The sequence below is a fragment of the Homarus americanus genome, unplaced genomic scaffold (genome assembly GCF_018991925.1).
Source record: "Homarus americanus isolate GMGI-L3 unplaced genomic scaffold, GMGI_Hamer_2.0 scaffold33468, whole genome shotgun sequence".
Taxonomy (NCBI): domain Eukaryota; kingdom Metazoa; phylum Arthropoda; class Malacostraca; order Decapoda; family Nephropidae; genus Homarus; species Homarus americanus.
In genome coordinates this window covers 9,061,592-9,133,680 of record NW_024714177.1, presented here as the reverse complement: position 1 = coordinate 9,133,680, position 72,089 = coordinate 9,061,592, and the positions used below count along the sequence as shown (strand labels likewise).

The 72,089-nt window shown below is 39.4% G+C and overlaps 1 protein-coding gene across 3 annotated transcripts; it reads left to right on the top strand.

The window, feature by feature from the left end:
• The first annotated feature begins 38,975 nt into the window (after positions 1-38,975).
• LOC121878043 (signal transducer and activator of transcription 5B-like) lies at positions 38,976-69,748 on the top strand. 3 transcript variants are annotated; one of them, XM_042384015.1, is made up of 8 exons: positions 38,976-39,062; positions 50,837-50,976; positions 53,226-53,385; positions 58,734-58,826; positions 59,358-59,532; positions 65,866-65,972; positions 66,211-66,392; positions 69,565-69,748. In XM_042384015.1, the coding sequence occupies exons 2-8, from the start codon at positions 50,843-50,845 to the stop codon at positions 69,725-69,727; spliced, it is 1,014 nt and encodes a 337-aa protein (XP_042239949.1). In that variant the 5' UTR covers positions 38,976-39,062; positions 50,837-50,842; the 3' UTR covers positions 69,728-69,748. The 3 variants fall into 3 exon arrangements, with proteins under 3 accessions (XP_042239949.1, XP_042239942.1, XP_042239958.1); XM_042384008.1 differs by lacking the exon at positions 38,976-39,062 and adding an exon at positions 40,182-40,314; XM_042384024.1 differs by lacking the exon at positions 38,976-39,062 and adding an exon at positions 40,399-40,518.
• Positions 69,749-72,089: the final 2,341 nt, after the last annotated feature.

Sequence of the window (72,089 nt, the reverse complement as noted above, 5' to 3'; positions counted from 1 at the left end):
TAGGTTCAAGGTCATTCAATAATTTTTTCGGCGTTGTCTCCCGCCCTGAATATGTTATTTTGAGGTCATCTTAAAACAAAAGACCTCGAAAAATATTTAATACGTAATCCGAAATTATTATTATAATTAATTATTATTATTATTGCTGTTGTTGTTGTATTATTCCAGTCATTAATCTACTTCTTTCTATTAATTTACTTCTTAGAATTCTAGTTGTCATTCTACTCAATTCTCAAAATTTTCTTATTTTTCATTATCGGTCAAAATAATTTTCCATCACCAAAATAAACAGTGTTTGATGCCTAACCTAAAAAAACATACAAAATACTGTAGATGCGTCGAGGAGAGTCAACAGACACAATACCTAAATAAACAAAAATAAACATTAATTGCGCCAAGGAAATCTAAAAGACAACGTACTAAAAAAAAAAAATCACGAAACATAAGATCAAATGAATCGAGAAAAGTCAAAAGATAACCTGCCTAAAAAAATTTATTATGAATTAGTCGAGGAAAAGTCAACGGACAACTTGCCTAAATAAATCACAAAAGTTAATAAGTCGAGGAAGAGTCAACTAACAAAGCGCCTAAAACAAAAACAAAACAAACTAATAGTCACTTATGGATGGTTAATGAGGGAGGGGCCAGGGGGGTTAATGGTGTTCTCGCCCCAGAGAACAGCTTCTACCATATCATGACCAACAACTTAATCGGGATCTATTTACCTGACTAACAGATTTAATGAGGATCTATTGACCTGACCAACAACTTAATGAAGAACTATTTACCCGACTAACAGATTTAATGAGGATCTATTGACCTGACCAACAACTTAATGAAGAACTATTTACCTGACTAACAGATTTAATGAGGATCTATTGGCCTGACCAACAACTTAATGAAGAACTATTTACCTGACTAACAGATTTAATGAGGATCTATTGACCTGACCAACAAGTTAATGAAGAACTAATGACCTGACCAACAACTTTATTGGGGAACTATTGACCTGACCAACAACTTTATTGGGGATTTATTGACCTGACCAACAACTTTATTGGGGAACTATTGACCTGACCAACAACTTTAATGAGGAATTATTGACCTGACCAACAACTTCAATGAGGAACTATTGACCTTACCAACAACTTTAATGAGGAACTATTGACCTGACCAATGCTTTAATGAGGAACTATTGACCTTACTAACAACTTAATGAGAACTATTGACCTGCAATCAACAACTTTAATGAGGAACTATTGACCTGACCAACAACTTCAATGAGGAACTATTGACCTTACCAACAACTTTAATGAGGAACTATTGACCTGACCAACAGCTTTAATGAGGAACTATTGACCTTACTAACAACTTTAATGAGGAACTATTGACCTGACCAACAACTTTAATGAGGAACTATTGACCTGACCAACAACTTTAATGAGGAACTATTGACCCGACCAACAACTTCAATGAGGAACTATTGACCTTACCAACAACTTTAATGAGGAACTATTGACCTGACCAACAGCTTTAATGAGGAACTATTGACCTTACTAACAACTTTAATGAGGAACTATTGACCTGACCAACAACTTTAATGAGGAACTATTGACTTGACCAACAACCTCAATGAGGAACTATTGACCTTACCAACAACTTTAATGAGGAACTATTGACCTGACCAACAGCTTTAATGAGGAACTATTGACCTTACTAACAACTTTAATGAGGAACTATTGACCTGACCAACAACTTTAATGAGGAACTATTGACCTGACCAACAGCTTTAATGAGGAACTATTGACCTTACTAACAACTTTAATGAGGAACTATTGACTTGACCAACAACTTTAATGAGGAACTATTGACCTTACTAACAACTTTAATGAGGAACTATTGACTTGACCAACAACTTTAATGAGGAACTATTGACATGACCAACAACTTTAATGAGGAACTATTGACCTGACCAACAACTTTAATGAGGAACTATTGACCTGACCAACAACTTTAATGAGGAACTATTGACCTGACCAACAGCTTTAATGAGGAACTATTGACCTGACCAATAGCTTTAATGAGGAACTATTGACCTGACCAATAGCTTTAATGAGGAACTATTGACCTGACCAACAACTTTAATGAGGAACTATTGACCTGACCAACAACTTTAATGAGGAACTATTAACCTGACTGTTCCTTATATTCCAGTTTGTTCATCTCGTGTTCCGTTATCGCACCAGCCTCCTCTCCCCACCTGTCAATTCGATCCTATCAGTGTGGATGGAAGGAAATATTCGTGAAACTTAAATAAAATTTAACCACACTGTATTACGGTCACGAGTAATGTAACGTAGATGACTTCCCTGGGACGACAAGAGTAGCAGTAACACGTATTAGAGTAGTTTGTGAGTGAGGTATCAGTGTGCTTCAAGTTTGTGCTGTATTCCCGTAGGGACTAGTGATGCTATGGACCTAAGCTCCCTCTCCTCTGCTTCAGCATCCGCAATCAGCTTTGTATATATTAACGTCGTGTGATTCTGTTTACACCTATCAACCATCTTTGTACAGTACTGTGGAAAATTCAGCCTCCTTAAGCTTCACAAGTTAATTCAAATCCACTCATGTTAAAACTGGTCAACTTCGCCTAGATAATTTTCACACTAATCAATTTTCCACTTACTTATTTTCCGCTTACCAGCTAGGAGGTGGCCAGCAGGCAAGAGGGTCGGATTGAGAAGTTCCACCCAAAGCTGCTGGTTGGAATGACCCGAGTGGAGCTTGTATGTTACTTATATACGGTAGTGAGCCGTGTGTTGGACACTACCTTCAACTGGGGAGGGTGGCGTTCAAGATAGTGTTTCTATCGATCTATCTATCTATCTATATATATATATATATATATATATATATATATATATATATATATATATATATATATATATATATATATATATATATATATATATATATATATATATATATATATATATATATGCTGATAACCACTTTATTGGAATTAGTTAATTTTACCGCCACACTCATTTAGTTTAAAACTCGGGTTGAAACACGACGACCCTCTTCATGGGAAGATGCTGTTTAATAATACGGGCGTGGGTCACGCAATTCGTTAACTCGGGGTATGGTTGGTGTGTTGGCGACAGCTTCCACACCTTAAACAAATTCACGCCTAGGTGACCCTTGGGCCGGCCATCCTTGTTACATGAGGGGCAACCATCATTATTATTTATATTTCTAAAGTGTAAAATCAAGCCTCCGTTTACCGTTGTGTACCCAGCCTGGGGTTTCCTGTTGGTTTGCAACATTGGGAAGCAAGACGCTTTAGCCTGAAATATTTATGAGTCAACTTATGGCGTTACTTAAGTGGGTCTGGCGTCACATCCCTCACACAGGATATTACAACACAGAGACATACATCTACACAATTCTTACACGAGGTAAAACACTGCTCAGGATTCAACTTTGCTGTTGAAAGCTAATTTAGTTCAAAATTTTTACCCCATAGATACACTAATCACGTTTCCTATACACACGAAGGTAACAAAATAGCTCCACACCAACTTTAAACACCTGAATTGTTCCCTAATTCACCTGTATGTGTGGAACAAATGCTTTATAGGAGGATGTCAAAGTTCTTATATCATCACATCTTCCTTCTCTCTGCTACACTCTCTACCTGTCCTCTTTGGGATAAACAACATTTCAGTATCGTGATAAGTGTGGCTAGTATATAATGTCATACTAGACTTTAAGCTACCCATAGTACTTTATTATTATTATTATTATTATTATTATTATTATTATTATTATTATTATTATTATTATTATTTTTATTATTATAATTATTTGTGATGGTAGTAGTAGTAGTAGTCGTCATCATCATCATTATCATCTTCATCATCATTAAATTGTTCGTTTTTCGTCAAATCACTTCATCGTGGGTTAGTTATATCCACAAGGACCACCAGCTTGAGAGAAAACAAATATAACAGACATAAGAACATAAGAATGGAGGAAACTGCAGCCGGCCTATAGGCGTGAAATAGGTAAACACTGGTTTGGAAACAGAGTAGTGGATGAATGGAACAAGTTACCAAATATCATCTTTAACTCGAATACGCTGAATAGCTTCAAACATACATAGGTTGGATGCTTATATGAGCAATAGGGGTTGGGTGTAAACGGGACTGCCCAGTATGGGCCAATAGGCCCGCTGCAGTTTCCTCCATTCTTATGTTCTTATGTTCTTATGGTCTTTCCCAGATGTCCTCGTAGGCTGATGGAAGGCGGGTGGTGGTAGTGGCCTTATCGAGTGTACTGTACTGTAATGCTAGAGGGAGTAAGAGATGGAGGTAAATAAGTGAGGATCAAGTATTAATTACCTAGAAGTTAATGCTTCACGCTGCTTATGGCAAATCTGAGTAGAAAGGAGATGATATCATATCACAAGTTCACTGGGATCTAACGCCTGTTGTTCACCCCGACGTGGAGGTCGTGGTCGTGCTGGGGAATGATATAACGTACTACATTCAGAACATCGAGCACTTATTTTATCCAATAGATTTAGCAGGTCTTTTTACTGTAAGTGGTAATGAACGTAATAAACATTGGATGGAAAACACGCCATAATGACAGATCAACAATTAGTAGATAAGTGACAATTTGTTTTGTCACAATCTTGACTCGGCAACAATTGTGTTTATGCTCGACATGGCGACGACATGAATACAGATAAAATAGATTAAAATAGATATACCTGATTTCAAACGAGACATATATGATATCATCTACAAATCAGAGTTCGTAATTTCGCAGCCACTGTGACGTATTGTGCATGCTGTTTTACGAGCACACTGACAGCCCGTCAAGAAAGGGCCAATCACTGTCCATTACTTGAAACTCACTCTGATTAACCAACCAGCACACGATATTTCACCCTAGGACTTTAACCAATTACACACATTGGGAGAGTGAAATTGTTCAGTATTTCAATCTGACGTCACTGTCGGAAACAGCCAATCAGCTAACTTTATTTCAATTTGATAGTGGGCACGTAATTCTTTATTGTTGCTCCTGTAATCCTAACGCTGTAATCCTGTAGTCCTGATCCTGTAATCCTGATCGTGTAGTCCTTATCTTATAGTCTCGATCCTTTAGTCCTGATCCTGTAGTGTTGTAGTCCTGTTCTTGTAGTCCTGATCCTGTAGTCCTGATCCTGTAGTCCTGATCCTGTAGTCCTGATCCTGTAGTCTTGTAGTCCTGAGTGCCCTGTAACCTTCAGTAGCACCATTGTTCTTTTATCAATATCTCTCCCTATATTTTTTCTTTCTCTCTCTCCCATCCCTTCCCCCTCTCTCCTTCCCTTCATTCCATGTCTCTCTCTCATCTTCCCCCTATCATCTTAATCTGTCCGTCTCCCATTCTCTCACTAACCTCTCCCATCTCCTCTCTCTCGCTCTCTCACCAGGACTATTTCTCTCTCTTCACCATGTCTCTCTCTCTCTCTCATCCTCCTCTTCTCTTTTCATTCATCATCCCTTCTCTTACCCCACTCTCTTCTCATTCTTTCCCTCACCCTCCACTATCTCTCCTCCTCCTTCCATTTCTTACCCCTTCTCCTTGCTTTCCTTCCCTCACCACTATTTCCCTCTTCCTCCTCCTCCCTTCCCTCACTCTCCCCTTCTCTCTCCTTCTCCATCCATCGCTGTAGATTTTATGATAAAACTCTCAAGCCATTCCCGTTATCTCTTATCTGTTATCAGTTAATGTTGACAATACCAGGAAATTCTAGCTGGGTACCCTGAAGCGAGTCATTTTTTCGCGAGCGTATCTGGGCTATCAAGGGCCAGTGTGTCGCAACCCTGGCTGATAATATGGCTTTGTTCTAGCCAACGCCACGGATGACTAAGAAAGTTGTATGCATTAATTTGAGACAGATAGACAGACAGACAGACAGACAGACAGAGATAGATAGATAGATAGATAGATAGATAGATAGATAGATAGATAGATAGATAGATAGATATATGTGGATTTTTAGGCTTAGGCATTCTTTGAGAGCTGTTCCTCTGATGTTATTGCATTACACCATTCCCCAGCATGCGACCCAAAACAGCCATCTTATAACCAGGTTCCTACTCACTGCAAGGTGAACACAGGCAACGGGTGTAAAGAGAGAGAGAGAGAGAGAGAGAGAGAGAGAGAGAGAGAGAGAGAGAGAGAGACATAACGCAATCTTATCTCGAGCTAGAACGGACTAACTCCTTCACTCGTACTACGACAATATTTACGCGATAAACTCACACTAACTATGCCTGGTAAACTGTTTCTCAAGAGATATGATAGAGGTGTACAAATGGAAGTCAGGGCTAAACAAAGGGGACATAACAAAGGTACTCAAACGTCATTAGTGGAGTTCCCCAAGGCTCAATACTCGGACCATTATTATTTATTATATACATAAACGACATAGATATCGGCGTAAACAGCAACATACGTAAATTTGCTGATGACACTAAAATAAGCCGTGTAATTAAATCTGACGATGACTCCGCAAAACTACAGTAAGATCTAAAAAAAAATTTCGAATGGTCTGAAAAATGGCAGATGAGATTCAATGTGGACAAATAAATGTAAAGTACTCAGTATATGAGATGTAAACAGGGAAACGATACCAGATGAACAACGATGTTATTGAGAAATCCGACTGCGAGAAAGATTTAGGAGTAGTGATAAGTAGGAATCTTAAGCCAAGTAAACAATGTGTATTTGCTCGAAACAAGGCTAATAGAATACTTGGGTTCATACAAAGGAGTGTTAGTTACAAGACTAGCAAGGTCATCTTAAAACTGTATCTTGCGCTTGTGAGACCACACCTGGATTACGCAGTTCAGTTCTGGTCACCGTATAACAGAATGGATATAGAATCTCTGGAAAGAATTCAGAGGAGAATGACATTACTAATCCCGGGCATGAGGAACCTTGAGTACAGAGACAGGTTAAAGCTTCTTAATTTGCACTCTCTCGAGAGACGTAGAGTGAGGGGTGATATGATCTATGTGTATAAATGGAAGTCAGGGCTGAACAAAGGGGACATTACAAAGGTACTCAAACTATCCAACCAGGAGCGAACTCGTAAAAATGATTTTAAATTAGACAAATTTAGATTTAGGCGCGAAATAGGTAAACATTGGCTTAGAAATAGAGTCGTGGATGAATGGAACAAATTACCAAATATCATCATTAACTTGAATACGCTGGATAGCTTCAAACATAGGTTAAAACCATTGTTACGAGTTCGCTCCTGGTTGGATAGTTTGAGTACCTTTGTAATGTCCCCTTTGTTTAGCCCTGACTTCCACTTATACACCTCTATCAGGTCGCCCCTCGCTCTACATCTCTCGAGAGAGTGCAAATTAAGATGCTTTAACCTGTCTCTATACTCAAGGTTCCTAATGCCCGGGATTAGTCTTGTCATTCTCCTCTGAATTCTTTCCAAGGATTCTATATCCATTCTGTAATACGGTGACCAGAACTGAACTGCTTAATCCAGGTGTGGTCTCACAAGAGCAAGATACAGTTTTAGGATGACCTCGCTAGTCTTGTAACTAACACTCCTTTGTATGAACCCAAGTACTTTATTAGCCTTGTTACGAGCAAAAAACATTGTTTACTTGGCTAAGGTTCCTACTTATCATTACTCCTAAATCTCTCTGCAGTCGGATTTCTCTATGGCATCGTTGTTCATCTGGTATCTGGTTTCCCTGTTTACATTCCTATACTGAGTACTTTACATTTGTCCAATTGAATTTCATCTGCCATTTTTCAGACCATTCGAAAAATTTGTTTGTTTCCTGTAGTTTTGCTGAGTCCTCGTCAGATTTAATAACACGTCCTATTTTAGTGTCATCAGCAAATTTACTTATGTTGCTGTCTATGCCGATATCTATGTCGTTTATGTATATAATAAATAATAATGGTCCAAGTACTGAGCCTTGGGGAACTCCACTTGTGACGTTGCTCCAATGGGACTTAGTGCCGTTAATGCTCACTCCCTGTTTCCTGTCCTGTAACCACGCCCTAATCCATTTAAGGATGTTACCTTTGATGCCATGAGCTTCTACCTTTCTAATTAGTCTTTCGTGGGGGACTCTGTCGAAGGCTTTGCTAAAGTCGAGATATACCACATCATAATTGTGCCCCTCGTCCACCAATTCGAAAACTGATGAAAAGAATGTTAATAGATTAGTTAGACAAGAACGTCCGCTTGTGAAGCCATGCTGGGAATCATTGATCAATCTGTGCTTCTCCAGGTGATTTCGAATAGAGTTTGAAATGATTGCTTCCAGTAATTTACCTACTATTGATGTTAGACTGATTGGGCGGTAGTTAGAGGATAGTGATCTATCCCCCTTCTTGAAAATTGGTATTACATTCGCTATCCTCCAGGATTCTGGAACTACACCTGTTTTTAAGGACATGTTAAACAACTTTGCTAAGGGCATACTAAGCTCTTCCTTACATTCCTTTAATACTCTGGCAAATATCTCATCGGGACCAGGTGACTTATTAGGCTTTAGTTTGTCTATTTGCTTACTAACATCGTTACTAGTCACTACTATCTCGCTTAATTTGTTTTCTTCACTATCTCTGAATAGAGTCGGTGCCTCGGGTATCTTGTTTAAATTTTCGGTGGTGAAAACTGTTGAAAAATATTTATTCAAATTATTGCTCATTTCTCCGTCGTTATCAGTGAGCTCGCCGGTATCTGACCGTATTGGTCCAATCTTTTCTCGTGTTTTAGTTTGATACATTTGGTAGAATCCTTTGGGGTTTGTCTTTGCCTCCCTTGCTATCCTTACCTCATTATTCCTCTTGGCTTTCCTTATCTCGGTTTTAACCCTACTCGCTAATATCTTATAATAATCCTGGAGGTAAATTTCGCCACGCTTTATCCTTCTACCTATAGCCTTCCTTTTGCCAATGATGTTCTTTAAATAATTATTTATCCATTTAGGGTCATTGTTGTCTGATCTGAGTTTTTTGTATGGTATGTTCTGCCTTTGTGCATTAAGTAACTCACTATTTAAATTGTCGTGGAACTCGGCAATCTCAGATCTCGTTATCAGGTCAGTGTCATCTGTCAGGTTCACCGCCAAGCGCGACACCCCCTCTCTCAGCTGCCTCTTTAAACTGTCAAAGTTCGCCCTTCTGAAATCTGGTACTTTAGTGGAATTTTCCTTACGTCTGCCCTGAAAATCTAACTGGAATCTAATTTCTTTGTGATCTCTGTTTGCAAGTTCGTTCCCTACCTCGACACTGCTAATGAGGTTTTCTCTGTTTGACAGAACTAAATCGAGTATATTATTACCCTGTGTGGGTTCGGTTATATGTTGACTTAGAAAACAGTCCTGGATCGTCTCGAGAAAATCCTCTGATTCTGAGTTACCTGTAAGGTCAGTCCAATCTATTTGGCCAAGGTTAAAGTCGCCTACTATACAGACTTTGTTGTGTATGGAAGCCCTGCGCATTTCATCCCAGATAAGTCGCTCATTGACTCTATCAAGATTGGGAGGTCTATATATTACTCCTGTGATTAATTTTCCCTACCGTCGATTAATTCTATCCAAATTGTTTCTGTATTCCGCTCAGTTTTTATTTCCTTATTTATTTCACACTTCAGATTATCCCTAACATAGATTGCTACTCCGCCTCCTTTCCTGGTCTGCCTATCGGTATGGAACAGTTTGTAACCCGCAATTTGGTATTCGACTGGTAACTCACGTGTGTCTAGGTTGATCCATGTTTCAGTGAATGCTATTATATCGATTTTTTCGGTACATACCAAGGCCCTAATATCATCCATTTTGTTTCTCATACTTCTACTGTTCGCGTAGTATACATTCAAGTTAGTCGTGTTCTGAGTCCTCCCTTTAACGCGTTTAGTTTTAAACTCCCTGTCTAATTTAGGTTTGTCATCATTCCTCACACTATTTCCCTGTAATCTTTCACTTTGTTTACCCCCTCCCACTGCAGTCTCCTCCACCCCCGTGCTCATATGTTCTCCTAGCAGTTTAAAGACTTCGATATATTTTGAACTGCCCCCTCTAGAGCTCCAGCCAGGGTTGCTACTCCATCCCTAGACAGGTGCACCCCATCCCTAGCATAAAGGTCCCTTCTGCCATAGAAGTTGTCCCAGTTGTCAATGAATGGGACTGATATTGACTTGCAATATCTGCCAAGATGGTCGTTGACACCAACTGCCCTTGACAACCATTCACTGCCAGCTCTCCTTCTAGGCAGGACACCGCATATGATAGGGATCCTTCCCTTAGACCTAATACTATCTATAGCTGCCTTGAACTTATCAAGAAGCTCCTCGCTCCTACAACGGCCAATATCATTGCCTCCTGCACTGAGGCAGATAATGGGTTTGTTCCCATTACCAGACAAGATATTGTCCATCCTGTCAATTATATCCCCCACCCCAGCCCCTGGCAAACACACCCTCATCCTATTTTTCTTTTTACCACAAAAAGCCCTGTCTATGTACCTTACCTGTGAGTCACCAACAATTAAAGTTTTTATACCTTCCTTGTCATCCCTGTCCCTGACTGTACTAACGTCCAATTAGTCTATCAAGGGACTGAACGGGTTGGTACACTTAGCTGTTGTTGTCGTTGTTGTCGTATCCTTGGTGTACTTCTTCACCACCAGCTTCGTCTTCCCACTACTCACCACCTTCCACTCGCTTGAGTTTTCGTCAGACACTGGCTCCCCTTTTAATTTCGCCAGCTCTTCCTTTAATTTCAGGTTCTCCAACGTGGTCCTCTCAATTTCTTCCTTGGCCCTCGCCAATTCTTCCATGGACCACTCCAGTTTGGTCAACAAACTCACATACCCAAGACCGCACATAGCACTGGCCATATCTGATAATTACCCCTCTGGAGCTAACCCTGCCGTGACCTTTCCCCTAGTGAGGTCAGAACACATGACTCTTCTATTGAAATTCTATTCTTCATAAACTCTGTCCTTTGTAAACGTGGAAATACCGGTAATACTGAATATAGATTGTACACGACACATCACGGTAGAAAAGTAGGAGCATCGTGAGATAAGATAACGTCTTGGTTTCCTCCACCTTCCTGCAGCAGCGATAAGGGGAGGAGAGATGACGAATGTTTGTGATATTCTGTTAACATAAGAACATAAGAAAATAAGGAGTCTGCAATAGGCCGGTTGGCCTGTGCATGGCAGCTCCTGTCGAGAGTTACTACCACTCTCTATCATCCATGAATCTATCTAGCCTCCTTTTGAAATTTTCCAGAGTTCCCGCACTTACTACAAAGTTTCTAAGCTTGTTCCACTCGTCCACCACCCTATTTGTGAACCAGTTTCTTCCTATCTCCCTCCTAAACCTAAACTTATCCAACTTGAATCCGTTGCTCCGAGTCCTATCCTGCTCGGATATTATAAGAACGTTATCTATATCCCCTTTATTGATTCCTTTCACCCACTTAAATACTTCTATCATATCTCCCCGCACTCTTCGTCTTTCTAGGGAATGCAAGTTAAGTTTCTTTAACCTATCCTGATATGGAAGGTTTCTAAGTCCCGGAATCATTTTTGTCATTCTTCGCTGCACCGACTCTAGTGAATTTATATCCATTCTATAATAGGGGCACCGGAACTGAACCGCATAATCGAGGTGCGGCCTGACTAGCGCAAGATATAGTTGCAATAAGACCTCTGCACTCTTGTTACTTACACTTCTAGATATAAAACCCAATACTCTGTTTGCCTTATTTCGAACATTAACGCACTGTTTTCTAGGCCGTAGGTCCGGGCTTACAAGTACCCCTAGGTCTCTTTCACAAGTCGACTTCTCTAGGTTGATGTTGTTAAGGCTGTATACATTATAAGTATTTGTTCTTCCAATATCAAGTACGCTGCACTTGCTGGTGTTGAATTTCATTTGCCATTTTTCAGACCACCCCTGCAGTTTATTTAGATCCTCCTGTAATGCATTTGCATCCTGCCCTGAATTAATTTGCCGCCCTATTTTGGTGTCATCCGCAAACTTGCTTATGTCACTGCTGATCCCAGTATCTAGATCGTTTATGTAGATTATGAACAAGAGTGGGCCTAGTACTGACCCCTGGGGAACCCCACTGGTTACACGGCCCGACTCAGATTTAACACCATCTACGCTGACCCTCTGCATTCTATCGGTGAGCCATGATTTTATCCAATTTAAAACTTTCCCCTCGATACCATGAGCCTTAATTTTTCTCAGAAGCCTCTGATGCGGTACTCTGTCAAATGCTTTGCTAAAGTCTAAGTAAATAGGATCGTAATTTTCGTCATTATCTACTACCTTGAAGACTTTCCTAAAAAACGTTAGCAGATTTGTTAGACAAGATTTTCCCTTTGTAAACCCATGTTGAGAGTCGTAGATTAATTTGCTTTTCTCTAGATGCGATCGGATGCTATCTGCTATAATTGATTCAAGAAATTTCCCCACTACTGACGTCAAACTGATCGGCTGGTAATTTGACGCTGATGCTCTGTCTCCCTTTTTGAATATGGGTACTACATTTGCCTGTTTCCACAAGTCTGGCACAACTCCAGTGTCTAATGATTTTGTAAATAAGTTTACGAGGGGTCCGCTAATCTGTTCCCTACACTCTTTCAAGACTCGAGGGAAAATTTCATCCGGCCCTGGGGATTTTGTTTTCTTTAGTTTATTTATCTTCTTAAGAACATCCTCTTTTCTGATAGTGATATTCTTTAATTTCTCTTCTTCCTTTCCCTTAAATATCAGTTCCACCTCTGGAATTTCATCGCAAATTTCTTCTGTGAAAACTGATAAGAAGTAGCTGTTCAATGCTTTGCTTATTTCTTCACTGCCATTTATCACTTCTCCCCTCCCTGACTTTAAAGGCCCAACTTTGTCCTTGACCTTTGTCCTATATACCTGGAAAAATCCCTTGGGATTCGCCTTGGATTCTCTTGCTATTTTGATTTCATAGTCTCTCTTTGCTTTCCTTACATTTTTCTTAACATTCCTAGATAGTTCATTATACCTGTTTCTGAGCTGCTCCTCCCCTCCCTTTAATTTCTTATATATTCCTTTCTTTATTCCTATGTCATGTTTAAGTTTTCTGGTCATCCACCTTGGCTCATTCTTATTTGACCTAATTTTTCTGTATGGTATATTTTGTTCTTGTGCTTTATGTAGTATACTAGTGAATATATTATAGTCATGATCAATTGTTGTGTCATCTATGACCACACCACTTCCTACTGGGGACTGACATGACTGTTCCCAGGTGACCTCACCTAGGTACCTTCTTAACCCCTGATAATCTGCCAACCGAAAGTTTGGGACTCTGACCATATTGTCATTGTTTTTCGTTTCCCAATTTAGGGTGAACCTGATTTCTCTGTGATCACTGTTACCCAGTTCTTCCCCTACTGTGATATCTCTGAGAAATTTTTTTTTTATTTGTTAATACTAGGTCTAATATATTGTCACCTCTAGTAGGTTCTGTAATTAGTTGTTTCAAAAAATTGTCCTGTACTGCATCTAGGAAGTCTTCAGATTCATAGTCGCCTACAATGTTGTCCCAGTCAATATTTCTGAAGTTGAAATCCCCCATAATGCATAGGTTGTTATATTTTGCTGCCCTACTCATTTCCTGCCATATGGGCTGAGCTGCTTCTTTGCCAAGACTTGGGGGCCTGTAAATCACTCCCATAATTAGTTTTTCTCTTCCTTCCGTGATTTCTACCCACACAGACTCGGTTCCTATTTCACCCTTTATTGAATTATTAATACAACATCTTAATGTATCCTTGACGAAGAGTGCGACCCCTCCCCCCTTCCTACCTTCCCTGTCCTTGTGAAAAAGGTTGTACCCTTCTATGTGGTACTCTGATAAAAAAATTTTGCTCGCCAGATTCATACAAGTTTCGGTGATTGCTATGACGTCTACATTCTCGGTACATACAACCGCTTTCAGAAAGTCTATTTTATTTCTAACGCTCCTACTGTTTGTATAGCATACATTTAAACCTACCCTTCCCTGGTCCTGTTTTACCCCTTGTCCTGAGCAACTAATTTTACTTCCCAGGACCTGCTTGTTTCTTGACTCCCACTTTCCCCGACCTCTCTCTACTGGCGAAACCCCCCCTTCGGAGTGACAATTTTACGCTCCAGGGATGCAGACAACGTCTTTACCCCCTCACGAGACAAGTGTACTCCGTCGCGACAGTACAGGTAGTCGTTGCCATAGAATCGTTGCCAGTTATCAATGAATGCCCAACCATTGTTTGCACAATGTTTTTCCAGTCGGCAATTTATAGCAATTGCCCTGGACAGCCATTCACGACCAACCCCTCTTCTAGGCAAGACACCACATACTATCCGGATCCCTCCCCTATCTCTAATCTTCCCCAGCGCCTCCCTATATCTCTTGAAAAGTTCCTCACTCCTAACCTTACCTATGTCGTTTCCTCCCACACTAAGACACACTACTACTGGATTGGTACCCTCCCCTGACAAAACCCTGTCTAACCTCTCGTCTACATGCCCTATCCCAGCCCCAGGAAAACACACCCTAGTCCTACGTTTCCTATCTCTCGCACAAAAAGCCCTATCTACAAACCTCACCTGGCTGTCCCCAACTACCACGACCTTACCTGTGGGCAGGGTCTGTACAACTGCCCTTTCCTCTCCTTGATCCATACCGTCCTGCCTCTTCTCTTCCTCGCCAGCTTCCTGCAGCACCTTGTAAGGGTTACTACACTCCACACCCTGGTCAGCTTTTCTGAGCCTGACCCTAGTCCCCATGGAGACAACCACTCTCCACGCCTGCTCCTCCTTCGCATGTGTCCTGCTAGGCAGGACACCTACCTGAAGGAGTTCCGTCCTGAGGGCTTCATTTTCCCTCTTTAGAGTGTCAACCTCACTCCTCAACTGCCCCAGCTGCCTTAACAGCGTGGCAAGGAGGTCGTCTTTCCCCAAACTCCCCTCCTCTTCCCCCAAGACACAACGATCAAAGGCAGCCATTTTCCTTGGTCTCTAACGGGAGCACTTGCGGGCACGACCTTCTCCAAGCTGGGTCACACACACACACACACACACACACACACACACGCGCGCGCGCGCGCGCGTTACATACAGTTACATGTGTCCCAACCATCACCACACACACACAGTGCACGCACACCATCCTTGACCACCGAAGGATCAAGACCTCAGGCGCTGCTCCTGCTAAGCCATGTCGGCTCATTCCTTAAGTTCCTCTCCCCGACCCATCCTCACCACCGGGATATCAACATAATAAAAAATGACAATTTCGTTTCGGAAAGAAGTGGGATCAGTGTTGAACAGTGTTTAAGCCAGTGAATTCAGCACAAGACAGTACCAGTGAGAGCCGTGACCCACCACGGTGTTAATCCGTCCACCCTGGGAACAACAGCAGGCCGACTTTACACCTGACTATGAGATAACAAAACATCACCGAGCAGAGAGTGAGGTACTGTGACATCACACCACACGTTGTTCCTATGACCATGTGAGGTCCTTCATATTAACACCCAAGGACGAGTTACTGCACCACGTGAACACCACACCACCCAGTGTCCCCATGACCACGTGAGGTCCTTCATATCAACACCCGAAGACGAGTTACTGCACCGCGTGAACACCACACCACCCAATGTCCCCATGACCACGTGAGGTCCTTCATATCAACACCCGATACTACACCACGTGAACACCACACCACCTGGTGTCTCATTGACCAGCCCAGGCCCGGACCATCGACTGTAAACTATAATAATTTATGTGTTCAATTCATGTTCCTTCTTCTTTTAGTAAAGAAAGCTTTTGTTAAACGACCCACCTACCCCATGTCTTTGTACGTAATAAGTCATTTTGTCCAATGTATATTTTCAGCCTTCCGGCTGCAGAACTTTTTCAATAAACCGTTAAATATTATTATTATTATTATCATTATTATTATTATTATTATTATTATTATTATTATTATTATTATTATTATTACACGTCACATACAGTTAAATGTGTCACAATCATCACCACACACACACACACACACACACACACACACGTCAGATACAGTTACATGTATGCAGTTAATAATCACAAACACTTCTCGTTAAAAGAAAACAAAAAATAATAGAGGGAGTGCGGGGGTAAAGTTCCTGGCGATTTTGGGGCGAGTTTAGTGAATACAATTTCCGTCTTTCCTGACTTGTCTGATGATGCTTTTCGATATTGAGGAATGTGTTCCTTTTATTTATAGTCAATTTTATCTTCCTTTGAATATCTTGTTCAAGCCTTTTGCCCCTTGTGGTTATTACGTATTTGTATATTTTTTGTCTGTTAATTCATTTCATACTATTATTCCATACCTCTGAAATCCCTCTTCTCACACCCGGGCCCAGAGAGACTTACATAGGTCACTGCCTCAACCTTCCTTAACTGTAAAGGTAGACACCCATTTATAACTCGGAGGTTGAGGGTGCCCTTGAGTCGAAACAATGACCCCTGGGACGGGAAGTGAGTGTTGTATCCACTCGGCCTCCACACCACCACTAAATGCTGCCAAAGATAAAAAATCTATATATAATTTTCAAGAGTGAGTCAATACAAGTATCTGGCGAGGCAAGAAGCGCCGCACACCTGTTATGACTGATGCCTCTTTGTAAATACCGTATGTATACATGTATCTAATATGTATGCCAAATATATATATACAGTATATATATATATAATATATATATATATATATATATATATATATATATATATATATATATATATATATATATATATATATCTTGATAAAATCACACTGAAAAGGAAACAACGGAGCACCTTAGCTTTCGTCTTTATTCATATATATATATATATATATATATATATATATATATATATATATATATATATATATATATATATATATATATATACATGAGTATGTGAATCGATAAAAATAAGTTTTTCTCAAGTCTTTAACTAAAACCTTTTTTCATCTTCAGTTTAGAACTACCATTAACTGTCCGATTTGCCCTCTATGGGTGAGTTTCACCTCGAGTGTCTTTACCTTAGTTCAAAAACTATCAAAGTTAAGTATTCATATTCATCATCATACACTACTCTCTCACGCTGCATGATCGTGTAGCCTTGGTCTGGTATGAACAAGAGAGAATTATCAGATAAGAGAGCAATAATTCCTTCGCCAGTATAAGTGCGTGGCTCCCTTCCCCCCCACCTCAACCTTCCCAGAAGATCTGAATTTCCAGGAAAACTGTGAACGCAGCCAGGTTTCACTGCGCTACCTCTTCAATAAACGAGTTAATAGCGTAGCAACACAGTATTGACAGACTTAGGTGTTGCCTCTATTTTAACATGTGTATAAGTTGGAGGAGGAATGTAGTGGTGGATAGTGACAGCTGAAACAAGTTTTGTAAAAGCATTTTTTATAGCTTTTTATTCAACGTTGGGTGGATACTGTGCCCGTTGGTGAGGGCTACACACACACACACACACACACAGGACAGTCTCTTCCAAGAACTCAAAGTGAAAATCATGGCGGCCTCTTGATCATGACAGTGCACGGCCCACCCCACTCTGGCCAGTACACCCCGTTCTAGCCAGTACATCCCGTTCAGGCCAGTACACCCTCCTCAGGCCAGCACACCTTCCTCAGGCCAGTACACCCTATTCAGGTCAGTACACCCTCCTCTGGCCAGTACACCCTGGCAGTACACCCTCCGCTGCAGTACACCCTATTCTGGTCAGTACACCCTCCTCTGGTCAGTACACCCTCCTCTGGTCAGTACACCCTCCCCTGGTCAGTACCACCTCCCTGGTCAGTAAACCCTATTCTGGTCAGTACACCTTTCTGGTCAGTACAGTACACCTCTGGTCAGCACACCCTATTCTGGTCAGTACACCTTTCTCTGGTCAGTACACCCTCCTCTGGTCAGTACAGTACACCCTCCTCTGGTCAGTACACCCTCCCTGGTCAGTACACCCTCCTCTGGTCAGTACACCTCCTCTGGTCAGTACACCTCCTCTGGTCAGTACAGTACCCTCTGGTCAGTACAGTCACATCTCTGGTCAGTACACCCTCCTCTGGTCAGTACACCTCCCTCTGGTCAGTACACCCAGTACCTTTCTCTGGGTCTGGTCAGTACACCCTCTGGTCAGTACACCTCCTCTGGTCCTCTCTGGTCAGTACACCTCCTCTGTCAGTACACCCTCCTCTGGTACACCCTCCTCTGGTCAGTACACCCTCCTCTGGTCAGTCTGGTCAGTACACCCTCCTCTGGTCAGTACACCCTCCCTCTGGTCAGTACACCCTCCTCTGGTCAGTACACCCTCCTCTGGTCAGTACACACACCTCCTCTGGTCAGTACACCTCCTCTCTCTGGTCAGTACACCCTCCTCTGGTCAGTACACTCTGGTCCACCTCCTCTGGTCAGTACACCCTCCTCTGGTCAGTACACCTCCTCTGGTCAGTACACCCTCCCTCTGGTCAGCACAGTACACCTCCTCTGGTCAGTACACCCTCCTCTGGTCAGTACACCCTCCTCTGGTCAGTACACCTCCCTCACAGTACACCTCTCTGGTCAGTACAGTACACTGGGTCAGTACACCCTCCTCTGGTCAGTACACCCTCCTCTGGTCAGTACACCTCCTCTGGTCAGTACACCTCCTCTGGTCAGTACAGTTCCTCTGTCAGTACACCTGGTCAGTACACCCTCCCTCTGGTCAGTACACCCTCCTCTGGTCAGTACACCCTCTGGTCAGTACACCCTCCTCTGGTCAGTACACCTTCTCTGGTCAGTACACCTCCTCTGGTCAGTACACCCTCCCTGGTCAGTACACTGGTCTCCTCTGGTCAGTACACCTCTCCTCTGGTCAGTACACCCTCCTCTGGTCAGTACACCTCCTCTGGTCAGTACACCCTCCTCTGGTCAGTACACCTCCTCTGGTCAGTACACCTGGTCAGTACACCCTCCTCTGTCAGTACAGTACACCTCCTCTGGTCAGTACACCTCCTCTGGTCAGTACACCTCCTCTGGTCAGTACACCCTCCTCTGGTCAGTACACCTCTGGTCAGTACACCCTCCTCTGGTCAGTACACTGGTCAGTACACCTCCTCTGGTCAGTACACCCTCCCTCTGGTCAGTACACCCTCCTGGTCAGTACACCTACACCCTCCTCTGGTCAGGTCAGTACACCCTCCTCTGGTCAGTACACCTCCTCTGGTCAGTACACCCTCCTCTGGTCAGTACACCTCCTCTGGTCAGTACACCCTCCTCTGGTCAGTACACCCTTCTGGTCAGTACACCCTCCTCTGGTCAGTACACCTCTCCTCTGGTCAGTACACCCTCCTCTGGTCAGTACACCCTCCTCTGTCAGTACACCAGTACACCCTCCTCTGGTCAGTACACCCTCCCTCTGGTCAGTACACACCCTCCTCTGGTCAGTACACCTCTGGTCAGTACACCCTCTGGTCAGTACAGTCAGTCCTCCTCTGGTCAGTACACCTTCTCTGGTCAGTACACCCTCCTCTGGTCAGTACACCCTCCTCTGGTCAGTACACCCTCCTCTGGTCAGTACACCCTCCTCTGGTCAGTACACCTCCTCTGGTCAGTACACTCCTCTGGTCAGTACACCCTCCTCTGGTCAGTACACCTTTCTCTGGTCAGTACACCCTCCTCTGGTCAGTACACCCTCCTCTGGTCAGTACACCCTCCTCTGGTCAGTACACCCTCCTCTGGTCAGTACACCCTCCTCTGGTCAGTACACCCTCCTCTGGTCAGTACACCCTCCTCTGGTCAGTCACACTCTCCTGGTCAGATACCTCTTCTGGTCAGTACACCCTCCTCTGGTCAGTACACCTCCTCTGGTCAGTACACCCTCCTCTGTCAGTACACCCTCCTCTGTCAGTACACCTCTCTGTCAGTACACCCTCCTCTGGTCAGTACACCCTCCTCTGGTCAGTACACCCTCCTCTGGTCAGTACACCTTCCTCTGGTCAGTACACCTCCTCTCTGGTCAGTACACCCTCCTCTGGTCAGTACACCTTTCTCTGGTCAGTACACCCTCCTCTGGTCAGTACACCCTCCTCTGGTCAGTACACCCTCCTCTGGTCAGTACACCCTCCTCTGGTCAGTACACCCTCCTCTGGTCAGTACACCCCCTTTGACCACCATTTACACATATTAACAGTACACTTGAGTAACCTTATCTCAGAACTAATTATGTGTTCACCATGATTCATTCCCTGACCCTATGTTGAATTCTGACCTCGCTTGACCTGTGACGAGCTATCCAAGGTTTAGGTTTCGTTAGGTTAAATTGGGTTAAGTTTGTTTTGGTTGGGTTTAGTTACGTTGTGTGAAGTTGAGTCAGATTAGTGTTAGGATGAGTTTGGTTAGGTTAAGCGAGGTTAAGTGAGAATTGGTGAACTTTGGTTGTATTGAACTGGATTAAGTTAGATTGCGTTGAGTTAGGGATTAGATTGTGATAATTCAGGTTAGGTTAGGTTAATTTACGTTCGGTTAGGTTAGGTTAATTTGCCCTGACGGATCGTGATGAAGTTTGTTGACCAGGAGATAAAGTCCTAAGGGCTTCACCCATCCCTAGCACACCCAAAGAATCCTGCATCACGAAGGTCACATACAAGCTCCAATGCGCAGGTGTGGGCGCTAAACTTTGCCCCACCCTTACTGTGTCGCTGGTCCTCCCAATCTGTTCCCTCTTTCGGTGTATTTCTGTGGTTATTCGCCCTAACATTACTCTTGGGTCTAAATTCTCCAAAATTAGTCCCATAAAATAGTCCTCTTAACTTCTAACTGGATGACATAAGCCTTTTGAAGATTAACTCTCCCAGCTTAACTAACCCCCCCCCCCTTACATGTAACGTTTAGGTGTTTAATCATTAGGTAAAACAGACTGGTGGGGGGAGCTAATCTTCAGATGATCTTATAATTAATATCATTACAATTACACGTAAGACTCTACCTTAACTAGATACTGAACGCTCACCAGTTAGAGGATAATGTTAAGGTAACGAATCTGTTGTCAACCAGTTATTCCTTTGAGTACTATGTCTTAACCTCTTGAGTACGATAAGTTAACCCTTTGAGTACGATAGCATTATACTCAGTGGATTATGATATCGTACTCTAGAAGTTAACGCCTCGTACTCAAGGGGTTAAGTGTGTTCTTGCATCTTGAGTTATGGGGAATCGAACGAACCCTGATGTGGACTATTGGACACTGCGTATATACTGTCCTGTACCACTAAGACTAAGGTATACTGTAGGCGCCTGCTGCTGGTTCCTGGAGACCATACCCTTGGGCTGTAATGGTATAAAACCCTCACTTGCTCCCTCCTCTGACACACTCTTGTTTGTTATATGTAGTCCAGTTTTTCGTACTCTCTCTCTTTTTGTATGTATGTATGTAATAATAATAATACTAATAATAATAAACGGTTTATTAATAGAGTTGCAGCCGGTGGCTGAAAATATACAGACTTACATTAGATTTAGACATAATGATATAATATGCATTGAATACATTTACAGGGCTGTGCAGTACATAAATCAGGAGTTGTTTATTATTTTAACAATAGATGGGATGGTGCTGTTCTTATATCTATCGGTGCGGGCTCTTATGGGCTGAATTTTGTTATAGTGGCGGACTGCGCGAGTTGGGTGGGGGGCTGCAGGTGGCAGGAGGTGGCGATGGCGAGGGTGGTGCAGTAGTCCACGGCCAAACCTTTCCAATGCTTGGTGGTGGAGGTCACTGAGGGATGGCATTTCCAGGGTGGAGAGAGCGTTGGTGTAGTCAGAGTATTCTGCGCCGAGCATGATTCTGCAGGCCTTTTTCTGTACCTTCTCTAGCTGACGTTGTTGGGTGGAGTTGAGAGATGACGACCAGGCTGGTGACGCATACGTTAGTTTGGGGAGAATAAAGGCGTTGTAGATGGTCCTCAGCTCTGGCGTGAGTGTCCCAAGTGACCTAAGTCTTCGTAGCATGTAGAGACGGTACGAGGCTGCCTTGACTGTGTTATTTACATAAGAACATAAGAATGGAGGAAACTGCAGTGGGCCTATTGGCCCATACTGGGCAGTCCCGTTTACACCCAACCCCTATTGCTCATATAAGCATCCAACCTATGTTTGAAGCTATTCAGCGTATTCGAGTTAATGATGATATTTGGCAACTTGTTCCATTCATCCACAACTCTGTTTCCAAACCAGTGTTTACCTATTTCACGCCTAAATCTAAATTTGTCTAATTTAAAACCATTGTTACGAGTTCGCTCCTGGTTGGATAGTTTGAGTACCTTTGTAATGTCCCCTTTGTTTAGCCCTGACTTCCACTTATACACCTCTATCAGGTCGCCCCTCGCTCTACATCTCTCGAGGGAGTGCAAATTAAGGTGCTTTAACCTGTCTATACTCAAGGTTCCTAATGCCCGGGATTAGTCTTGTCATTCTCCTCTGAATTCTTCCCAATGATTCTATATCCATTCTGTAACACGGTGACCACAACTGAACTGCGTAATCCAGGTGTGGTCTCACAAGCGCAAGATACAGTTTTAGGATGACCTCGCTAGTCTTGTAACTAACACTCCTTTGTATGAACCCAAATACTTTATTAGCCTTGTTACGAGCAAAAACACATTGTTTACTTGGCTTAAGGTTCCTACTTATCATTACTCCTAAATCTCTCTCGCAGTCGGATTTCTCTATGGCATCGTTGTTCATCTGGTATCTGGTTTCCCTGTTTACATCTCCTATACTGAGTACTTTACATTTGTCCACGTTGAATTTCATCTGCCATTTTTCAGACCATTCGAAAAATTTGTTTAAATCTTCCTGTAATTTTGTGGAGTCCTCGTCAGATTTAATTACACATCCTATTTTAGTGTCATCAGCAAATTTACTTATGTTGCTGTCTAGGCAGATATCTATGTCGTTTATGTATATAATAAATAATAATGGTCCAAGTACTGAGCCTTGGGGAACTCCACTTGTGACGTTGCTCCAATGGGACTTAGTGCCGTTAATGCTCACTCTCTGTTTCCTGTCCTGTAATCACGCCCTAATCCATTTAAGGATGTTACCTTTGATGCCATGAGCTTCTACCTTTCTAATTAGTCTTTCGTGGGGGACTCTGTCGAAGGCTTTGCTAAAGTCGAGATATACCACATCATAATTGTGCCCCTCGTCCACCGATTCGAAAACTGATGAAAAGAATGTTAATAGATTAGTTAGACAAGAACGTCCGCTTGTGAAGCCATGCTGGGAATCATTGATCAATCTGTGCTTCTCCAGGTGATTTCGAATAGAGTTTGAAATGATTGCTTCCAGTAATTTGCCTACTATTGATGTTAGACTGATTGAGCGATAGTTAGAGGATATTGATCTATCCCCCTTCTTGAAAATCGGTATTACATTCGCTATCCTCCAGGATTCTGGTACTATACCTGTTTTTAAGGACATGTTAAACAACTTAGCTAAGGGCATACTAAGCTCTTCCTTACATTCCTTTAATACTCTGGCAAATATCTCATCGGGACCAGGTGACTTATTAGGCTTTAGTTTGTCTATTTGCTTACTAACATCGTTACTAGTCACTACTATCTCACTTAATTTGTTTTCTTCACTATCTCTGAATAGAATCGGTGCCTCGGGTATCATGTTTAAATTTTCGGTGGTGAAAACTGTTGAAAAATATTTATTCAAATTATTGCTCATTTCTCCGTCGTTATCAGTGAGCTCGCCGGTATCTGACCGTATTGGTCCAATCTTTTCTCGTGTTTTAGTTTGATACATTTGGTAGAATCCTTTGGGGTTTGTCTTCGCCTCCCTTGCTATCCTTACCTCATTATTCCTCTTGGCTTTCCTTATCTCGGTTTTAACCCTACTCGCCAATATCTTATAATAATCCTGGAGGTAAATTTCGCCACGCTTTATCCTTCTACCTATAGCCTTCCTTTGGCCAATGATATTCTTTAAATAATTATTTATCCATTTAGGGTCATTGTTGTCTGATCTGAGTTTTTTGTATGGTATGTTCTGCCTCTGTGCATTAAGTAACTCATTATTTAAATTGACGTTGAACTTGGCAGTCTCAGATGTCGTTATCAGGTCGGCGTCATCTGTCAGGTTCACGGCCAAGCGCGACACCCCCTCTCTCAGCTGCCTCTTTAAACTGTCAAAGTTTGCCCTTCTGAAATCTGGTACTTTAGTGGAATTTTCCTTACGTCTGCCCTGAAAATCTAACTGGAATCGAATTTCTTTGTGATCGCTGTTTGCAAGTTCGTTCCCTACCTCTACATTGCTAATGAGGTTTTCTCTGTTCGACAGAACTAAATCGAGTATATTATTACCCCGTGTGGGTTCGGTTATATGTTGACTTAGGAAACAGTCCTGGATCGTCTCGAGAAAATCCCCTGATTCTGAGTTACCCGTAAGGTCAGTCCAATCTATTTGGCCAAGGTTAAAGTCGCCTACTATACAGACTTTGTTGTGTATGGAAGCCCTGCGCATTTCATCCCAGATAAGTCGCTCATTGACTCTATCAAGATTGGGAGGTCTATATATTACTCCTGTGATTAATTTTTCCCTACCGTCGATTAATTCTATCCAAATTGTTTCTGTATTCCTCTCAGTTTTTATTTCCTTATTTATTTCACACTTCAGATTATCCCTAACATAGATTGCAACTCCGCCTCCTTTCCTGGTTTGCCTATCGGTATGGAACAATTTGTAACCCGCAATTTGGTATTCGACCGGCAACTCGCGTGAGTCTAGGTTGATCCATGTTTCAGTGAATGCTATTATATCGATTTTTTCGGTACATACCAAGGCCCTAATATCATCCATTTTGTTTCTCATACTTCTACTGTTCGCGTAGTAGACATTTAAGTTAGTCGTGTTCTGAGTCCTCCCTTTACCGCGTTTAGTTTTAAACTCCCTGTTTAATTTAGTTTTGTCATCATTCCTAACACTATTTCCCTGTAATCTTTAACTTTGTTTACCCGCTCCCACTGCAGTTTCCCCCACCCCCGTGCCCATATGTTCCCCTAGCAGTTTAAAGACTTCGATATCCTTTGAGCTGCCCCCTCTAGAGACCCAGCCAGGGTGTGCCACCCCATCCCGAGACAGGTGCACCCCATCCCGAGCATAAAGGTCCCTTCTGCCGTAGAATTTGTCCCAGTTGTCAATGAATGGGACCGATATTGACATGGGCCTTACAGTCAAGTTTGTTGTCTATAGTTACACCCAGGAGTTTGGCAGACTGCACCAGCTGGAGAGGATGGGCACCCACTGTGACTGCTGGGGCTTGCACTGGAGTGGTGGCGGTATTGATGTGCGTGACTACGGTTTTGGTGTGGTTGATGGTGACCTTGTTCTCCGTAGTCCATGCCTGTAGCCTGTCCAGGGTGCCTTGGAGCGGTGAGTAGTCTGGTGTGGTGTTGTCCACTGAAACCCCCACAGTGCAGTCATCCACGTACTTCCACCTGTGAGGAGTGTTCGATAGAGCGTCGTTGATCAGGATGAGGAAGCACAGTGGTCCCATCTTGGTTCCCTGGGCAACACCGCAGGTGAGGTGTTGGAATGTAGAGACCAAGCCCTGATACCTTACTGCTTGGCGACGTCCACTCAAGAAATCAGTGAGCCATGAGACCAGGTTGGTGGGCAGCCCTAGTGCAATAGCCTTGTTGATAACAGTGCAGTGATCAACAAGGTCAAAGGCCTTCCTGAAGTCCACAAGGGCAACGGCCAGTGATGTCTTACGTTTCTGCAAGTTTTTGTGCAGAAAATCCAGAAAGCTCACCAAGCAGTGTGATGTAGAGGAGGTCCTCATATTGCCAAATTGCTGTGGATCAATTGACTGATAGATACTGGCAAATGCCCACTCAAAAACAAAGTCCTCACAAAGTAGACTGGGTATGGGGGTAATGGCAACTGGCCTGAGGTCGTTAGGGGACTGTGGGGTGGTGACCTTGGGGATGGGGGTGACAAATGCGGTTTTCCATTCATTAGGGCATTTGCTTTGTCTGAGGGATGCATTAATAATAGAACAGAGGGGGGTGGCAAGTTCGACTGCAAACTCCTTGTATATTTTGATTGGGAGGTCAATTGGGGTCGTGGAGCGTTTGGATTTAAATTTCAGGAGTTTGTTGGCGATTTCATATGGTCGGACACTGGGAGGGGGGGAGGGGGAAGGTAAGTAAGCTGGGAGGAGAGTGAGGTCAAGGCTGGGTAAGGTATGACATATGGTAGCAAAGTGGTTATTAATTATCTCAGCTGCCTCCTCACTAGGTAAATGTGAGATGAAAGGAAGTGTGGGAGACTGACGGTTGAGACCACAGAGATCTTTTACCTTGGAGTACCACTGACCGATGCCGACTTCCTTGAGGCCGTGCACTTTCCTGGGATAATAAGTCTTCTTGGCAGACTTGATTTCCCTGATGACCTGGTTACGTAGACTTTTGTACAGGCGGTTGTTAGTGTAGTATGCCTTGTTGCGCTGCTCAATAAGTCTTTTTATGCTAGGTGTAATCCACGGGACATCATCGGGGTGGATCCTCAGTGTTTTGGCTGGAAAGAAGTGGTGGTAGGCTTTGGTGATAGTGTCCAGGTAATTATCCCACTTGTTCTGCACTTGTTCTACCGTTATCACTTCAGTCCAGGGATACCGGGTTATCCATTGTCCAAAACGCCGCATAGCAGAGTCCGGGGTGGGTCGGTAAGTCCTGGTGGCAACTGGCGGTGGTGAGAAGGTGGGGGTAGGTGACCACAGCAGGGACAGGTGGGGGCTGCGTCCCATGGGAGGCAGCGGCTGGGGGGGGGAGAGGTAGTGGTTACCGAGATCAGTCATAATGAGGTCAAGGGTGGCATTGCCATGTGTGGGAAAGTCTACTATTCGTGTAAGGTGGAGGTGTTGGGTGATGTCACTGATGTCTAACTCATTGAAGTCACCGCATATCAATAGTTTAGCACATGGGAATCTGGATCTCATGGAGTCAGCAGTGTCTATAATATGAGTAATCAGTACATTGGCGGTTGGTGCGCGGGGGGGATGATAGCATACACAGACAATGAGGGAGGCAAGCTGGCGAGGGTGGGAGTGACCTGAACCCACAAGGCTTCTACATCTTCAGGTACATTAACATCTAGGGGTGATGGTTTGAGGTCACTGCGACAGTACAGAACTACACCACCACCTCTCTTGTCCTTTCTAAGGTGGTGAAATAACTCATAGTTTTCTATAGCACAGATCTCAGGAACAATTTGCCATGCCTCGGTAATCGCCACAATACCTGCACCAACTGACTTCACTGTGACACTGACCTCCTCCACCTTGTTGCATAAAGATGTGACATTGGACAGCAGTAGGGATGGTAGGTAGGCTGTACCAGAGTCGCGGCACTTCATAGCGAGTACACTGTCTTTCAAGTACTGGCTTGACTTTCCTCTGCTTGCCCGGTGTGATGGTAGGGATTCGTCTGGGAATGCGGCGACCCCCGTCTGCAGCCGCGGTTGTGGAAGATACTCGGCGCCTTTAGTAGAGTGATGGTGTGGGGTGGAGGATAGCCAGCACCAGACTTCAGCCGAAACAGGTCGGTGCGACGATATCGTGCCACTGGAACACATATTCACAAGTCTGGCACTTGCAGTCACTGACACCTTGAAAATACGCACTGTCTACCCGTAAAAGTACTGTATCTATGTATGTATAAGAACATAAGAAAGTGGGATACTGCAGGAGGCCGACTGGCCCATACAGGGCAGATCCCTTTCACACCCATCCCAGCACTTCCATGTGCCTATCCAACTTCGTCTTGAAGCTCCCTAGCGTCCCCGATCCTACTATAGCACTCGGTAGCATATTCCACATATCCACAACTATTACCAAACCAGTGCTTGCCTATATCCTTTCTGAATCGGAATTTATCTAATTTAAAGCCATTTGTTCTAGTTATTTCGTTATTACTGAGCTTCAGAACATCTTCCATTTTACCCTTGTTAATCCCACTTACCCACTTGAACACCTCTATCATATCTCTCCTAACTCTACGCCTCTAATGAATGCAAGCCTAAGCTTTTCAGTCTTTCTTCATATGGAAGGTTTCTAATATTATGGATCATTTTTGTCATTCTTCTTTGTACTCTCTCCAAAGAATCTATGTCCATTCTATAATAAGGACACCAGAATTGAACCGCATAATCCATGTGTGGCCTCACTAATGCTAGGTAAAGTTTCAAGATAACGTCAGCAGTTCTGTTACTCACACTCCTAGATATGAACCCAAGAATCCTGTTTGCCTTGTTGCGAACGCTAATACATTGTTTTCTAGGTTTCAAGTCGTTGCTAACAAATACACCTAGATCTTTTTCACAATCTGAGTTTTCTATTTCCGTGTTACCTAGTTTATACTTAACGTTTGTATTCGTCTTCCCTATCTGTAGTACCTTGCATTTATCAGTATTAAAATTCATTTATCAGTATGTATGTACCTAAACTCACCATATGGGGAGTGTGTTTCATCACACGTCAACCCTTAGATCAGCAAGTGCCATGATCGATAATTACCAGGTGAAGTTAACCCACAAGTACTGTCTGTGGGAAGGTGACGCAGTGTGTTGATGGACAGACAGGTAGGAGAGGGTGTGGTGGTAACGTGTCTGATGGCAGCCCGCATATCTCTCTCTCTCTCTCGTGCGTGCGTGTGTGGATAGGAAAGAGGGGCTGTGTGGATGAGGTTGGGTAGATGGATGAGTATGTGTGTGTTTGTGTACGTGTGTGTGTGTGCTAAAAGAATGGATGCACATACATGGTTTTGTGTGTGTGTGTGTTTGTGTGTGAGTATGTGCTAAGAGAATGGATGCACAAACTAGTACATGGTTTTATGTATGTGGGTGTTTGTGTCTTCTCAAGAAAACCGTCAAAATTACTTTTCCTCTATTCATTCAAGAAGTACGATTCCGAGGTATGTTTGTATGCATGTACTATACGCGAAAAATGCAGCCCTTTAAACCCGATAATACAACAAGCCAATTTTGGCTCTCTTTTATAAAAAAAACTGGTGAAAGGCGTAATAAATATGCTTCTCGGTATTGAAGTCTTCATATTTTTTTTTCACAAAAAAACTGAGTGGCTGGGAATGACGTAATGTAATGTGGCCCCGCCCACCATCACCGATCTGCCAATCAAGTGGCCAGCACAACAAGCCCCGCCTACCGCTCCTCACCCCCTAGGCTACTCGTATGTCAACACCCAGATCCCGATTTTTTTTTTAAACGGAAGTAGCCCACCCGGGCACAGGTCATTGACCCACATCGGGGCCTGGGGAGCGAAAATGTAATAATAATAATAATAATTCATCGTAAATAAAATTTACAATAACAAATAAAAAATTGAAAATAAAACAATAAAATAAAGATAAAAATAATATATAACAACGCTGTAATAATAATAATAATATTAATATTAATAATAATAATAATAATATTATTATTATTATTATTATTAAAGAAATAACAATATATATATATATATATATATATATATATATATATATATATATATATATATATATATATATATATATATATATATATATGATATACAAGGAAGAAGAAAACACGAAGTTCCCAAGATGTGAATTACAAGCTTGGGAATATATATATACCTACAGTGATTTACTTGTATATATATATATATATATATATATATATATATATATATATATATATATATATATATATATATATATATATATATATATATATATAATTTTTTTTTTTGCAAAAGTGGGAAACAATATATGTATGTTGTGTTGTCAAAGTAATAGAAACAATTGAGACCCTGCAATAGTGTGTAAATGAGGCAGAAAGTCAGATCAGCAGCCTGGGACTTGGTCACAATTTTCGTGATGCCATATGGCAGCAGGGTCTACCATTAGACAACACGTTATGCTTCCAATATCTTCCCAGGCGGTAGTACCTCCCTGTTTGGTAGCTGCCTACTACCTGCAAAACCTTTGTATTTCCTCTTGTTCTGCTATTTATTGACTTGTCAACCAAGAGTCTTGGCTTTTCACAATCATGGGAATTAATGGTCTTTTAATCTTCGAAAAAGTCTATGCAAACATGTCTATCAGTCATATTTTTCCTTCCTGAAAGAAATTTCCTTCAAATTGTATTAGTTGTTTTCTAGTGTGTGAATTGAGTTAATGACTTAGTTGGTGAAGCCAAGGAATGCACAAAGCAACAACATTTCCTGTGTTTGTTCTTTCATTTTTTTATATTTACGAGATTATTGACCTATTAATATTTTTACTCCAGTTCTCCACGTATAATTTTTATCCTTTCACCTGTTCTTGTCCCCTTATTTATATTCCCTGACCCTCCACCTTTTCCTTGTCCATTCACACCTTTTCGTCATCTTCACCTCTTTTTCCCTTTTTCAATAACCATCCTAGTAAAAGAGAAATATATGAGATTATCCAATAACTTAATTTGTACACCTAAAAATGAGACACCCCCAGTTTATTTCACCTGAAGATTAACCACCGTAAAGCTAACCTAACCTAGTTTAACCTATCCTAATCTAACAGGCAAACTTAACCGAAGCTAACCTAACCTAACCTACCTATATATCAATTAAATCTATTTTAGGCTACAATCAGAACTTTTTTGTTTATATTATTCTAGGGATACCAAGCCCCTGAGAACAGTGCGTTAACCCAATGAGTAAATATCTGAACCCCTTGAGTACGATATCTGAACCCCTAGAGTACGATATCTTAACCCCTTGAGTACGATATCTTAACTCCTTGAGTATGATACCTTACCCCTGGATACGATGATTTAACCCCTTGAGTACAATGACCACTGAGAGCGATGCCTTATTGAATACACTGAGTAAGATGACATGACATTTTACTCATGGAAATAATTCTTTTTTTCTTGTTTATATTCTTTTGTTTTTTTATTTTCTATCTTTAGGCTAGACCATAATAAAACCAGCTCTCAGCATTACTCGTCAGAATTACACTGAGACTATAATACTGTGTACGTTAACGCAACACCAGTTAGGAAACAAGTTAATGGCCGTGAGTTGTAGCCCATCAGACTAAGCGGAGTCTGGCCGCAAACTTCCCTTATATATTTTTTTTTAATGGCAGCCCCTCGAAATCGAGGATGGCCGGCCCAAGGGCCCCCTAGGCGTGAATTTGTTAAGGTGTAGAAACTGTCTTCAATACAACAACCACACCCTAAGTTAACCAGCTGCATGACACAGTGTCACGGAATAGTCCGAGAAGACTGGACAGCTCGCCAACTGCACTGGCTAACCATTACCACAGAACACGATCCGCAAAACGATTTACATCGAGGTTCCCAATTACTGCAGAGTGGACAGGCAAATGCATAAAGAAACTTATTCGTAGTTTCACCTTGCCTGAGGATCGAACTCGGGTCCTCTTGCTTGCGAGGCGAAGAGACTGACCAGTACACCGCAAGTCGCTAACTCACTTCTGTTAGACGCGTGTTTACAACTTCAAAGACTCACGTTAAAATTTTTCTTTCTAACTACTTCTAAGTGACCGTATCCGGGTAAAGTTGAGTCTCGGTATATTGTGGCTGCTATCTTAGACGTTCTCTTTTCTGTTTTACTTTTACCTACTTTTATCCTCTTCACCAAAAGATCGGCTCGTTAGCCGCTTGGGCGATCGGTCACGTCTCTGTTACGCACTGTTGGCAAGTACTGGGCATGCACCGACTCCTGAATGTACCTGAACCCGCTCCAGTGTTGGTCAAGTCTGGTCTTGAAAGAGCTCACACTCGGTGCCGTCACAATACTTTCTGTTAGATTGTTCCAAGGGTTTACAACCCTCACTCCGAAAAAATTTACCCTCACAGTTTTCTGGACTTGCGGCTTCTTCAATCTTGAGCTGTGACCCCTTGTGGGGCGAGCATCAACCAGCTCCAAGTAAGGACACTCGACTGAGTATTGCCCCTTGAGATGCTTATACACCTCAATTAGGTCACCCCTTGCCCGTCTGTAGTATAAGCGAGGCAAGTTCAGGCGCTCCAATCTCTCAGGGTAACCGAGGTGCCGAAGGGCAGGCACCAGTCTGGTGGCCCTCCTTTGAACATTTTCAACCAACTGATAGTCCTTAGCATATCTCGGGGACCAAACGGAGTGACAGTACTCCAGATGGGAAGTACTTCATTCTTGAAGATCGTTACGAGGGACGGACCGTCTAGATATCTGAACGACCTTCCTATAAGACCCAATAATTGATTTGCCTGATTTACCTTCTTCTCGCAATGGCCCGAGAACTTCAGCTCATTGTCAACATACACACCTAGGTCCTTCTCACATTCAGTCTCAAATAGTGCAGTTTCTTCATCCTGTTGGGACATATGATACACCTCCTTACCATTGGTACGCCCCAGGTGCATCCTCTTACACTTCGTGACATTGAATCTCAACCGCCATTTATTCGACCATTCTTGGAGCCCACAGAGGTCCTTCTGCAGCTCTTCATAGTCCGCTTGGTTCTTGATTTCCCGAAATAACTTGGCGTCACCGGCAAACATTTGTATGGAGGAGTGTACAACGTCAGGCATGTCATTTATGAAACAAACAAACAACAGCGGGCCCAATACACTGCCCTGTGGTACCCCACTTGTGACAGGTACGTATGATGATTTCGTGCCATTAATCACCACACACTGCTTGCGGTCATGTAGAAAGTCTTCTTTCCACGCTAGGACATTTCCCCGAATTCCGTACCCTTCCAGTTTGATTTTCAGCCTTTCGTGGGGTACACTGTCGAAAGCCTTGGCAAAATCTAGATATGGGTCCAAATATCCAATACCTTGAGCAATTGTGTTAAGCACGAGCGCCCCGGCATAAAACCGTGTAAATGAGTCTCTATACACTAATCTTATTCCCCTTACTGGGGATAAGTGAATGTATATATGCACGTAAATCACTGTAGGTGCGCGTGATCCAAGTATATACTGATAACCACAAGGAAACAAGAAAACACACATATATATATATATATATATATATATATATATATATATATATATATATATATATATATATATATATATATATATATGCAAGTAAATCACTGTAGGTGCGCGTCTAGGTATATGCTGATAACCACAAGGAAAGAAGAAAACACGAAGTATATATATATATATATATATATATATATATATCTTGGATAAAATCACACGTTTTCATTGTGGATTTACATGAAATATATTTATATATATATATATATATATATATATATATATATATATATATATATATATATATATATATATATATATATATATATATATATCATAATATATATATATATATATATATATATATATATATATATATATATATATATATATATATATATATATATATATATATATATATATATATATATATATATATATATATATTTCGCTTTATTAGTAAATGGCAGATCGATGAGTTCCACTGGCGTTACCTTCACGATTTTGAGCTAATATTCTCAAAGGGTTACAAGCTGATTTTTCTTCGTAACTGGAGATGAAAGAACGCACACATCTCTGCTTTATCCTCTTGGCCACTGGTCGGCCTTTAAGCCGCTTGGGCGATCGGTCAGGTCTCTGTTACGCACTGTTGGCAAGTACTGGGCATGCATTGGCTCCAGAATGTATCTGAACCTGCTCCATTGTTGGTTTAGTCTGGTCATAAATGAAACTCACACACGGTGCCGTCACAACATCTCTAGCAGATTGACCTTGGAGTTCACAGCTCTCACTCCAAAAACTGTCGCCCAAATAATTTTCTGGACTTGGGGCTTCATTAACTCACCTGAGTACTATGACTTAGCTTCCTGAGTAAGCTATCTTAACCCCTTGAATACGATATCTTAACCCATGGGTACGATGATTTAATTTTTGAGTACTACGTCGACGCTTTGAGCACAATTCCCTTGAGTACGATGCCGTATTGAATACACTGACCTATTTCCTTGAGTAAGAACACATGACATTGTACTCGGGAAAGTTATGTCATGGGAATCAAGGAAGCAATTATTTGTTCTTGTTGTTTACATTCTTTTGTATTTTATTTCCTATCTTTAAGCTAAACCATAATAAACTTCTATTAAATCACCCCCTGCAAATGCAGGCGTTCTCATCGATGTGGGTACCTGAGGTGCCGTAGTGCAGGCACCAGTCCGTTGGTCCTCTTTTGGACATTCTTAATCAACTAACGTCTCTAACATATCTCGGGGACCGGACGGGGTGACGGTACACCAAACATGGGATCGCTTCATTTCTGAGGAGCGTATATGAACGACCCCTTATAAGATTACTTGCTTTATTCATTCACCTTTATCTCACGATGGTCTGAGAACTTCAGTTCATTGTCAACATAAGCACCCAGATTTTTTTCCCATTTGGTCTCCATTAATGATGTGTCTTCGTCATGTTGCAACATGTGATATGTCTCCTTATTATTTATTGGTACAACCTAGGTGCATATTTTTGCATTTTATGAGGTTGAAGTTTAACAGCCATTCCTTTGGCCACTCCTAAACCCCAACGTCTAATCTTCATACCTTGCTAAAGCCGACAGAGATCTTTCTGTAACGCTTCATAGTCCCTTTGGTTTTTAATTACTCTCAATAACTTAGCATATAAGATAGAAAAGAACAGTATTGGCTTAAGTATATTTGGGACTTGTGGGTGCTGGGGGGGGTGTGCTTTTCTACATACGTTCAGCGTTTTCCTGTTGGTTTCTTTAATAATTATCACCTAAAATTTCCTCATGTTATTAGGTTAATAAAGTTTATGATCCGTTGCCCTCCCAACAAGCAGTGCCGTGAGCTGCCACTCCCAGCCTTTGCTCTGCTAGGAAGAGCGTCATCTCGTTGCCAGCCTGCTGTCTCGCCATTGACTTAGTAGTTAACTAGTCTGCCAAGAACAGCTAAGACGCTTTTGTTGAGGCAGTAACTCGTAATGCCAGGCAGGAGAGAAAGAGAGAGAGTAACAGAGAGAGAGAGAGAGAAGAGGGTAACAGAGAGAGAGAGAGAGAGAGTAACAGAGAGAGGAAAAAGAGGGTAGCAAAGAATGGTATATAAAAAAAGAAAGGAGAGTAGCAAAGAAGAGAGAGAGAGAGGAAAAAGAAGGTAGCAAAGAATGGTATATAAAAAAAAAGAAAGGAGAGTAGCAAAGAAGAGAGGGAGAAAGAGAGAGAGAGATAGAGAGAGAGATAGATAGAGAGATTTAATACTTCATTCCTCTCCCAGGGTATGGCGGGATGTCAGACGCGTCGGTTAGTTTGTTGCACTTGTTCTTAGCCGCGTACAGTGGGGAAACTTTTATTCAGAATTTCATATTGCCTTATTTTCTTTATTTTTTATCTAAAATTCCATAAAATTTCTATTAACTTAATATTTTTTCCCCAAACCGCCCTAGAAACAAATACCGTATGACATGACTTTGCCATGAAAAGATTTCTGTCTTATAAACTCACATTTTATCATTTAGAAATTCGAATCCCAGAAAACTAAATTTTATATATTATGTAGAATATTTGGTTATATATAAAATGTTTTACCTAATTTCATTTTGTATATTTTTGTGTTTGAGAAGCTAGAACTTGATTTATGTCTTATTATAAAATTTACCAGCTGTATACCAAATTTTATCTTTCTTCTTAAAATATCTATATCGTCAATCGTCTTATCATCATCAAGTTTTCCTTTCCAAGTTAAATACAGTCGCCTGCACTTATACCTGGTACAGTGGCTGGCACGTTTTGTGAGACGTGGCAACTCTGTGAATACTTATCTATCATCTTTAGTCTCTCCACTATTGCGAGGTTCCTTGGGCAATTCCGGGAGTTTAGATGGGATGTAAACAAACAAGAGATACCACGTCTCACAAAACGTATCAGCCACTGTACCAGGTATAAGTGCAGGCGACTGTACATCGAGACCTTTACACTGACACTGAACTATTTAGGCAGCACCTCATATATACCTTTTTAACAACCTAGAATTTTCCTTGATTCTTCACTATGTAGTCGTTATCTAATGAAAATAACTTCCTTAAAAGATCAAACCATCGTTCTTAAGAGATCAAACATTTTTTCAAAGGATCAAACATTGTTCTCAAAGGATCAAACAATGTTCTCAATGGATCAAACATCGTTCTCAAAGGATCAAACATTGTTCTCAAAGGATCAAATATTGTTCTCAAAGGATCAAATCATCGTTCTCAAAGGATCAAACATTGTTCTCAAAGGATCAAACAATGTTCTCAATGGATCAAACATCGTTCTCAAAGGATCAAACATTGTTCTCAAAGGATCAAATATTGTTCTCAAAGGATCAAATCATCGTTCTCAAAGGATCAAACATCGTTCTCAAAGGATCAAACATTGTTCTCAAAGGATCAAATCATCGTTCTCAAAGGATCAAACATCGTTCTCAAAGGATCAAACATTGTTCTCAAAGGATCAAACATTGTTCTCAAAGGATCAAATATTGTTCTCGAAGGATCAAACATCGTTCTCAAAGGATCAAATATTGTTCTCAAAGGATCAAATCATCGTTCTCAAAGGATCAAACATCGTTCTCAAAGGATCAAATATTGTTCTCAAAGGATCAAACCTTGTTCTCAAAAGATCAAACATCGTTCTCAAAGGATCAAGCATTGTTCTCAAAGGATCAAACATTGTTCTAAAAGGATGAAACATTGTTCTCAAAGGATCAAACCTTGTTCTCAAAAGATCAAACATTGTTCTCAAAGGATCAATCATTGTTCTCAAAAGATCAAACATTGTTCTCAAAAGATCAAACATTGTTCTCAAAGGATCAATCATTGTTCTCAAAGGATCAAACATGATTCTCAATGGATCAAATCATCGTTCTCAGAGGGTAAATTGTTGCTCAAGTCCCTTTCCCTTCTTTTTTTCCTAAATCCCAGTACGGTATTAAGTTTTGCTTCTAGATGTCATTAAACTATATTTTTCACGCAATACAAAGTAAATTTTATATGATTTAGCGATAAGCTGTGAGAAATTCGCCGTAATGCTGAAAGTGAAAGCGCCGAGATCAGTGCTGGTCCCATATGCTGTATCGATTTTTTTGTTTAAGTATTCTTTGTGACTATGTGGAGCTGTAAGAATGCACTTGATTGATTGGTTGATTATAATTGAAGCGCTAAAATTAAAGCAAGAAAACAGTATCAAAATCATAATGAGACTACCTTTTCTCTGTGTTTTCATGTAGTAACTCTGTATAGTATAAGTAGTAACAGAGAATAATTTTAATGCTACATTTGTTCACTAGCATTTAAGTTTTAGCTGTAAGTCTTTCAGTTAGATACATTCTTACATTTTGAAATAATTAAGACGAATATTTATCGCACGAACCTCTGAGATTGAGTATATAATAGCATAAACTTACCGAGAGCGAACTTTTTTTATTGTTACATACTTCTTAAATGTCAACGTTTGTCTGTTTCCCTCTCACATTTCCTCCAGGAATAATTCTGAAAGTACTAGATGTGTACAGAATTCCTTGATTTTTGTTGTTACAGTCTATGAAGAAGTTACTTATCCTAAACATAGGTTTGCATTCCATAATATTCTAAATATAAATATAATCTTTATCACGAACGCTGTGGCGCACGTGCGTTCGAAAGTTCCATGCGATTCTACCTGCAGTTAAAGTCATAGCGAACATGGTTAAACATAGTTATGTGGCTTAAATGATGGAGTATAGACCAATGTTGGAAAAGTGTTACTTCCTCAAGGTCTCTATGACTCAAATATCAAGGGATTTTGTAAACACTCCGGCACATCTTTACATACGTAGCTGTTGAAGCTTCCATAAAGACGACTTCTATTGCTAAAAGTGGTTTATAATTTCATTGTTTAAAGGTCAACAAGAAGATAATATATTATCGAGGCAATACTATATAAATTACATCAATTTTATTAAAAGATTCTCATGGAAAGGATATATTTAGGTCGATACTCTAGTAAACCATTATTAAGGAATAAGCGAATGTTTTGTAGATGCTCTGAAGTAGGCTATATTTTACGCTGTGCAAATCCAATTGTTTTTATAGTTAGGCCGGAGAATCAAACCCGATAATGATCGTTAAGTGTGTAATAAGGAAAGGCTAGTTGACGTAAAATTCAACTTCACCTTCTAGCTGGTTTCAAATTGCCAGCAATTCGAGATTTCTAAAGTCGGATCCTCTTTGAGACACTTAATATAGTTGTATTGCAGATATTAACTTGGAGGTCATTTGCTACTGTGATTAGGATGTTTATGCTTTGCATAAATATTAAAAGGGTTGCAAAGGCAGAGATGTCTTTCATTGTTCGTTGAAAGACCGCACGCCTGGCAACGAAAGCACATTGTACCATTTCTGTGAACACGCGACTGTCACTGCGATACCAATCAGTGTTTTATACTTTCACTCTCCTATTTCATATAATTATTTAGTTCCTAAGTTTCCCACTAGGTATTTGTAAGTAGAACATGATTCGCGCACTGTGGTAAACATCCGGCTGAGTTGCGCACTTAAGAGTTGGTCTGGTGGGCTGTTGCATCTGCTTTTCCCTGAAGGCGCGTTGATTCCAGGAAAGCTCTTCAGTACTACCAAGTGTCTTTCCCTAAACCTTGGTTATATTCTCCTAAAACTACTGGGATTTCTCAATAAGATATCATATAATCCACAAAAATCATAAATTATTATTTTTTCTTCAGCAAATGACATCTGTTTGGTTTTCATATCATTTGTAGAATATATGACCAATCATGTGGTACCTAAAGTGACTGGCAATAGTGAATGTATTGCAGTAGACATGTTGATATTCCCGGGGATGGAGGTGTGATACTGAGGCTCTTCTAAAATAACAAGTAGGTCCATTAACATGAACTGAAATACGGAATAAATTCAAGAATACTTTATCTAAACACTAGAAAATGATAGGATACACAAATTACAGGAATTGAAGGTAAGATACATTACTTTCCATACATTAACGCCTACTTGTGTGCACTATTGCTGGTGGTTCAGTTATTGTGTTCGCACATTTAGGTTTTGCAATAATTGTTAATGCCGTAAGATGTCGGTAAAGTTAATGGATTAATTGTTGCTGGGGAATAAAATGCTAATACAAAGTGTCACACTGTTTCACGTATTGAGTAAGATTGTCTAATTGATTAGTGGCGGTACTCCAGTTAGATTACTTAAGCGAAACTAATGATGAATGTTGAAACAAGTTTTATGTGTAGGACACAATTATGTTGCCTTACTAGAGTATTTCACGCGCTCACATGCACACATGCATATAGATAATCTCTCTCTCTCTCTCTCTCTCTCTCTCTCTCTCTCTCTCTCTCTCTCTATATATATATATATATATATATATATAACCCATACATCACAAGCTCGTTTCACTTGTCGTTGATGCTTCTCAAACAAGAATATTTAGTCTTCTTAAATTTAACAACATTTGTTTTCAGTTTTTTAATATCCATTGGGAATTAGTAAACTTTATGCGTAACTACAAATTTGATATGTTTACAAACCAAGCTTTTATTGCCGTCGTTGTTTACCGAGAATAAACCGAAAAAAATACTTTATTAAGTAAAGTTGGGATTTGTTACTTGATCACCTTAATAAATAAACCCTTATATAGGTCGTCAATGTACTTTTATAGCCGACATGATTTTCAAAGCTGGTCAAAAGGCTGAAGGAATACTAGGAAACTCTGTATAGGAGCTCTCAAGACATGCGCCCGAACCCGACAGCAACAGTGCGCTAATGCCAACTCACAGATTTCACCTTATTTAACTGTAATATTTAGTATTGACACTTACACTAATTAAATTATATATAAAAAAGTAATATTGTTCGGAAACTATCTTGTAAATGTTTATCTATTGAGCCATTAATATTAAATAGTATAGATGTGCGCACGAAACATGGCACTGCAGGAGTCACGTGACCAAGTGCCTCCCATATATGGTAAAGTTTCCACGAAATGTGCGTGTGTTTTGATGAATCGATCTGTGAGAACATTTTCTACTGGGAAACAATAATTGTCTCTGAGATATCGCTGTGACAGCATCCACCACTGCAAGCTTCCTTCGTAGATCACAACAGGTAGGTGTTAGGGCGGCGTTAAAGGCGTAAAGGCGGTGAAATGGGCGTGAAGTGTTGGGCGTGAGGGGTGGCGAGCCGAGTGCAGCGTCCATGACTAGTGTAGAAGACAAATAAACAAGAGTGAGGTAGCTTGATCCTCCTTCACACTGACAATCCACGCTCACTGGGGCGCCGTCTTCACGCTCATCAACCTCCACTTTCTTAGTAAGTGCGTGAGTGGCCATGTGCTTGCAAGCTGACATGTTTGACACATTGAGCCATTCAATGTGACCTTCGTATACCAAACTTAAACGTCCTGATATTGACGTAAATGATTTTTATATATCAGGATGTGATTTAGTAACTGTTTTCCTAGAAGACAACAGTTGGTGGTGTGTTATTGTGACTTAGTGTACTCCAAGAGACTGTTAAACTTTTCTAGTGTAGAAATTACCTAGATTTGGAAGGCTTGTGTATATATTGCCATTCATAACCGTACATTGGCAACTTATGGTTCTATACAATAATAACTGAATGAGAATTGTCTATACTGTATTAAGAAACGAGTTGAAAAGGACTGTTATATATTTAGGAGTGAAAGGCTTAGAAAAGCTAAAATGTAATACTACGGCTGCATATTAAAAGTTTCATGGATATTGCTACCAGAAAATCTTTGATAGGCAAACCTTGACTGTGTAAGAAACTTTCAAGGTGGCTCGTGAGGTTTGTGGTTAATGGAAATTGGGTAAAGTTGTAGAATAAGGGCACTACCTAGGGTATTATAGTGAAGGTCATCCAGCGGATTTCAAGTTTAGGTTAGGTTGGGTTAGGTTAGGTGGTAAATTCCAAAAGCAGAAACCACAATTCATTTTAATTGGTGCCAAAAGAACGCTTTTGATTGGCCGCGTGACATGTACTGGGACACATGTGCATGATGATTTATGAAGAGAACACGCTGAGTGGGAGGTCGGGTAGGCGATAATGGAATTAAATAGAGAAAGATTTGGCATGCTCTATCTCCGTTATTATACGTTTCCGACGGTAATGTAAAAGAGGAAAATTAACTTAAAATTAGACGTCTTCTTCGAATATGATAATAGAATTGGGGTAAGAATGTTGTGTGAACTACTATAAAAATACCAGTTAGGTTTTAAATTACAAAGACTGAGAGAGAGTTTATGTACACAGGGTGACCTTACAAAACATGAGGTCAGGTGACATCCATTAATCCGCACATCAACCACACAGCAAACATAAGAAGAGTTTATAAGAGCGGGCGACATAACTAGTCATGTCACGTCAGGTAAAAAATATGAGACCCACTAATCTTCTATCATACAACTCAGAATTAAACAGCACAAGTACAATATTAGAACAACATCTGAAAGCAGTGCACTTTTCGTTCATATAAGGAACAATAATCATCCCATAGATTGGGAAAACAGTTTAGAAGTGTATAAATCATCATGTGTCACAGAAAGACTTCTAGTTGAAGCAAGTTTGATTAGAGAAATGTATTCTTTAAACCTAAGTGATGGTCAGTACAAAACTGATAATATGTTACACAAATTTATTTGTCAGTGGCCCAAGGTTAAAAATGCTTTGAAAGCATGTAAGGTAGATGTATGATAGATGATTAGTGGGTCCCATATTTTTTACCTGACGTGACATGACTACAGTGGGGTATGCTATAACGAACGTAATTGGTTCCAGAACCTCGTTCGTTATAGCATTCGTTCGTTATAGGATTAATCCGTTCCAGGCCCCCAAATACAACCACTTAACACTGAAAAAATTCTGTGGAAAATGTAAAAAATAAGGTACTTTATCTTACCTTAGTGTTATTCAGCATGCAGGTACCCCTAAACACTGGCACAGCACTATCACTTCCACTGGGAGTCTTGGCTTTAAGGTCCTCAAACAATTGTTTAGCCTTCTCACAAATTATAGCTTCACTAATGTTACCACCTGCCATTTCTTTCTCCTTTATCCACACTAAGAGTAAATTTTCTATCTCTTCAATCACATTACACCTTGCTTTGCTAAGTCTAAAGATTCCCTTAGCCACTTGCACAGTTTTTAACTCCTCTTTATTCTTCAAAATCGTACATATAGTCGATTTAGCCATCCCATACATCACTAAGTTTCGCAATGCTTCTTCCATTCTCACGTTTCTTTATAATTTCTTAATTAGTTTCAAGGGTTATTAGCTTTCTCACTCGCTTTGGACAATTCATTGTTACAATTGTATACATGTATAACAAAATAGTTATACAAATAATGTGAATTTCCACATCAAAAGACGAAATTTCAACAATAACAGTGGTGCACTGGCTACACAATGAGACAAAGATGGCGCCTGACGCTCTTGTTGTGGGTCGCGGTACAACAATATTCATGCGCCAGGCGAAATAGTCCCGTATTCATCCGCATTCGTTGTAGGAGTTGCGTTCGTTATAGCATTCTCAATTTTGTAGGTAAAACCGTTCGTTATAGGAATATTCGTAGTAGGATCCGTTCGTTATAGCATACCCCACTGTAGTTATGTCGCCCGTTCTTATTATCTCTTCTTATGTTTGCTGTGTGGTTGGTGTGTGGATTAATGGATGTCATGTTTTTTGACCTGACCTCATGTTTTGTAAGGTCACCCTGTGTACATCAACTCTCTCTCAGTCTTTGTAATTCAGTTGCCTCTGAAGATGTCTTGAATAAAGACGAAAGCTAAGGTTCTCCATTGTTTCCCTTTTCCCTGTGTGATTTTATCGAGATTTATCTTATCCACGTTTCCATTGTGGATCTACATGAATTATATATATACAGGGCTGCCTCACTTATCGCAAAGGTTACAGGCATGAAACTCGTTGCGAATATCGAAATTGCGAATAGCGGAGCAATTTCTCCCATAAGAAATACAGTGGGGTATGCTATAACGAACGGATCCTACTACGAATATTCCTATAATGAACGGTTTTACCTATAAAATTGAGAATGCTATAACGAACGAAACTCCTACAACGAACATTATTTAAATTTTTTTTTTTTTTTTCTAATTTATTGTTTTTTTATTACAAATATTAATGATATTCTTTATTTCAGGGGTTTAGATGCATATTTATGCACTTTTTTACAATTTTTACAATTTTATATTATATTTTTCAGTGTTAAGTGGTTGTATTTGGGGGCCTGGAACGGATTAATCCTATAACGAACGAATGCTATAATGAACAAGGTTCTAGAACCAATTAGATTCGTTATAGCATACCCCACTGTAATGTGAATAGGGGGGATACTGGCATCGCTGTGGTCACAGCCGTCAGAGTTTAACACTTGTTTTACTCATTACATATAGAACATAAAATAGATAAAGAAACAAGGGCATAACATCAAATAAACATCAATAACAAACACTTTGAGTTTATTTGGCATATATGTTTACAAGTACAGTATACTTTACATGTTTGAGTGTGTGAGACGGTGAGTGTTTGAATGTTTATGTGCGTAGGTGTGTGAGGTAAGTTTTAAACGTAGACTGTTAATTTTCCTCTTATGTGCTGTGTTGCTTGCTTGCTGAAGTTGGCATTAGGGGAGAGGGTGAAGGTTTATTGGGGTGAGAGGAGGCTGGGGTCCTCAGCCACCTCACTCTCCTCACTGCCAGGGTCCTCAGCCACCTCACTCTCCTCACTGCCAGGGTCGGCAGCCACCTCACTCTCATTTTCGCTGTCAATTTGCACTGAAAACTGTTGTTCTCCACTGGTTGAAGGCTGTGGTTCACTTGTTGAAGGCTGTGGTTCACTTGTTGAAGGCTGTGGTTCACTTGTTGAAGGCTGTGGTTCACTTGTTGAAGGCTGTGGTTCACTTGTTGAAGGCTGTGGTTCACTTGTTGAAGGCTGTGGTTCATTCGTTGAAGGCTGTGGTCTTGAACAGCTGCCTAAAAGCTGTGTTCTGTTTGGATGTACATGGGGTGGTTGGTGCACCGGGGCTTGATGGTTTGGCTGTGATAAATGCATCGAGTCATTTGTTGTGCATTCTTCCTCTTCTCCTCAACCACCTCGTAGTATGCTTGTATGTCTTTCTTGACATTGCGGATGATAGTGCAACTTCGGTCAACATTAGGGTCCATTTCTAATGCTATATCCATCGCCATCTCAAATGAAGAAATCAGCTTCCTTAGGTTCCGTACAGCTAGGAGTTGTGTTGGAGTTTCATCTGCATCTCCTCCTGTTGCAAGTGGCATTTCTTCCCGCTGAAGCCTCACCAGTTCTATCAGGTCTTCATTGGTAAGTTTTTCATTGTGAGAGTCGAGGAGGTCTTCTGTGTCAGCGTCATCCACTTCATCGAATCCAGCCTTCTTTGCAAGAGTCGCAATAGTCTTCCTTATTGCAGGCACTGAAGGGAAACCAACGAAGTTGTGCACACACTTGGGCCACAGCTTATGCCACACACCGTTCTTGTTCTGTTGTGTTATTGCCTCCCATGAATCACTGATGTTTTCTTATGGTTTTCCTGGTGTTATAGTGTTTTTTCCAAAACTCCTGAATTGTAGGTTTCCCTTCTCCATCGGTCCCCTCAATCAGCTGCTCCATGATACTCTGAGTGTAAGGCGCCTTGATTGTAGAGATGATGCTCGTCCATGGGTTGCAGCAAAGCCGTGGTGTTGGGAGGCAAAAACACAACTTTAATGTTTTTAACCAGTCAACCATAGCTGGTGGATGACCTGGTGCGTTGTCGATCACCATCAGAGCTTTTTGCATCAAAATTATTTTCCTTATTATAGCGATTAAAGCGACCGGACACATAGTTGAGCATGTAGTCGTGCATCACAGACCCTGTCACCCACGCCTTACGGTTTGAACGCCAGATGACAGGAAGTTGTCCCTTCACAACCCCCCCTCAGAACATGGGGTGTTTCAGACCGGTACACAAGAAGAGGCTTTAACTTCAGGTCACCCTCAGCATTCCCACCAATCAATAGAGTGAGGCGGTCCTTGGCAACTTTGAATCCCGGTGCGGTTTTTTCCTCCTTAGATATGTAGGTTGGTGAAGGCATTTTCTTACAGAAGAGTCCGGTCTCGTCCAAGTTAAAACTTGCTTAGGACTGTACCCACCCTCCTTAATTATGGTTGCGAAAAACGGTGGGAACTTCTCTGCTGCTTCATGGTCGGCGCTCGCTGATTCTTCTTGTATTTTTAGGTTGTGGATTGATATCCGTTTCGTAAATCTATCAAACCATCCATGGCTGGCACTGAACTCGGGTACGTTGGGTTTATCTTTAGCTATATCTTTCCACAGTGATCTTTCCTTCTGTTGAATCATGCGTTGCGATAAAGGTGTTTGAAGGCGCTGGGTCTGGTCGTCAATTCACGTGCTCAACATCCGCTCCATACTCTCCATCTCAGCATCACGGAACCTCGTCACCTTCGTAGCCGTCAGTGGTGTTGCAGATCCTGCCATCTCCTTGATCTTGTTGGTGCTTTTAACTATAGAATGCACCGTAGAGGGATCCAAGCCGTGCACGCGCCCAATCACTGACATTCCTTCTCCTTGTTGATGTCTATTTACGATATCCAATTTCACGTCCAACGTAACTGCCACACGTGATCTTTTAGCAACATTGCTGGGAGTTTTAGTAGCTGGTCGCATAGGCATTGCGAGAGCACACAAAACACAATTGTGAAATCTCACAAAACACACGCCAGCACATGTGAGCAGGGCTGGATTAAGGCCAATTGATGCCCTAAACACAGCCCAACAATGGTGCCCCCTCAGCCCTCCCATTGCTTAACTGACAAGATATTAAGACCATGATTAAGACTCAATGAATACTGATGTTGAAATATGAGATAAAAAATTCAGGTTTCTTCCAGGCCCTCCCACAAACCAGATCCTACAATTGTTTTAAATATACAGTAAGGGGGTTTTATTTATTCAAATACTTACAAAATTTTAACATATTGCATGTACATGGATTAAAATCGCCTTATAATACTTATAAGTTTACTTATACTTTAAACATTTTTCTTCTACTTTTTTTAATTGCAAAGTCTTTGAATAAGTCCTCAAAACTAATCTGCCGTAACAAATCTGCTTCTATGCTTAGCAGAGACAAGGCATCCAACCTCTCTTGTCGCATAATTGTTCTGTATGGATTTTTAATATGCTTCAGCTGAGAAAACGAATGCTCAGCTGTGCAATTTGTGAGCATAAATGTTAAAAATATACGAAATGCAATTTCTACATTTGGAAAAGCACATTCAAGTTTGTCTTCTAAAATTATTTTATAAAGTTCAGCGTGACTTAATCCGGTTTTTACAGTTTCAGTTGCACTGAACTTATGGTGCACATATGAGTGAAACTGCTGAAGCTCACTAGAGAAATTAATGTCCAAGTCCTCTGGGTAAGCATCAGCAATCGATTAAAAAAATGCAAACTTGTACTGTAGTAACAAATAAATCTACAGTGGGGTATGCTATAATGCACGTAATTGGTTCCAGAATCTCGTTCGTTATAGCATTCGTTCGTTATAGGATTAATCCGTTCCAGGCCCCCAAATACAACCGCTTAACACTGAAAAAATTCTGTGGAAAATGTAAAAAATACGGTACTTTATCTTACCTTAGTGTTATTCAGCATGCAGGTACCCCTAAACACTGGCACATCACTATCACTTCCACTGGGAGTCTTGGCTTTAAGGTCCTCAAACAATTGTTTAGCCTTCTCACAAATTATAGCTTCACTAATGTTACCACCTGCCATTTCTTTCTCCTTTATCCACACTAAGAGTAAATTTTCCATCTCTTCAATCACATTACACCTTGCTTTGCTAAGTCTAAAGATTCCCTTAGCCACTTGCACAGTTTTTAACTCCTCTTTATTCTTCAAAATCGTACATATAGTCGATTTAGCCATCCCATATTCATCACTAAGTTTCGCAATGCTTCTTCCATTCTCACGTTTCTTTATAATTTCTTTCTTAGTTTCAAGGGTTATTAGCTTTCTCACTCGCTTTGGACGACTCATTGTTACAATTGTATACTTGTATAACAAAATAGTTATACAAATAATGCGAATTTCCACATCAAAAGACGAAATTTCAACAATAACAGTGGTGCACTGGCTACACAATGAGACAAAGATGGCGCCTGACGCTCTTGTTGTGGGTCGCGGTACAACAATATTCATGCGCCAGGCGAAATAGTCCGGTATTCATCCGCGTTCGTTGTAGGAGTTGCGTTCGTTATAGCATTCTCAATTTTATAGGTAAAACCGTTCGTTATAGGAATATTCGTAGTAGGATCCGTTCGTTATAGCATACCCCACTGTACTTTCTAAAACTTTTAAATTTCATAATATTCTTTGCACACAAAAGAAATACCGGTTTATTATAATTATGAATGGGTTCTTATAAATATAGACAATTCCACCCACAATTATAATATCTCCGTTAGCCGGAATCCCTCAAACCCGGAACTCTCCCATAGCCGGAGTTGAAATTTTCCAAAGGGCTCATTTTCCGGAAAATTATGAGAAAATTTTCCCGATACCCAAAAAATTCCGGGGATGGTGGATTCTTTTTACAGGTTTGAGAAGTGAAATCCAGGAGCATTTTCTGGAAATAACGAGAAAAAATTTTCCGTTACCCGGAAAATTCCGGGGATGAGGGATTTTTTTTTACGGCTTTGAGAAAGTCGTCTCGTTACCCGGAAATCTCTCATTCACACAATACATAGATATGAAAACTGAAAAAGAGCTAAATTACATTAATTACAGTATTCTTTTTTCTTATGTGAAATTACAACTCCTCCCCGACATACGACCACCCGCACTTTTGACCTGCCTCAGTCGTACAAAAATTTTGTAAAATTACGTATTTTCGAGTCCTAATGTCAGTACAGACAAAATTTTCATTTGTAATTCACTTTAAAATGGCTGGCAAGCTTAAAAGTGAGAGTTTTGTGGTGCTGAGAAGAAAAAGCGACACCCATTTTACATTTTCTATGTATTATTTAAGCATTTTCAACTTACGACCTGGATTTGGGTCCCTAACCCTGTCGTAAGTCGGGGAGGAGCTGTACATGATACAGGTCGGGCAGCATATTTCTGAACTGTAAGCCAGATGAGACCCTCAACCCTTCCCTCGCTGTAGTTGCCAGATTTCATATTTCACATAAACTCTAGAAACTAGAGTTAATGTGAAAGATGAACTCTGGTAACTACAGCGAGGGAAGGGGAGGGAGGAATGATTCATATCATAACCAGTCAGGCAGTCAATAGCACTGCAGTTAAGGCGTCAGTTTCTTGTTATTAGTAGTATTATGGATCGTTTTGTGAAGAGGAGGAAGGAGAAGGAGTCTGTGGCCGGCAGCAGTGATCCTGCCGCTGCTGACCAGGACATGGACACGGAAGTTGAAGTGACTGAGACTGTTGATAGCCAGTCCACTGAGACTGAGGCCAGTGGCAGAGGCATTTTTTGTAATTTTGTCAAAAAATATTGAAAATATTAACTTTTTTGTATCAGTTATATTTTGTTTTACTTGTAAATAGGCAAATTTGTTTATTTTAGTATTTACTCTTTTATTTATTTTTAAAGTTGCGCGTTGTGCTTGTGGCAAATTTTTTTAAAGTGGTTGCGGTGCAACTATTTCAGCAGAGTTACGGTTGCAACCCCAAAAAAAAAGTTGCATGTGCCCACCTTTGGTCATTTGACTAGGAGACAATTTCTTACCACCCTGTAATGAGAATACATAGGGGCCTCGATTAGGGAATTTGGTTAACCATTCTTGAAGATTCTTAACTGGGCACAATATATGAGGAACCCTTGTCTCATCCATTAGCCACTTTATCCTGATAGGTTGAGCTTGAAAATCCTCCCTTGTATTTAAATGATTATTAGATGTTTTAATTGCCTGTATATTGGCCTGGCAAGTTAATGCTAAGCATTTACATACCTAAGTATAAAGCGAGACGTCGCATTCTGGACTTTATCACAAAAAACTGGTTTCTAGAAAAAAACGGCTTTTTTCCTTTTACGAATTTCTGGGAGGAATGGGTTAATGCCCATTGAAGTGAATACAACCTTTGCTTCTTCATAAAGTGAGGGTCATTTATCTCTGAAAATCTGTAAATCACCCTGGAGATCCTTTAAATTCCTAACTTCAATATCTAGGGTAGAACTTTGAGCCTGTAACACCTGATATTTTGAGTTGAACATTTTAAACCAGAAACCTGCCATCAAAACACTCGCAAGACAACACATAATGTATAGCACCTGTCACATCCATTTTAGCCTTCACTGTCCAGCTCTTTAGTGTTGATATTTCTTTGAGAGCAGAAACAATGCCCGGTAAATGATGAGCAAAGGGCTGGACACTGGCTACTCTATCTGTCCATTGTGTCCCTGATAACCTGTAAAGAGATGCACCTTTGTGATTTCTGAGCATCTCCCACTATTTGGGCTTGCTACAACAAAGTGTGTAAATAGTCTGCATCATCCCTCCCAAAAATTACTGCCTCTTTGCAACAAGCAGCAATATCTACATCACACAAACTTAGAGAATGATTAAATGTCATAAAATAAACAAACAATCAGCAACAAAACTTTAACGCCAGTTGCAGCAAAGCCAGCCGTTCTTTTTATTATGCTATGGGCCTCAGTGGCTCAGCTCAGTCACTGTAACTGGACAATTAACACCAATTAATTTTTTTCCACATTAATTAACTTCCTTAAGCAGGATATAGTACTGTAACTATATTTTATATAATTATACAGTGTAGGTATTATATCCAACAAAAAACTAAGTTTATCAATATGTAAAAAGAAAATTAAAGTGTGTTAATTTCACTTTACAATGATGTAAACACCAAAACACCACGTTGCAAACAGTGTCTCCTGTGTAACTGATATAGGAAGCTGCTTTTCCACTATACAAGGCTACAGCATTGTCTCAACAGTCAGTACTGACTTGCATTGAATATTTTCTTACACAGACAATACATTTGTGTATCATTACTGAATGAATATTCTTCCAAAATGTAATAAAATAATGTACTTTATTTCCTTGTTTTGGAAGAGCGTAAGATAAACCTAAGTTGCTCATCCTAGCAGAAACTGCGGCACCCCACTGGGCGTGCTAGTAGCTGCGAGTTCATGATGCATGCACGTCTTGAAGACTCGTACTGTACAGTACGTAGCTCAGTTGCTGACACTGTGAATGACTTGAGAAAATACTATTGCAAATTTCCTTGCCCCCTTTAAGTTTCCACAGATATGAGATATCCTTTTCCATATGAGTGCTTGTTATATATTTTAATACATAATGTTTATATATTGTCTTAAAATAATATGTAATTTTTTGTATAGTCTATAGAATGCAGGATGCACTAAGCTGCACGAATCCCTGGCTACCCCTTTGGGCACGGGCCCTGGTGTTTTGGTACTACAGTGCCTGTAGTATTACCATTCTCCGCTCATGGGCCCTGCTTTACTGTGCAGTACTGTACTTGGTAATTTATGCAAAAACTATTATCATCTATTATTTTGTTGCAGGTGACAATGTCTTTGTGGAACAGAGCACAGCAGTTGCCCCCAGATGCCCTCCGTCAAGTTCAAAATGTTTACGGTGAACAGTTTCCAATTGAGGTGCGACATTATCTGGCTGGGTGGATAGAAGATAAAATGCCCCAGTGGTAAGTACATTTAACTATTGTTATTTAAAATGATTATACTGTACATTGCAAGAGTCGTGCTCTTTATCATATGTAGTACAGTACAGTACAATAAAGTACTGTACCTTTGCAGTATGTGAGTTAGCCTTCATTTATAATGCCTTAAGGTACATATACAGTATACAGTACTGTACAGTATATATTTTATAAGAATGATACAATACTATACAGTATAGGGGGTCTCCGACTTACTAACGTCCAACTTATGAAAGCCCACCGATACGAACGAGGTTAAACTTTAAATTTACAGTATCTTATTTACCTGATGACTTATTTTTTACTTTAATTTACTGTATTTTGTCATTCTATTTCTTCTTTTGTCTTAAATTAAGTGATTTTAGATATATGTAAGGACTTAGGGTAGCCACTCCTCGACTTACGACGGGGTTAGGGACCCAAATCCAGGTCGTAAGTCAAATTATTCATAAGTCGAAAATGCTTAAATAATACATAGAAAATCTAAAATGGGTGTCTCTTTTTCTTCTCAGCACCACAAAACTCTCACTTTTAAGCTTGCCAGCCATTTTAAAGTGATTTACAAATGAAAATTTTGTCAGTACACAGCAATCACTAACGTCGGGAATCGAAAATACGTAATTTGACAAAATTTTGGTATGACTGAGGCAGTCGTATGTCCGGGTGTTCATAAGTTGAGTAGGTCGTAAGTCGAGGAGTAACTGTAATACAGTATAGTGGGATTTTAACATTGTTCTACAGTATAAGTATGGTATGCACATAGCATGTGTTCCAAGTACATTTCCGTGTTAAGAACGTCCTTCTGAATGGGACCCGTTCAGAACCTGGGTACCCCCTGTACAGTATAAATTTTGTTCATATAATTGGAGAATGAGCCAGCATACTCTTGAGGTTAGCATAAGTCTGTCATGACCAAATATTTATGTCGCAACCCTTAGTCTGAAGGTATCTTGAAGTGTCACTGTATTTTCTGGGAGGGTTACGGTATTGAAATGTTTTTAAGAGTTAGTTGTGATTAATAGACTGTAGATCAGCAGTAAAAGTTGTCTCAAGTTTGCCTCTGTTATATACTGTACAGGTGTACAGTACTTTAATGGCCTGTAAATCATTCATCAAGTTACTTATCAGGCAGCTTCCAGAACACCCCCTTGTCCATTTGTTTTGTCAAGGAGGTTGTCATTGTTCTGAGGCAGAGCCAATGATCTGATCACTGAAAACTTAAACATGGCTCACCAAATGAATGAGTAGTTAGCTAATGAGAATTTGAACTCATTTACAATCCAGCTGTGCCTCAAGAACATAATGGAGTCAAAACACTAAACATAAATAAATCATCAAAGTAAACTTGAGTCTTCTAAGTTCTTTATAAGGGCAGAACTTATGTTAGTTCTTCAGAAAAAGGAAGAGTGATTCTTGCCCTCAGTCCTGCAGGTTAGAAATGTAAAAAAAAAATTTTGGGTTGAACCCCCCCCCCCCAATATTTCCGAATTTTTGTAGCCTCGTAAACTTACATTTTGAGTTGCTTTCAAAACAAGATATCGTTACTGTATATTGTTTTTAGATAATTTTCACATTTATTTTCATTCATTTACAATAACTGTTGCCAAAAATAGTACTGGAAAGTACTGTGCTCTGCAAAGGTATTGTACAATCATTAAAATATTTTCAAATATATTTACTTTACTCTTCAGTAAAGTATTTTGTTAGTTTCAAATTTTATAGAATAATCTATCATTATTAAAGAAAAAATTATTTCAGGAAAAGAATAATGTAATCCAGTTATACAGGTATAAGTAATTACACAAGTTCGAGAAAGTCCTATTCATATATATTTTTTTTTTCGGAAAGAAACCATTTACATCACCAAGTGCTGTACTACCATAGTCTACATGGACTGGTTCAGGTTTAGGGATGGGATGCTTTATGACAGGGTTGTCAGTGCATCCTTCCTTTTCTCCACGTTTTCTTTTTTCAGTTTTATCTGCCTTTTGGTTTGAGAAAAGTGGTAAGGGAGATAGTCTGTTGTTTCTCAAGAGTCCTTCATTTAAGTTTACTCGGTTGAAATTAAGTCCAGTTTTAGGTGATGAAGGAAGTTGATAATTCATCTTTGAATCTGTGTTTGTGAATTAAGTTGTTCTTTTCCTGCCAAAAGGTATTATGAGTAGGCTTGATGTAATAATTATAAATTAGATTATGCATTCCCTCTAATACCACATATATTTATTTCTTAACAGGAATGAAATAGATCCAGAAAATGTATCTCACAGCCAGTATGCACATACTTTAGTATCACAGCTTATCCAGGAGATGGAAAACAAAGCCCTCAGTTATGGCAACAATGAAGACCTTTTTCTTGTCCGTATGCGCCTGGATGAAGCTGCAACGTCATTTAAGGTATGTTGCTGTAAAAACTAGAAACTGCATTTTTTTTTATAGTTTTCTTGTTCAGACTATTCTCCTATCTTGTTATCTTCAGTTTTACACTTGTTTTGATCACTATTGTGTCTCATTGAAATGTGTGTAAAATTGGTTTGGGATAATCCAGGGTTGAAATACACCCTTACCCGTTATTGTACAGTACTTGGAGAAATCTCAAATAGAAACAGACTTGTCCAAATGACGACTTCTTTCATCCATCAGACAATCTTATTTTTCCATACTTAGTACTGTTACTATCTCACACAACTGTAACATATGTTCAAACAAGCTCATGTTGTGAATTTTTTCTCCTTTATTTATTAATTATTATTATTTTTATTTTATTATTTTTTTGATAACTTTAAGCCATAATTTATCATTGTTCAGAAATTCCCCTAAATACCTTCCGGTGCATAATGTATTGTAGGTATCCTTTGTATGCATTTTTGATAATCAGATCAATTTGATACCGTTTTGAATTGGAGTACCTATATACAAATTTTTGAAGATACTGTACTGTACAATTTTTTTTCTATTAACACTATTGGGTTTAGGGAAGAGCTCTCCAGCGATACGCTGGTCACTAAACTCACCGCACTTGACTGCACCACACAAGGGATAATTGTACGTAATGAGTCATAGCAAGCTTGCTATTTGAGATAAAATGATGGGGTTTGTTGCATTAGCACTGGAATTAAATTTTCTACAAACAGTTTTATATAAGTAATCACGCTAAAATAAATATTTCTATACGTAAGTGCGAATAGAACACAAAATGTTTGTTTACACTTAATGAAAATTTTTATACATCACTTTATACCTGTGTTATTTCACATGATTGCAATATAAACCTTTTTCTAGTATAAAGCAAACATGGTTCGCAAAAAAACGTTATCAAGAAAAGTTTTGAAAAATTAATATTTCACTCGGTAATAGTGGTGTAAATTGTGCATTCTGATGAGCGTGCCCAGGCCAAGTACAGATTATTTTTTCCCTCCAAGCGCAAAATATAATTTTATATATTGAGTCATAGCAAGCTTGCTGTTGGAGATAAAATGATTGGGTTTGTTGCATTAGCATTGTAAATACAAAATCTAGCAATAATTTAAATCATACACCAATTTACACATGAAAACTTCAAAAGTGTTAATGACATTGATTTACAGGCAAAAACCCCAGTTACAAAAAAAAGCCTTGTTTTTTCTTCATAATGTTAGAAGATGCTTACGTGCTGACACAAGATTGCTTTACATCTTACAATATGGTACTGTACAGTATAGTCTCAGTGATGACCTGATAGAGACAGTGGTTGATGACTGAATACTTCAGTTATATTAAAAGAGAATAAAAAATTGATGAAAATTAGACTGATTCCTTTGATTCTGCTTCACATCTACCATGGTACAAAGCATGTAAGTCTCTGGCATATTTGCAAGAAGGTCTGTCAGCAATTGTGACACTTGCTTTATTGGCCCAACACAAGAGGAGAATGTCACTGGAAGTGATGTTACACCAATGAAGGTGATGTTAATGACAACTGTGGTAATTATTGTGATGCTGTACTGTATCTATATTTTTGGCCCAACACAAGAGAAATTTTTTAAATTATGGTCACATCAGAATTCCAAACTAAATCAGGTCAAAGACTGAGGGGACATGAGTAATGAATTACCTCTTTGGATTATATTGGTTGAAACTGTTAATAATATGCTTTGACTTTTGATGTGTCTGAACAACGATATTTTTGTCACATACTGTTTTGAAAAAATCTCTGTAAACAGTGCATGACTCAGATAATACATGTGTGTTGTTGATTAGCATCACACCATAATGTTATCACTGCTTATTCCTCTATCACTCTGTGAAAGAGGAATTGGCAGAATGTGCAGTAGTATTGTTCTTAGATTACATTTGCATTCATAGGTCCTGCCATAAAAAGTAGTGTACTGTACTAAATTCTCCACACAAAGGGGTGATTTACAGTGATTAGAATAGGAATTTTATATCTAACTGTCATTAACAAACCAACTTTGAATTAACTAAGAGAACTTAAGGTTTTAGGTAATAATTATTTACATACAATATGATCTTTTTTATATGACAAGGTTTTTGTGCTCTTCACTAACCTTTATTCTCACTTTGGGGTCTTAGTGCACTTGTTGCAGTTGATATGGCAGAAAATTAAAAATTATAAAGTTGATATATCAAGTACAAAGTGAATTCAGTTGAAAATTTTGATAAAAAGTCAGTAATTGATGAGTAATAAAGACGTGATTCAGTGATAAACTCCTTGCACATCCATTATGTAAAAGAATCTATGACATGTTTCATCATTTTATTAGTTTACACTTTTGGTTTGATTTTTATCTGAGAGTACACAGCAACTGATAGTGGAAGATAAGATTTTCATGCAGAGAAAGCCATTAAGTTTTCTACGTAGAAGCCAGTTATGGAGAGGATCCAGAATAGCGTGGTCAGGCTTTTATCTAGAGTGCTTCCTGTGGTGTTGATATGCAGTACAGTACCTGCTGTTGTCTCTTCTGGTGTGCTTACTTAAGTTCAGTCTGCCTATTTTGAATATATATACTGATATGTAGTTGGAAAGATCAAGTTACATGAAGACTTAAATTATAAAAGTATCATCTTTAAACAGGTATTCGAATTTAAGTGAACTAAGAGATATTTGTTGTAGATTTAACGTAAAGTGAAGCAAGGCGATTGTTATAGAGAAGTTCACGGAACTTCTAGATTTTAAAAGTAAAAATTAAATTGTGTAAAACTAATAACTGAGGGATTTAGCATTTTTTTTATTCCTTGCTACATTATAAGCCTGAGAGTGCATCAGGTCTCATTGTAAGTTTAATCATCTGCTAAAAGGTTGAATGGCATACAGGATGTTTTCTACCATTTGTCTGTCCATTATTCTCAATGGCATTGCAGTATTTACGTTTTCTGCATCTCAGACTTCACGAGATAGAACCAAACCAAATTTTATATACAGTATTGTGTTTATGTGGGAGGCAATATACAGCCTTCTTGGTTTTGAGTCCTTCTTTTCCTTCATGGCTGCCTTTTTGCCCTCATGCCATCTACCACTGAAATATGTACTACCTTACTCTTTCATCAAACTTTCAATTTCTATTCTATCTGTATGTCAGTACTGTACCACCTAACCTAACCCTGGTCAGCTCATTGACACTCCTTACATTTCCACATCTCTGTAAAATATAGTTTTATGTATTTCATATTTTCTTTACCCTATTCACCCATATTTGTACTACAGGTACTGTATTTAGAAATATTGTATTGCTTTTAGATATATGTAACCTGTGTGCATATAAAATCTTGAAATATTATACTTAATATGTATTGTTGTGCTTGCAGGAGAAAAACTCGGATGCAACAAAGTAGTTTTTACATTAACTTATAATATTGATGATAATAATCCTCTTAACATATTCGCAAAGGTTAGGATTCGGCTTCTTGAATCCATCTACATCCACCTTGAGCACATCCCTCTGCCTTATCTTCTGTTTTCCTCCTGATATCCTCCCTCTTTACCAGTTATTTCCAGGCTCTTTTTGGTCGCTTCTATTTCCTCCCGTTATACCACATGTTTTCTCTGTTGCAGTGATTTAATTGATAAACTCAAGATACACAATGAACCATGTGAATTAATAAGTTTTGATGTAAATTCACTTTTCACTAGAGTACCTGTGAAAGACCTACTTTCATTTCTTAAAGATAAATTACAACTGTTAGATTTAACTATTGAACATGATACTTTTCTCAAATTGATAGAGTTATGCATAACTGACAATGTGTTAAGAGCAAATGGGCAGTTTTACAAGCAAATATTTGGCATGGGTAATTGTCTTTCTGCTCCTCTAGCCTGTATTTATATGGAGTTTTTTGAGGCTAGATTACTACCCAATATAGGGGTCTTTATTCCTCCATGGTATAGATATGTAGATGATGTTCTTTGTCTTTGGCCTAGAATCAGTGACCCATTGGAGTTTTTAGACAAGGTTAATGATATTGTCCCAAGTATCACATTCAAAATTGAAAGCGAAATAAATGGATCCCTTCCATTCCTTGATATGCTTATCATTAGAAATGGCCATAACTACAAATTTAAGGTGTACAGAAAGCCTACACAGGTAGACAGTTTCATACATTTTTTATCGAATCACCTGGAGTCTACCAAAATGTCAGTTTTTTCTGCTATGTTTTTGAGATGTTTGCTTATTTGTGACGCTGAGTTTATTGATAAAGAATTGAAACACATTCGTTCCATTGCACAAGAACTTGGGTACCCTTCTGTGTTTGTTGATCATTGTTTTAAAAGGGCTAAAAAATCCTTTCGTTCTACTCAAACCAGGCAATTTCCTACACCGAAGAATATTTTGACTCTGCCCTATCGCAATGAATTTGTCCCGTTAGTTTGGTCCCTTAAAATACTAAATATTAATGTTGTTTTCAAGTATGACTCGACCATTACCAATATGTTAATCAAAAATAGCCCAAGTTTGAATGTAAATGAAAGTGTTTATTGTATTCCATGTAGCTCAGAATCAAACAACATAAGTACAATATCAGAACAGCATCTGAAAGCAGTGCCCTGTTCGTTCATGTTAGGAATAATAATCATCCCATTGCTTGGGAAAAAAGCTTAGAAATATTAAAATTATCATGTGTCACAGAAAGACTTCTGGTTGAAGCTAGTTTGAAAATGGAATTAAAATCAATAAACCTTAGTGATGGTCAGTTCAAAATTGATATTATGTTACATAAATTTATTTGTCAGTGGCCCAAGATTAAAAATGCTTTGAAAACCTTTGATCTAGATGTATGATAGTTATTTAGTGGGTCCCTTATTTTTGACCTGACCTGACTAGTCACGTCACCCCCTTTCTCTTAAGCTCCTCTACGTGTGTGTTGGTGTGGGGATTAGTGGATGACATCATTATGACCTGACCTCATGTTTAATAAGGTCGCCCTGTATATTTAAGCCTCTCTCTGTCCATGTAATCCAGTTGCCTCTGAAGATGTCTTGAATAAAGATGAAAGCTAAGGTGCTCCGTTGTTTCCCTTTTCCCCGTGTGATTTTATCAATATATATATATGTTCATATATTCCAGCGATGTAAATTTAATCAGGTCCTAAATTAACCAGGGTTTTAAATACGAATTGTAGTTAGTAGAACAGTTGTTATTCGAGGCTTTCCTGGAGTGAGATCTCTACTAGATTTTTTATTGTTTCTTCATCATTTCATGTACAGTAATGGTAAACCTAATAGCTAATATCCTTTTGTTTTCTTACAGACTCGGTACCTGAACAATAATCCTCTTGCTTTAGTGGGTATTATACGTGAGTGCCTCAAAACAGAACTGCATCTTGTTCAGCAACACGAAAATGTAAGTGTTTTCGGGTAATTTGCATGAAGTGTTGCGGGGGGGGGGGGGATTACAATAACTGGTATCACATCACATTTGGCGAGTACTTATGACTAATTTTTCATTATATACTGTAGAGGATTTTTTTTAAGCTCCTTGTCATCAGGAACCCTCAGGAAACATTTCTCCTGTGTCATAGTTTCAAAATTGGCCCTTACAGATTTTTGTTTTCTTAATTCTGTTTTATATCAATGTGGAATGCATAGACTACACCATTTTATGTTCTTACAATTTTTTTTCACAATGCAGTACAGTACTGTGTTTGAAAGACGTAATTTATTCTCATTAAAGTACAGTATATTGTCACCCTATTTCATTTGTTCCTATATATTTAACAAATGATTATGTTATTCAGTTTTAAAATTGCACAATTTGAAAATCAACCAAGGTTAAGTCTCTTATTGATTAATTACCCAGTGAAAAAAATGAAAGTGATCGCATGTGTGCTGCAGTATCTGCCTTCTGATTTTGTGTAATGTTCTTACATACCAGATGTTGGGAGCTGTAGTACAACCAGCCAGTATGACCATTGAGCCGTGTGCTGAAATAGTTAGTGAATTAGATATCTTACTCCGACGTACTCGTGAAACAGCAGATGAGCTGAGGCACCTGGAACAAGAACAAGAATCCTTTGCGTTACAATATCATGACTGTGCAAAAATTAATGGTGAGTAGGGTACAGCTCCTATTAACTTTATTAGTTTATTGTAAACCGTAATTTTGCTCTGGAGTTGTAACAGATTCATTGTGTCAATATGCCTGTACCCACAAGCACACTTGGGCATAAAATTTTCACTGGCAGTTGGTGACATTGATTATTGTATTTCTAACTTTCTAAGCTGATTTGCAACTTAACTAATCTTTCTGAATTCCTATGTGTGCTTTCTGAAGGTGTATGTCTTTATTTTGAAATATTAGTTTGTGTGCATGCATGTGTGTATAGTCCCGGACAAAAGTCCTCTGTCAGGCAGTTTTGCCTAACCTGGTTATGTGGCAACGATGGAGACACACACACAATAATAAATAGATCGAACAGACAGCCAGGCATGAAAGATGAGGTACTATGGAGAGAGACAGTCTGTCAACCAGGAAGAGACCTTTACCTTTGACCCGTGTGACCACCACCCGTTACCCCACTTGGAACTTACATAAGAACATAAGAATGGAGGAAACTGCAGCGGGCCTATTGGCCCATACTGGGCAGTCCCATTCACACCCAACCCCTATTGCTCATATATCCATCCAACCTATGTTTGAAGCTATCCAGCGTATTCGAGTTAATGATGATGTTTGGTAACTTGTTCCATTCATCCACTTACCAGCCTTAGTTAATTCCCAAGTGACCCACTGCCACATAGCAGTTAATCCATCAAACAGACCATGTCAAACTCACACAAGTTAAAATGTTTATTTTGTTGACTCTACTTGTTTCACTGTCACGTTTTCGTAGTTACTTACTCTCAGGTGATGAAACAGTAATGAATTGTGTATGAAGAATATTCTTTTAATTAATATTACTTTACTAGCCATAAACTGGTTGCATCTATCTGAACCACGGGCCACACTAAATTAAATTTTTAAATCACTCTGTGGGCTGCACAAAAACATGGTTCGGGCCGCGGGTTGCCCATGCCTGCTCTTTGGTTTAAAGTGCGCATTTCATGCCTAGATTGCCATGTTGCCAGCACTGTCAGGAACAAACCAGTGAATACCATTAATATAATTATTTCAACCTAAATTGAATGATGAGAACCAATGTATTCGCAAGCACAGACGAAATGCTTCCCCACGCACACACGCCGCAAAGCACCGTCTGCTAGACACCTCGATGCACATCGTCTTTGAACTACACCATGCATCGATGATATGAGATTTCTTACGTGAGTGTCAGGAGGACAGGTATAAAAAAATGATGCACAAAGAGATACTTAATTTCAATTTGAGAGGGTTGGTGATAGTTCCAGACAGCAGGGTGGCAGGAGGGAAGTGCTCAAGTCAATTTTGCCTCGCATTCCTACTTATCATTAGTGTAATGTTTTATTGCCAACCTTTTAGTATAATCAAGTGCCACATTTGAGATATTAACCTTACATATTACAGGGTTCTAAAAAAATTTGAAAGAGAACAGAATACACAATGTGGAAACTCCCCCATGACTGACAGACTCACACTCACATAGTTTAAATGCTGCTCTACATTCCAATTGATAAAATTGGTTCAAGTACATTGTTATATCTAGTCCAGTGCAAAGGAAGGCTGCAGGAGTTGCTGCCTGGTCCACTCCTGCTGTAGCTTCCACATATTAACCATATTAGCTCATACAGTCTCAATGGGGTTCAGATCACAGGCTTTACTCAGTTAGTCCAGCAGCTGGATGTGGTCTCTGTGTTCGGTGAACCACTGCGCAACTCTGCTGACGGTGTGGATAGGGTATCGGTCCTGAGATAAATTGAAACAGGAGATAAAATCAAGTGTCATACAGTTTATATTATTATAAATATTTTTTAGCTATTAATTGTATTATAAAAATGCTTCATAACATTATATGTATATGTATAGGAAATATAACAAAACTTTAACTGCATGAAAATGATGTGCTCAGGGTAGGGCAGGGTGTATGGTCGGACTGTTGGCAGCGAGATTACCTCTTAAAAAAAATTCTAGATATTGCTCAGTGGTGAATCTATTATTTATCTCTGCCAACTCACCCACACTGTTGAAGTTGATCCAGCCCTACATGTTTATGGTCACATGGCTTCTTGATAAACATGTTGCCTGTTATAACGGGTGTTATCAGGTCTCCACCAGTGAAGACGGCTGTACAGTAGGTGGTAGAGTTGAAAGTTGTTTTATCCGAGAAAATAACTCTTGCCCACTAGTCAAAGTCCTCCCCACATACTGCTCAGGGAACTGTAGTCTTCCAACCCAGTGTCGTTCTTCGAACCTTTCCTCGATAGCAGGAACCCTGGTTGTAGTTGGTGGAATGACTGAGCAGTTGCTGTATGACTATGTCATATCTTGGATAAGTTAAAGGTTATGGTGAATGGCATGAACTGTCCCTAGAATCGTCATTTCCATATTACAATAAACTATCATGTGCAATATTATGAGACTGGCATCATTAATACCTTCAATAAAAGCAAAAGGAGAAGGATAATATACCCACAACCACTCTCTTTCAGCGACCATTCTCCTTTATGAACCTCTCTACTATGAATAGTAAAACTTTGATAACTCGCCATGTATGGGGTTCTGGCCTTGCCATTTATCCCAAATTCCGACTTATCTCCCCCCCTCCCCCCCCTCAAAAAAAATATTGCGAGAATAAAAAAATAACGGCCAATATACCTATACATGTAATTACTAATTCTTAAAAGGTTACACTTACTAATACTGCAGGCGAAGAAGGAAGTATTGTAGTAGGCAACACAGGGGATTTGTAGGTGATGCAAGCGAATGGTAGGTGACGTAGGGGAATGGTAGGTGACGTAGGGGAATAGTAGGTGATACAAGGGAATGGTAGGTTACGCTACACAAACAGTAAACAGTGCAGAACTTATGTATATTACTATAATTTGGTCTTTTATACAAAATAAGGGATAAATTTTAACACAAATTATTTTTTCTCCACATATAATTCAAGTCTGAGTATGTAAATAAACATGTAACTTATATTACAGTCATTCCTTGGTTATTGCGATTTTCGTTGTCACGCCTCCATCAAAATCTGCATACCTGCTGTTATAGCGCATTTTTCAAGCTGAGAATTTCGTTATCACGCAGTTGCCTCCAGGTGTTTTTACTCATTTGCTTCACCTACATCTATTGAGGATAAAATCTTTCACCTACAAATTGACAATAACACATTTGCTGTAATCAGACATATCTAAGTTGCCTCAACAAATGCAACCCCAGTTGCAATTTCAAATTCTGTGTCATTACTAAGGAATGACGAAGTCTCGGGTGCACTCTAAGATTGAGAGAAAAAGGAGGACTCAGGCATCCTGAAGCGATGAGAAAACGGACTCCTCGGACGGGGGACTCAAATAAAGAAAGCACAGCTACATGTTTTGTGGACTACAGTATTGAGCGTACCCTTTTCATCACTGTAATAAACCTAGCCATGCCTATGTGTGTTTCTGATCTTTACCATAACATAATCTATATATTTAGGCCGAGAATTTAGTTATCACACAGTTGCCTCCAAGGGGTATTGTTACCCCCTTGCTTCACCTACATCTATTGAGGATAAAATCTTTCACCTACAAATTGACAATAACACATTTGCTGGATGAAAATGGATGGAGGTAACAAAACTTGAAAGCGGTTGTACAAACACAAGCACTCACACATGCCACTCATACTGACTGACTTGACACTCACTTACTTGACATGTTTTACCAACCATAAAGACAGTTGAAGCTTTCAACATCACTCACAATGGATCTTGAATGTTCTAACTGTAATCAGACATCTAAGTTGCCCCAACAATTGCAACCCCAGTTGCTTCGCCGAGTAGTCTCCTTCCTGGATAATGTTTTTTAATTCAGGCGGGAATATCTCGACAGCAATCGTATCTGAACAATCAGCTTCACCAGTCATCTTAATGTTATGAAAGTTATAACAATACTTAAAACGTTGAAACCATCCTCGGCTGTCCGTAAAGTTCTCTTCCTTTGATCTTTCACCCTCTACTGCCTTTAAGTCGTCAAACAAGGATTTTGCTTTATGCTGGATAACCATAAGGCTCACAGGGGAATTGCATTGATTCTGATCCTTCATTCACATAGCCAGCATCTTTTCCATCTTTTCAACCAAAGAACTTCGAGTACTACTTGTCTTTGTTGCACTCGGAAAACTACCACTTCCAGCACTAGCCTTAATCTTGTCCGTATTGGTCCGGATAGTACGCACTGTTGTGGGGGTTAAACCTAGAGTAGCAACTATTTCCACCACACGTTCCACATTTCAAAATGGGTTAAAACCTCCATTTTCGTAGCTAGGTTAATGGTCTTATGTTGCTTCTTCACGACACTAGCATCAGTAGCACTTGATGGGCACTTGGAAGCCATTTCGAATGGTTAGAGTACAGGATTACGAGCAAAAACACTTCAACTCATAAAAATATATCACCAGAAAAAACATTGGAGAAACCACTCATACCCTTCATAAAACCTAAACTTTACCATACATAGTAACACAACAATTATATTTTATTTCTTACAATACCTTCCTTGCACTAAATTCTTCTTCTCTTTTTTTACTCTGCTTAAAGAAAAAAAATCATCCCATGTGGTATTATGCAAATTAAGATATAATTTTTGTTGAATGTTAGTAGAGTCAAGATTTAACACATGTAGGTGTGAAGGTCGTCTGTAGATAGAATGTTACGAGTTGACAGAGTGTGTGGCATCTCCCTTAAGAAGAGTTACTGGAGGGATCAAGGTGTCAGGGATATACATACAGTACTGTATGTACACATGTATAAGTTGATCTCGTGTATAGGTCAACCCCAAACTTTCTTTTCGTATATAAGACGACAATTCTACCCTTGGGTTTGAGGGATACTGATAGGCCTAGTATGGGATATGGTCATATAATATAACCCTAGAAGTAAAATATTACATTACTCTAGAAGTAAAATTCACTGTTATCATATTGGGGAACAGCCTTGGAGGCGTAATGTTAGCTAGTGTTCGTAGCTAGCAATACCAACTGAGCTAGTTTTTGTAATACTGTATGTTTTTGTCTTCACACTGTCTTTAGTATTTAAGCATAAGACACAGCAAACAGGTGAATGACACTATTAAGAGTGGTGCCGCGTCTCTCCCTCAAACCTGCAAAATATAAACCCAGTGTGAATTTTACTCCCTTACATTATTCTTTTTGAATCCTCACATTCCGGTATTTTCTGGGATTAGAAACACTTTCAGTTATATATCTATTCACATGCATGACAGCATTATAACATGACTGATGCGACCAAGTGTTGCAAGTCAGAAACTGCATTTTGTTTTTGTATTTTTTGCTCTCTTTTTCTCTAGTTATTTGTTTTAGATCTTTACATTCTTTGCTACAGTAATTTGCTTTACTTACGGTAAAAGTGTTTGAAAAGAGAAATGCTAGTAACTTGAAATTCAATTTCCGACTTGGCAACAATGCCATCTACTGGTGTATCACCTTAAATAATAAAAAGAAGTGAGACTGGTCATACAATGTGAGTGTGAAATGAATGTTTATTTGTCCCAGTATGTGTATAATTACTGGTAATGTGGCATATGAATCCATAAATGAATGGCATTATGCCATTGATGTACAGTACAGAAGAAGGAATCTGCTGGCAAGCTAGCCTACAGAAAGAAACTTATCGATAGACCTACAGTACCTTACCCTACCGGAAGCGTGTCGTAAGTTAGCCTACCGTTAGGTTAAGGAGCTTAGCCTAATACAGGCATTGCATAGCTTATTAGTACTACCCTAATTGGTAAGTACAATGCTTATTGGTACTAATTGGTAAATCTTTTTCATGATTTAAGACAACAGGTGCCCCACTCATCCCCCAACATGCACAGATTTCAACCCTTTAAAAATACTACCCATGTACAGGTGGACCCCCACTATATACTGTACTGCATAATGCACTTTTAAATTGCTCCTTCATATTCTTCTCCAAGGTATCACACACCCTTGTAGTCTTTGTACTGATGTTACAGTGTATTTTTATATAATTTTTATATAGTATACAGCATATAAATTTTAATTTCTTATTACCTGAAGTCTGCAATGTTTTCTAGTTTTGTATTTAATTTTACTGTGTTGCATGACAAGAATATTATCTTGTATTCAGATCACTTGTCCAGCACAACTTCAGTTTTCTGGGTAAACTTGAAAAGGTTTAAAAAAACTTTTATGTCTTTCTCATTTCCTTTGCCACAGGTACTCATGGCATTTTATCTAAAAAGTATTTAGTTGTATTTCTTACTTACTTTATTTGTTGCAGCACATCTCTCTCACATTCAAGGTCAAGAGAGAACACAACAGAATCGGGAACTCGAACAGAGTTTGAGGAGACGTAAAGATGTTGGTGAACAGCAACTGGCTCAGAAGGTAATGATAATGTATATGGTGAATTTGATAGGAAGATCCATTATAGGTATGACTTTGAAAGTAACACAATAAAAACTAATTATCCTCCATTTTATTTATATTACAATTTACAATTGTAATTTGTTAATTTCCTTTGCAAATAAATTTTTTTAATGTTCTTTTATCAGCCTGACCAATTTGTGATTTTTTTTATTGTGTTATGGGATGTCTTGGTAATTGAGAAAGTTCTTATCATTAGGTGTCAGGGTTGCTGCAGCGACGAATGGACCTGGCTGAGAAACACAAAGGAACCATAGACCGTCTAAATAATCTCCAGCAACGGATTCTGGATGAAGAACTTATTAACTGGAAACGGGAACAGCAGATGGCAGGAAATGGAAAACCTTTTAACCAGAATAAACTTGACCAGATACAAGATTGGTGAGCGTGATTATGATTTTTTTTATATCATCACTGTTGCAAGGTAATGTTAACCATGTCTTAATCATCATCATTTTACAGCCATTTTATAAGCTTGCATAAAGTAGCTGCAATTACCTTATGGTAGCTGTTGGGTTAAACTGAATGGGATGGCCTACCCCTGCTCACCACTACAAACCCAGGTACTGAAGCACTGTCTTTTTTTTTTTTTTTTTTTTTCATGGGGATTAGCCCACCCGGGCACAGGTCACTGACCCACATCGGGGCCTGGGGGGCGAGAGTGTAATAATAATAATAATAATATTAATTCATAGTAAATAAAATTTATAATAAAAAATAAAAATTTGAAAATAAAATAATAAATTAATAATGATGAGAATAATAATAATAACAACACTGTAATAATAATAATAAATACAAAAAAAATGAAAAAAATTTTAAAAATGAGAAACACTATATATGTACTGTATAGTGATCCCTCGGTTAACGGAATTTCGGTTAGCGAATTACCTTCCATAAGAATCTTCAATTCGATTAACGAACAAAAATTCGGTTAACGAAATCCTTACAAAATCGTGTCAACATGTTTTCACCTGCTCACCAGCTGGAGTATTAGTCCGCCAATACAGTAATCGATTTTAGGGCTTAAATTCGTTACCATTTGAGTAAATATCAAGAAGGTTGTACTATTCGATAATTTTCCAAGTCTTATATTAAAATTTTTAGTCATTTTTAACAATTATTTAACATAATTGAAGTACAGGGAACTAGTTTTTAGCATGCCAAACAGCCACTTGACTCACCCAGAATGGCGTCAGTTTGTGTCTCTGTTCAGTGGAGGATTATTATTATAGTACAGTGACCCCTCCGTTAACGAACTCATCCGTTCCAGAAGGTCGTTCGTTAACCGAAACCATTGTTTCAATGGGTTTTTGGGTAATTGGTTCCAGCTCACCGAAAATTTCCTAAATTCAACAAAAATGGTAGAAAAGTTCACTTACTTTGAGGTGTGTATGTAGAAGGCTCCTGGATGATGATGATGATGATGGGATTTAGAATGGGGTTGGAGGAGAAGGAAAAAGAGAAGGCATTGGGGTGGAAGAGAAGTCACCCCATGGCGCCATTTCACCCATAAAATTTTAGTTCTCTTGGTGTAATTCAAGATTATTTTCTTTAAATCAACACTGCACTGCATTATATATTGTCAATATGTAAAATATATTTCAAAATGACCAATAATTTGCTTGGAAACACAGAAAAAAAGCGTTTAGTTGAAGAGAGTCTCAAGCAAGATGTTACCTCCAGTGAAAACAGAGAGAGACTAACTCCTGTTTGCTGTGTTAAGAGGCTGGATGCCGCGCATTAAACTAGTCACTTTACCTTCAGTTATGTTCAATAATTGTTAAAATGACTAAAAATTGAATATTAAACTTTTAAAATTATTGAATAGTATAAACTTCTTGATATTTACTAAAATAGTAAGGAATTTAAGCCCTAGAACCGATTAATGTATTGGCGGACTGATACTAAAGCTGGTTGCCGGTCAGTAAGCGAAAACATGTTGAGGTCGGTTAAGTAAGAACCCGTTAAACAATTTTTTTAGTTGACCGGGTGAAGATTATGGAAGGCAGTTCGTTAATGAAATTACGTAAGGGGTGTAGTAAACGAGGGGTGTGTATATTTTTTTATTTGGGGGGAGTGCTGTACATATTGTTAAAGACAGTGTCTGAGAGCTGGAGAGCGAGGAAAATTATGCGTGAAAAACTTAAGAAGACTTCATAAGATAGTACTTTCTTTAATGAATAGATGGCAAACCGATTTACAATTTATGTAGATCTTTAGAGTTTCTTCGAGAGATGATTATACAGTTCATTTGTAAACCACAGAAAACAATATGTCAGTTTGGTAATAATATTCTTATGATCTTTAGTACAATAATTATTTTTTTAAATTATTGTACATATGATTAAACATACCACATACAGTATACTTTTATCTGTAATATACAGTACAGTAGAACGTCGATACAACACAAGATACGTTCCAAGGGAGGTCGCTTTAAACCAAATTCGCACTAAATCGAAGTGTTGTTTCAATGAAATAATTTAGTTTGGCACTTGAGAGAAACACAAAATACTAAAAAGACTGAGAGTCGACCCAGTTGCACCTCAGCCCATCTCTTAGATTAAACAGAACATTGTTTTTTGTAGTATTATGTTAACAAACACTCATAAATCAACATAGCTAAAATTATGGGACGTGAAATTGTCTGTTTACTAGTGATAAGCTGATGGGAAGAGTGGGGGGGGAGTGAGGTGAGGTGAGGTGACATGACATGTTTGACAGTTGCTGCCAAGGTCTAGTGCTTATTTATTTATCTGTCCTTAAGAGTGACTTTAAGTTTTCTCTTATAAAATGTTACTGAACTGACATGTTCTAATTAATTTTATTGCAGAGGGCTAAAAAAAATTTCTCTTGTGCAAAATATATGACGTTTACATTCAAATTATTTGCCGTCTTGCAAGGATTCTAGCAATGCAAATTACATTCACCTAACTTTAATTTGTGATATTATATAAGATAAAAACTTAAACCCTAATACCACCAAACCCTGGCTGGGAAGATGGGGGAGGTGACATGTTTGACAGTTGTGCCGAAGGTCTAGTGAAGTATTTATTTGTTTATTTATGTCCTTTAGATTGAGTTTTTGTTTTTTATTTATAAAATGTCACAGAACTGACCGGGGAGAATATAATTTACATTGCTGGAATTCTTATAAGGTATTGATTAATTTGAATATAATCAGGCTATAGTTTGCACTCGACAAAATTTTAGTAATCGTTTAGTACAGTATTTTGAGTACATGTACAGTACAGCTTTGGCCTTAGGACAGTGTAGCGTGCCCAGAGAAACATTAGGCGCGAATTTTAAAATATGATGCACCAGATCGACTCGCGCAAAATAGGAAAGATTCGCTTTAAATTAAAACATTGTCCTTAATTGTTGGTGTCCCTTTAAATCAATAATCTTAAATTGAATCGCTTTAAATTGACGTTCTACTGTACCTGTAATTGGAAAATATAAGCGATGCTACAGTTGCATATGGTGTTGACTGATATAACTCTGTTGAAGGATTGTATTTATTTATTTATGTATGTTTATTTCTATTTAGGTGTGAGGCATTAGCAGAAATAATATGGCTTAATCGCTTCCAAATAAAAGAATGTGAACGGCACCAGACAAAAATACCCATCACTCCACCTGGAGGCGTTGATATGCTGCCCACTCTGAACTCTCACATTACAAGGCTCTTGTCCTCTCTTGTCACAAGGTAAGTAATTTGGGTGTTCTGTCCTTCTATATATTTATTAGTCTATCTACTTGTGAAACAGAGTATCAGTCATTACTATCTCTTTCTGTTCATCAATCCATCTATCTGCAATCAGCTGGCTTTCATTTGCCAACTGGAAAAAATCCTTAATAAAGTTTCCTCTATACATCTCTATCCTTGCTCAGATCCTGAGGATCCTTTGCACAGTCTTGGTAATTCTCTTTTGGTCTCTCCATTTTCTCATTTTATCTTTCATGCATCCACAAACATCCATCATATAATTCCTTTTTTACATTTGGCCAAACTGTTAGTGATAGCATTTATCATTGTTAGATTTTGTATTTCTTATTGTACTGAATGTGGAAGGAAACACTCATAACCACCTAGAACTTTCATTTGTCTTTAAGCTGTGAGTGGAATTGAAAGAATGTACAGTACATTACACAAAATAGATAAAGTAAAACCCCGCTTTACGCGGTTTCACTTTACTCGTTTCCATGTTTACGCGGTACCCTGCCAAAACCGGAATGCTCACTTTCCACGGTGTGTGTACCCTTTTATGCGGAGAGCGGCGCGAGCAGGGTGCGCACAAGGTCGCCCAGTCATCAAAACATTACCGAGTTCTTCACCCGCCACCCACCACAGCTGGCCCAAGTCAGTGATAGTGATAATGATAGTGAGGATATGGACTTTGAGGGGTTTGACAAAGAGGCCCTGCAAGCCTCTGTGGTGGACAGTGATACAATTGATACAAGTGATACAGGTGAGGGCCAATAATCTGCCCTCTGCCTCGGAACCAACCCCCGATCCCCGTGTGCCCAGCCATCTTTTCTACTAATGTAAGTGTTAAAAAGCCTAATATTATTGATATTTATCTTAATTATTAATTGTGTGTGCATACCATCATAAAATTAAGTAGTTATTTTTACTACAACGTAGGTATTGTGTCTGAAAAAGTGGAGTTTGGGGGTCGGCCCGGTCTCTATTTCAATTAATCCCATATGTTGTGTTGTTCGCTTTACTCGTTTCTCACTTTACGCGGGCCGCCGTGGGTTCAATTGACCACGTAAAGTGAGGGTTCACTGTAATATGATAGACCCGGTAAAACTGTAGATATTTTTATTTTGGAACTTAAAGTTTGTGAACTTCAGGGTTCTTTGTTTGAACAATGTTAATGAGCCACAGTCTTCCTTGGTAAGGCTGAGAAAAGAGATTCAATCTCCTGTTCAGATAGTTGTATAATTTTTCATGAAATTAACTCCCTAAAGACCGCAACAGTTGTATGGTGCTGTTTAATTAATTTTCACTCTTGTTATATAGCAAAGAATTAAAAGTTATCCAGTTTTGTATTGATGTTAATGTGAGAAGATGTTGATGTTTATCTCTTTATATCCACATGTAGATTTTTTAACACTCATTTAATTTTATTGTTGCAAACACCTGGCAATAGGTTTGTTTACGTGATTGGAAAAGAAGCATTTAGAAATGTGTAGCATGTGTGTCAAGTGTTGTTGGTGAGTCTGCAGAGCTTGAAGATTTGAATTTGGTTAGTGTTTGACATGTTTGGGAAGGGTTTTTACATGTATCCATCCTTTTTAAATTTGTTCAGGTTGATGATTGTTACCTGAGTTTTAGTTTCATGGATTGACCTTATTAAACATGAGGTCAGGTCATAATCATTGCATATGGTGTTGACTGATATAACTCTGTTGAAGGATTGTATTTATTTATTTATGTATGTTTATTTCTATTTAGGTGTGAGGCATTAGCAGAAATAATATGGCTTAATCGCTTCCAAATAAAAGAATGTGAACGGCACCAGACAAAAATACCCATCACTCCACCTGGAGGCGTTGATATGCTGCCCACTCTGAACTCTCACATTACAAGGCTCTTGTCCTCTCTTGTCACAAGGTAAGTAATTTGGGTGTTCTGTCCTTCTATATATTTATTAGTCTATCTACTTGTGAAACAGAGTATCAGTCATTACTATCTCTTTCTGTTCATCAATCCATCTATCTGCAATCAGCTGGCTTTCATTTGCCAACTGGAAAAAATCCTTAATAAAGTTTCCTCTATACATCTCTATCCTTGCTCAGATCCTGAGGATCCTTTGCACAGTCTTGGTAATTCTCTTTTGGTCTCTCCATTTTCTCATTTTATCTTTCATGCATCCACAAACATCCATCATATAATTCCTTTTTTACATTTGGCCAAACTGTTAGTGATAGCATTTATCATTGTTAGATTTTGTATTTCTTATTGTACTGAATGTGGAAGGAAACACTCATAACCACCTAGAACTTTCATTTGTCTTTAAGCTGTGAGTGGAATTGAAAGAATGTACAGTACATTACACAAAATAG

Coding starts and splice junctions, on each gene's coding strand:
- LOC121878043 (XM_042384015.1), top strand. CDS start 50,843: ATGTCTTTGTGGAACAGAGCACAGCAGTTGCCCCCAGATGCCCTCCGT. Junction 58,827..59,357: donor TTGTTCAGCAACACGAAAAT/GTAAGTGTTTTC, acceptor CTTACATACCAG/ATGTTGGGAGCTGTAGTACA. Junction 66,393..69,564: donor CTTGACCAGATACAAGATTG/GTGAGCGTGATT, acceptor ATTTCTATTTAG/GTGTGAGGCATTAGCAGAAA.